Below are 52,430 nucleotides of genomic sequence, written 5' to 3'. Positions count from 1 at the left end.
GACTCACAGACTTTGGCTGCAGGAATCTGTCGGTGTGATCAGGACGCAGTAAGTGATGGGATTTCCAAAGTCCTAACAAGAGTGCATAATTCTATGCACTATTCTACTCTAATAAGAGTTCCTAATTCTCTTAGGCACTCTTGAATATCACGTAAGAAATCGTATACCTTTCCTACGTGGACCTACCAAATAACAGCAGGAATATTTTCACTCCCTTTGAATTTTTCTTTAATTTTTTTTTTTTTTAAAGGCTATGCTTACTGTCTAGGCAAGTGTAATTTTATCAGACATTTAGTCTTGATGTCTTGGAAAATTATGTCATCGCTTATTTTGCAAGTGCAGAAAATCTCACAAGTACACAAAACCAGAGTATGTTTTGTGACAGCGGGCCTTGGGCGCTGCTCATGCTATGAAGTTCAGTGTTCAGACAAGTTTGTGAGCTCTGGCACCTCATAATAGGAGGTTTTCATTCCAGCCTGGGGACATCAGAAGATAACCCAATTATTACCATCCTGTTCCCTTCCCTAGGGAGACTCTCCTGTCCTCACTGGCTAGAAGTAGAACTATATTGATCTTGATGTGTCTTTAAACATTATGGTATTTTTAAACTGTTTTTAAAACATTTTCAGAGATGTAGTTTGAGCTCAAAGAAAATAGTCTTTGAAGTAGCTGTAGGTGTACCAAGTTGATTTGGTTGAGAGGCAGCTGCCTTTTCCAGCAATTTTCTCAGTTGACATATGAGCAGTGCTTGATAGTCCTGTTGGAAAAATATAACGTAGCTATTATAATACGCTTTCCTTGGGTTTTGCCTTATCATACTGCTTTTTTGTGCACCACTACGTTTATTTCTGAAGGTCAGTACTTCCAGTGCTAAACACAAATAGAGCAGTGTTTTCTACTAAAGTCTCTGCCTCATTTTCTGCTGCCTTACATGTGGAGATTTGATATTTGATACTAGAAGTACAAACTTTTCATGTATGAAAAAACCAGGATTTCTAGGCAAAATCATTAACTTTTAGTGCTATGTGCCTGGATTGACAGAGGGCTTTTTTTTTCCAACCAGGAATCTTACTACTGGCAGAGTAGTGTGTGCCATGAAACATCCTATGATACCCTGTTGCATACTACATCTGGGACACAGCGTTAGGACCTGGTCCAAAGATACAGCCGCCTCTCACCAAAATGGCACCACTTTCCTTTCAGGGGCGCTTTCTGTTGATACTTTTACGCTTATTGCCGTATCTTCCATCTTGGCGCCAATCTGTGATTAGGTTAGTAAATATCAGCCTTAACAAACATCCACAAACTAAAAACACCACAAAGACGCTACACGTCAGCTAGTAAAGCCTTACAGCAGTCCAGGAGCAGCAGGTAAGTATTATTATCCTTTTAATGGCAGTGAAGCTGTGATTTGCAGTTTATAAAAGCAAACAAACAAACAAACAGTTATTTTTAGAGCTGGCACCACAAGTAAGTTCCTAGTCCCTAAACCTGTGTTCTAGCTATTGCCATGGGTGACCAACTAGTAGACAGAGGGTCTCTGTTTTGAACTTCATTGTGAAGACTAAACTGTTTCACTTCACTTTGGAATACTGGAAAACCAAACCCCATTACTACAGAGAGTTCTCATCAGGCAATTGAAATTACACTGAAATCAAGTTTCATGCATATTAATTTATGAGGATGGCCCAGAATAAACACAAAGGTACTGTGCAAGTGTCAGGAAATGAAAAGTTGCTCACCAGATAACTTAAATCAGGCCCACTGAGTTTTCCTAAGTAAAAAACCAATGGGACTATATTTCATTCCTAACTGTATTTATTTGGAGATTCAGTGTTTTATAATGTAGGCTGAAAATATAAAAATGCTGTGTACTGTTAATTCTAACTTCTGGTTTAAAGTAGGGCTACAGCAGTGATGCTTACTCTTACAAGATTTGTAACAATGTCGTCTTAAAAAGCTGATTGTGGAATATGGCGCTTTAACTGTGGTAGATTCTCAAGAGTTACTGAATTCAACAACGCTATGACAAGGTTTTTTGGTTTGTTTGTTTTTTTTTTTTAAACTGTTTTCAAAAGCACTGGTTATTCTGTCTTTTGGACTACATAGCACAAGTCCATGAGGATGAATTCCTATTTGGTATCACTTCAAATAGTTTCTTGCAGGTGGTAGATGCTCTTCAGCTTAGTAATCTGTGTTACAATTTCCTTGTTTTGTTTTAAACTACCTGATTTTTTTTTTCCCCATCTATAACTATCTCTTGTTTCAAACATGTACAGGTTTTTCCATATGGGGACACTCCAGAAAGCTAAGTCAGTGAAACCTATAAAGTTAATGTCTGTAAATTAAAGTGTGTTAAATCCCTGTGTATATGTTCTCATTTCGAAGTAGGGTGGCCTTCAATTCCGGTTGCATAATCCTCAGCGGGGATATTCATTCCATTGCGCAGTTCAAGGTTGTTGGTGAATTTTAAAGTGCAGAATAGTTTTCTGAACAAGATACTGGAGAACATATGTAAAGGGATTCACCCTTCTGTATTCTCAGGGTGGCAATTATGACTTAAAGTACAGCATTTCTAACAGTTGGCTCCCTGAATTGTACTTGCAAAGCTCAGCACCTACACACTAGGGGCCATGTTTTTGAAGTCCTCTTTTTCTACAGCAGTGGTTTTCAGTGCTCTCTGATTTATTGCCACCTGTATGATGAATTTAAGCTTCCTGACAACAGTGTGCTTTGTTCTTTGGATTTTGTGGATGCCAAGGATCTGGGGACTGTATGCTGAAAGCAACTGCTTTACTAGTATAGCAGAGCTTGATGCTAGGAGCATGGTGTAAATGATGCCAGGATAACTGGGTTTATTTTTACAGTGCCCATCAGAGATATGCTTGTTTCTCAGAAAATAATCTTCCTTTCTCTTTTTCTTCTTCATTTATATCTGCCTGAATCTGGAGGATGAGAGCCCCCTTTTAGCATTCACACAAGCAGCCACCATATAAGAAAAACACACACAACAGGTTTATTATGGATGGGTTTATCACTAAGCAATGCAACTATTTCGTGCTTACTGTCATCCTGCTGCGTAACAGTGCATGTTTTTCCCTGTACGCTGTTTCCCACCCTGTGTGCTTGTCACGCGTCAGAGGACACTGCTGCAAAGACGTGCATGGAAGCTTAGCAAAGAAACTGCAGAACCAAAGCCATTAAGATACAGCTCTCCTAATACTGAAGAAAGAGTTCTTCCTGAAGGCAAAATTTGGGACCTGTGGCTCCTTTAAGTTACTTGAACTTTTCATGTGTTTGCATCGCATATCAGAAGATAACAGTGGTTTACTGTACTTGCACTATATTGAGCCCTAAGCCCAGAAAAAGGAATATACAATCCAAGAAGTGCAGCTACAGAGAAGCAAACAAAAGTGCAAACAAGCTCCATTTACAGATGTGGAGGACGTCCAGCGTGCAGGCAAGGCAGTAGTATGTGCTGGGGAATGACAGTAGGGTGATTTCTTGCCAGAGAATTGGCACGCTGCTTGGCATCGCTTAGAGCGAGTAATGGATTTCAGTATTCATTGATGGACTGTGATGGTCACTGCTTATGTTGCGTTATATTGGTAAGAACTCTGCCCATACCATTTGTTTCTCTCCTAAACAGCTTGATTTATGTGCAGGTTTCTTCACGGTGACGTTTTCATCCATTTATTTCTATTTCGGGCCTAATCCAGAGCCTGCTGGTGTAACTGAATGTTTCTTTCTAGCTTCTGTTGTGTCTCCATAATGCCACACTTGCGTGTCTCTACAAGAGTCCTAATGCCTTCTTGTGTGTCTTTGTTTAAAAGTGGGCTTATCTGAATCTCAAAAATTGGGCAGTATTGGCATGAATACTTCAGAAAGTTGATGTGGAAGGGAGGCCAAATTTTGCTCTTACGTACATCCCATGAAGCCTTGTTGACACTCAAAGGGGGATCTAAAACGTCTATCAGTGAAGAAGTTGACCTTTTCTATTAAATGTGCCATCAAATTCTATGATGTCATTACTGCAACTAAACAGGGCATTTAGAAAAACAAAAAGTTGCTAATAGTTGCCCAGGTTTTAAGGGAAAAATTTTTTAAAGAAACTCTTTGGTATTCTGGAGTAAATGTATTTATTTACCAGTATGCGCAACAACTGATTTTTGTATTTTCACATAATTTACCTTGTGTATGTCATAGGGGTTCCGGTGTTTGTCAATAGAGAACACTGTGCAGAAATATTAAACTTAATTTGTTTGAAACAACTATGTCTTTCCCTACCCAAGATCAGAAATATCTTGATACATTACCTACACAGAGTATGGAGGTTGTTTAATATAAGGAGTTTCCAGTGCTGTTTTAACTGTATTTTTACCTTTAACGGTAATGTGAATTTAAAACAAGACACGTAGCCATAGAAAGTTATACTATCAGTCCTGACTTTACCAGATCCGTAGTCATTTTCAGCCTGTAAGTTTTCTCAAACTGTGAGCTCAAGCACTTGAAATTGGTAGACACTGTAGAAATACTCCTCTTACCCATTTTGATGAAGAGGACAGTGAGATTCCTAATGAACAGCGGCTGAGCAGAGGCCCACGTGTTTGCTGCCTTAGGTCCCTGCCGCCCGACGATCATGTCCCAATCCTGCTACCTCAGTGCTGTTTGCTGTGAGCTAAACCAACTCTTTCCCAGTCCAGCTGTTGTTAAGGACTGAATTTTTGGCCTGCTCATTTCTACTAAAATTAGTCTGGAAAATGGTCAGAAAAACCTGGGATGTAGTTCAGTAAGGACAAGAGCAAAGAACTATACTTAGGCAGGAATGATCAACTGCACAATTACAAAAACCCCCAAGCTTCAAACATGTAAAAAGCTGCTGGAAAGCAGAAGAGAAGCATCTGTCCTCCATATCTCTGATAGACAGAACTGATTCAAACTGCATCAGCAAATTTTCTGACTACGAGGCTAGTGAACTTTGGCACAGACCTTTTTGTCTGAGAAACTTTCAGTGACAGGAGACTCGCAATTTCCTCTGTCAGGAACAATATAGGTTTGGGTAATCCTGCATTTTGACAGGTGGTTGATCACAACAGTAGTTACCAGCAGAGAGGAGGAATGGTCTCTGGGCTCTATCTAAGCCACCTTGGGAAGATCACTGAGAAAAATGAGCGTGTTGTCAGATGTCTATTTGCTCTCTAGGAATCTGTGCCCCCCTGAAAACTGGTGAAGCTCCAAAGCTGAGAAGAATCCCTTGACTAGACCAACCTTTCCAGCTGTATTTGTACACAGGATGCTCAGTCTGTCTGATCTGATGTTGCATTCATTTGCTTTGAAATATGTGATTGGTATAAAACCACTGAAAAATAGATCATTTTCTAAGTCTTACCTGGGTTCTCTTGTCCAGTGTTTAAGATACATGAGGTTAGAAAAAATATTGTTATTAGGATGTGCAAGTAAAAATAATTTAAATAGAGGATTATTGCACCAGATTGTTCTGTGACATCAAAGTTAATCATAATTTTCTTAGCTGGAAGAGGAAAGAATCCAACATATGAACACTAATTGCTAATGCAATGAGTTAGGTCATAAACTTCTTACATGTTTATCTGTTTTCCAAATACTATTTGATAACTAATCCTCTTTACAATATTTTTGGGACCAGCACTGATCTTATACTTTGTACTTTTTTTCTGATCCCATGGAATGCCTGAAATGATCTGAACCATTAACAAATATCCAGGAAGAATTAAGCACTTTTGTGGGTTTTTAAACCTAGTTTTATCAGAATACTTAATTTAAACAACACGTGCTGTTTATTTTTGCTTTAATAAAAAGTATAGCCATTTAATTTGCTAGGTGGGAAACATTGTAAGTAAAGGAGCGTGTGCTTTTAATAAGCCTGGCTGCTTCCACGGGGTGTCCACCTGAGCTTCTACAATTTTTTTCCGAAGTCCCAGGTTTGCTGATGTTCTGACCTATGATTTTGATTTACTTATTTAATAGAAGTTAAGTTCTTTGAGAATCCTGATTTCGTTCAGATAAGCTCTTCAAATTATGAATGCTCTCTGCTAAAAGTGAACAATTAATAATTAAGAATGCCGGACACACCTGTGAGATGATCCTTTTCTAAAATGCTTATCTAAATAGAGATTTCTGTTTCAGAGGGGGGAAAACTGAAGCAAAGAGAGAAAAGGAAGTGTCATATAAACAGGAGGAACATCAGTTTGAAGGCTGCTGTTCAGAGAGCACTTACTGGTACCTGGGGTGGGGCTGCCAAGGCGATCGAGACCTCAGGACTGAGCTGTTGAGACTTTGACACCACACAGTCAACCTGCCCTAGTATCATTTTCTCCTGTTGGTGCTGCAAAGAAATACGAAGCCTTTAGCTCTGCCACAGATATTAAAAGGAGTCCTAACAACCAGTCTCTGTGTTAGTAAAGGAAAACTCATTGGGTTTTCGTTTCGGTTTGTTTTTTCACTAGTGCTGTGATAGAATTATTTCTCGTCTCACACTCCAGTGCAACATGTGCTTGGTGTGTCTGTGGGGACCGTGTTGGCCCACCAGACTAACTCACAGGACACAGCTGAATTCTGTAGTTACCTATGCTAAGGGGCCTGAAAAGAAATTCTGGACTTCTACTTATCTGCCAAAAATGACCTTTCAGTAAGGACTGTGGGAGGGTGGAAGACAGCAAGGTCAAAAAACAAACTGGACTTAGGAATTAAACTTTTGTTATTAATTGGAAAGCTTAGTATGTTACACACAAATGAATTGCTTTATATTTCTCTCACTGATACAAGGAGAATATAACTCCCAATGCCAAGTGTACCCCCTCAGTGCCTCAGGGGACAACTGGGGTTGGCGGTCCTTGCTCCACACCACAGTGTGAGGATTTACAAACACCTCCCACTACTGTAGTGAGGGTCCTCATTAATACAGCAGGCTGCCTTTATCGAACAATAAAATTTGTGTGTGTCTTCATATTCAGTGCTGTATCAAGGCCTGGTCAAGCTATTCAGTACAGAAACACCATCGAAAGGCCAATAGAAACGTCCACCTGTATCCCATATTTGTGGGTGTAAGAGTACAACGTGCACAAACAGCGACTCGCCGGGTATTGTCATGAGTTGAGCTGTCCTTAGCAGCAAGATTATTCGGATGCAGTCTGTAGTAGTCTTAAGATTATCGCACGTTGGAGCATGGACTTTGTTATTCACAACCATTTACTACGTTTTAGCTTCTTAATGTATGAAAATAGCTGTTTAAAAACTCTACCTTGTACTTCATGAATAAAACCACTTTCTCATGCTTTTACAATGTCTCGCACAAAATTAAATGCACAAATTTGCCCAAATGTGAATGAAAACAGTGAACCTTTTAAATTTCACATACCTTTATAAGCAGCAGGAATTTGAAGTACATCATAAGCACATATTTGTATAGACAGGTAAAATTCTGAGTCCACATTTCTGTCGGCTGCAGTAGACCTGAGATGGCATCCTTGTTTCTCATGGCAATGGGCTGGACTACTGCTATATCTGCAGCAGCCATGGCATATGGATATCATAGACCACTGGCAAGTAACAAGTAAGAGCTGTATGCTTGGCAAGTCACGCAGCTGTATCAATCCATCCAGCCTAACTATTTCTACAGAACCAGAACCGTCCATCGTCCCATCCTTTGCACTCAGTCTCTCCACTTGTGGCTTTTAGGAGTGTTTAAACAGTGAGAGCATTGTTACGGGGACAGAAGGGTGGACAGATGATGTTACTTGCAGTTAAATGAAGGCAGTCCTTTAACAGCTGTCTTTGGTATTCACGTATTCTCTAAATAAAATGTGGTACATTTTATTTAGAGATAAAGAAAATGCGTATCAGCTCCCAGGTGTTGTAAAGGCGCAGCAGGGATTCCCAGTGAAGAAAACACTAGCCCTGCTCAGAGAGAGAGGTCAAACTACTGACATGGTTAAAAGAGAAAGACTCTGTTGAGAGAGTCCAGAATGTGTTGAAGCAAAACCAAAATAAATGATGGCTTACAAAATAATTAAAAAATAAACACACTCCTAATAAAACAGAGTAAGTATTCAATATGTTTTCTCTATTTTCTCTTTTCCTTTGCTATGAATTAATTTTTGCAGTAGGAATTCTTTGTAAATAACATAAGCAATGTAAACATCAGGCTACACTTAGAACCTGGAAAAACAACCAGCCAAAACAAAATGCAAAGAGATCTCTCAAAGGCAGACACCCATTGAACAACAAACCCAATCTGAGTGTCTAGGGCAAGATGGTCTTTTTTTTTCAAACACACTCAAGATACATGGTGGTAATCTAGGAATACAGCTGGTCCGTAGTGGTCACACATATATGTTGTTAAACAGAAGATATGCATGGATTCAAATGAGCTTCAATACACTTCTAGTACTTCCCAAGTCCCAGGGCTAATCATGGAATGATAAAATGGTTTGGGTTGGAAGGGACATTTAAAGGTCATCTAGTCCAACCCCCCTGCAGTGAGCAGGGACATCTTCAACTAGATCAGGTTGCTCGGAGCCCCGTCCAACCTCACCTTGAATGTTTCCAGAGGTGGGGCATCTACAACCTCTCTGGGCAACCTGTTCCAGTGCCTCACCACCCTCATCATAAAACATTTCTTCCTTATATCTAGTCTGAATCTACCCTCTTGCAGTTTAAAACCATTACCCCCTGTCCTATCGCTACAGGCCCTACTAAAAAGTCTGTCCCCATCTTTCTTATAAGTCCCCTTTAAGTACTGAAAGGCCGCAATAAGGTCTCCCCAGAGCCTTCCCTTCTCCAGGCTGGACAACCCCAACTCTCTCAGCCTGTCCTCATAGGGGAGGTGTTCCAGCCCTCTGATCATTTTTGTGGCCCTCCTCTGGATCCGCTCCAACAGGTCCATGTCTTTCTTGTACTGAGGCCTCCAGAGCTGGACGCAGTACTCCAGGTGGGCTCTCACCAGAGCAGAGTAGAGGGGCAGAATCACCTCCCTCGACCTGCTGGCCATGCTTCTTTTGATGCAGCCCAGGATACGGTTGGCTTTCTGGGCTGTGAATGCACATTACCAGCTCATGTCCAGCTTTTATCAATCCCTTCATCCCCTAGCCTGTCTTGATACCAGGGGTTGCCCTGACCCAGGTGCAGGACCTTGCACTTGGCCTTGTTGAACCTCACGAGGTTCACATGGGCCCACTTCTCAAGCTTGTCCAGGTCCCTCTGAATGGCATCCTGTCCCTCAGGTGTGTCAGCCACACCACTCAGCTTGGAGTCATCTGCAGATTTACTGAGGGTGCACTTGATCCCACTATGTCATTGATGAAGATATTAAACTGTACTGGTCCCAATACAGACCCCTGAGGGACACCACTTGTCACTGATCTCCATCTGGACACTGAGCTGTTGACCACTACTCTCTGGATCTGACCATCCAGCCGAGTCCTCATCCACCGAACAGTCCATCCATCAAATCCATCTCTCTCCAATTTAGAGAGAGGGATGTTGTGGGGGACCATGCCAAAGGCCTTACAGAAGTCCAGACAGATGACATCCGTAGCTCTTCCCTTGTCCACTGATGTAGTCGCTCCACCACAGAAGGCCACTAGGTTGGTCAGGCAAGACTTGCCCTTGGGGAATTCATGCTGGCTGTCTTGAATCACCTCCCTGTCCTCCATGTGCCATAGAATAGAATAGAATAGGACTATTTCAATTGGAATGAACCTACAATGATCATTTAGTCCAACTGCCTGATCAATTCAGGGCTGATCAAGTTAAAGCATGTTGTTAAGGGCATTGTCCAAATGCCTCTTAAACACTGACAGGCCTGGGGCATCCACTACCTCTCTAGGAAGCCTGTTCCAGTGTTTGACCACCCTCTCGGTAAAGAAATGCTTCCTAACGTCCAGTCTAAACCTGCCCTGGTGCAGCTTTGAACCATTCCCATGTGTCCTATCACTGGATACAGGGAGAAGAGATCAGAACCTCCCTCTCCATTTCGCCTCCTCAGGGTGCTGTAGAGAGCAATGTGGTCACCCCTCAGCCTCCTTTTCTCCAAACTAGACAAACCCGAAGTCCTTAGCTGTTCCTCACAGGATATTCCTTCCAGCCCTTTCACCAGTTTTGTTACCTTCCTCTGGAGCATTCAAGGACCTTCACATCCTTCTTAAATTGTGGGGCCCAGAACTGCACGCAGTACTCAAGGTGAGGCCGCACCAGCGCTGAATACAGCAGGATCGTCACCTCTTCTGACCAGCTGATTATACTGTGTTTGATGTACCCCAGGATGCGGTTTGCCCTCTTGGCTGCCAGGGCACGCTGCTGACTGACATTGAGCCTGCTGACCAGCACCCCCAGATCCCTTTCTGCAGGGCTGCTCTCCAGCCACTCCTCTCCCAGTTCATACTTGTGCCTGGCATTACTCTCTCCTAGGTGCAGAATCTGGCATTTGGACTTGTTAAATTTCATCCCATTAATCATAGCCCAATGCTCCAATCTATCTAGATCCCTCTGCAAGGCCTCTTGTCCCTCAGCAGCACCTCTCAGTTTGGTATCATCAGCAAACTTGCTAATGGTGCATTCGACTCCTGCATCCAGATCATTGACAAACATATTGAACAGGACTGGCCCTAGAATTGAGCCCTGAGGAACACTGCTGGTGACCAGGCACCAGCCAGATGTAGCCTCATTCACTACAACCCTTTGAGCTCTGCCCTTCAGCCAGTTCTTCACCCAGTGCACCGTGAACCCGCTCATCCCACAGTTGGACCACTTGTCCAGAAGGATGCTGTAAGGGACAGTATAAAAAGCCTTACTAAAATCCAGAAAAACTACATCCACCGCCTTCCCTTCATCCACTACACAGGTGACCTTATCAGAGAAGGATATCAGATTAGTTAAACAGGACTTTCACTTGGTGAACCCATGTTGACTGTGCTTGATGATTGCATTAGTCTTTAAATGCCTTTCAGTAGTACTCAGTATAATCTTCTCCGTAATTTTTCCATGAACTGAGATTAGACTAACAGGTCTGTAGTTCCCTGCATCTTCCCTCACGCCCTTTTTGGAGACTGGAATAACGTTTGCTAGCTTCCAGTCAGCAGGGACCTCCCCAGACTCCCAAGACCTTTGGTAGATGATCGAGAGGGGTCCTGCCATAACATCCGCTAGCTCCTTCAGTACTCTGGGATGAATCCCATCAGGCCCCATGGACTTCTGAACATCCAGCTGATACATCTGGTCCCTTACAATTTTAGCGTTCACAAATGGAAAGTCACTGTTCCCACACTTGTAGTCCTCTGACTCAGGGGACTGGGCAGCCCAAGGTCTATCAATATTATTAAAGACCGAGGCAAAAAATGCATTGAATGCCTCTGCTTTTTCTTTATCCCTATTAGTCAGATGACCATCTTCAACAAGTATCTGTCCAATGTTTTCTTTAGACCTCCTTTTGCTATTAACATACTTTAAAAAGCCCTTCTTGTTACCTGAAACAACACTGGCCAGTTTCAACTTTAATTGAGCTTTGGCCGTTCGTGTCTTCTCCCTGCACATATGAACCACGGCTCTGTGATCTTCCTGCGAAGCCTGACCTCACTTCCAGAGATCGTACAATTTGTTTCTCCTCTTGAGCTCCACAAGGGGTTCCCTGTTCAGCCAAGCTGGTCTTCTGCCCTGCTTGCTTGACTTACTTACTTACAACACAGTGGAATTGCCTGCTCCTGTGCTTCTAAAAGGTGGATCTTAAAGACTGACCAGCACTCGTGGACTCCTAAGCCCTCAAAAGCAGATTCCCAGGGTACTCTACTAAATAGCTCCCTGAATAGCTCAAAGTTTGCTCTCCTGAAGTCCAGGGTAGCAACTCTGCTGTCCTTTTTTCTCATTACACTGAAAATTTTAAACTCAACCATTTCATGATCACTGTGGCCAAGACAGCCACCTACCATCACATCCCCCATGAGTCCTTCTCTATTCACAAACAGCAAGTCTAGGAGGGCATCTTTCCTAGTTGGCTCACTGACTACCTGTGACAAGAAGTTATCATCTACAAAATTCAAGAATTTCCAAGACCTGCTCGTCTCAGCAGCATGATATTCTCAGTTGATGTCTAGAAAGTTGAAATCTCCCATAAGGACAAGGGCTACCAATCCTGAAATTTCTCCTAATTGCCTATAGAATAACTCATCAGTGCTTACATCCTTGCTGGGCGATTGGTAGTAGACACCCACTACAACAGCTCCTTTGTTTTCCATCCCCCTAATCCTCACCCAGAGGCTCTCAACCACATCATCACTAACTTAAGGGCTGTACAATCAAACTTCTCTGTTACATACAGTGCGACACCTCCACCTCAGCTGCCCTGCCTATCCCTCCTGAACAGCCTGTAGCCCTCCATCCCAGCACTCCAATCGTGGGACTCATTCCACCAAGTCTCACTAATACCTATGATATCGTAGCTCTGGGAGCTGACCAATGCTTCCAGTTCATCCTGTTTGTTTCTCATACTGCGTGCATTGGTGTACAAGCATTGCAGATATGCTCCTGAGCCCTCCATGCTCCCAGGAGCAGTGTAAATGTTCCCACTAGCATTGCCACCCTCAGGCGATGCCATGCCAACCCTTGGCTTACCTACTGCAATCCTGTTGGTATCCCCTCCCCCATCAATTCCAGTTTAAAGCTCTCTCAATCAGCCCCATCAGTTTACGCCCAAAGATGCATCTTCCCCATCAGGACAGGTGGATCCCATCAGGCCCCAGCATAACTTGTCTCTTGAAAGCTCTTCCATCGTTTAAAAACCCAAAGTTTTGGTGCAGGCACCAGTCCTGGAGCCAGGTGTTGATATCCTGGGCTCGCTCCTAGCTTCTAGGAGGATCTGTTCCATGATCTTCCCAGGCACAGAGGCGAAGCTGACAGGTGTCTTTCACTAGATGAGGTTGCTCAAAGCCCCAGCCAACCTGACCTTGAACACTTCCAGGGATGGAGCATCCACAACGCCTCTGGGCAACCTGCTCCGGTGTCTCACCACCCTCATGACCAGAGGCAGTTCCCTCAGCCTGCCCTTGTGTGCCGTGTGCCCCGGCCCCTCGCCATCTCGAAGGCCCTGGGCTGGGCCCACACCCCACACATCAGTGTCTTTCCCGGACTGGGGAGACCAGGAGGGGACAGAGGAGTCCAGATGCAGTCGCCAAAGTAGCAAACAAGAGAGGAGGAAAGCATTTTTACTGTTATTTTCTTGGTTTATTGGTTTTGTTTTTCTTTTTAAATAGGGGGAGGGGACAGGGTATGGGAAAGAAGGGCTCACACCACGCGCAGCAATCAACACAATAGTTGTTGATGCTGGGAGATGGAACAGGTGAGCCCGCAGGACAGCCAGGCATGGAAGCTGGGCTTTCCAGCTAACGCCAGTTGCAGAGGCTAGGCCGATGGTAGGGCACTGGCCGGGTGCTCCTGCAACGCCATGTTGATGGCGTCATGGAGAGGAGCCCTGGTACGGTGTAGTGGTGCCAGGGGAGCCATGCTGGAGGTGGATCCACTTCCATTGGTTCTTCTTGATCTTCCAGTGGACCCACCTCCATGGGCTCCACACCATCAGCCACATGAGCGATAGCCATCGCTACCATGCGGCTGATGGTGCCCCTCCTCTGACGCTGCCTCCTCTTCCTCCGCCTCTCCTGCAGCCGCCTGTCTGCCTTCCCATGCAAACGTGGGCAGCCACTCGCCTTGCTGCCATGGGACCCCCTTCTTCCAATCATTCTTGGAATCTGAGGGCCTCGAAGCTCAGCAAATTGTGGGCCAGCTGCCGGGGTCCCTGTATTTATAGGGCTCGGAACAAATGGCAGTGAGGTAGCTCATGACATCAGGAGGCCACTGTGATGGGAATGCATGTGGCCAAATATGGCTGTTCTGGGAGCTGGGGGGCCTCTGGCCTGAAAGATGGCCTCATGTGGGAAGAGGAGGAAGGTTGGGGGGAATGAGGGCCCCTTTCCTGGGGTTCGCTCCCCTGTGCCCTTCTGCTGCCCCTTGGGCACAGGGACTGCCCTCCACCTCCCCTTGTGTGCCTGGGCTCCAGCCCCCTCCTCATCCCGTGCCTGGGCTCCCCTGGATGAGATGGTGGCAACAGCAACGCAGGAGGGTTGGGGGGTCCTCGGTGATCCCTCACTGACCCAGCTCCCTGCAAGTGGCACAGCCCCCCATGCCCGACAGTGGCTGAGAGGGGGCGAAGCATCCAGACATCCCACCGGCAGGAAAGGGAGGCGCAGGCGGCCTGCGCAAGGTCTCCCAGCACTCCATAAAAGAATTGCTGATTGCCAAGTGTTGCATGGGCCCTTCTTCCCCGTCCCCTGGCCCTGCCCCTGGAGCGTGGGGAGGTGCCATCTCCTCTGCACGGAGCCCTGAGGGAGAGGGGAGGAGAGGGCCTGGAGTCCTTTGGGCCGTTGTGCTGGCGCCATGTGAGGAGTCTGTTGGAGGCCACCAAGGCGGGTCCTTGGGGCCTGGAGGTGGCAGGGTTTCTTTTCAGTCTGAGGTTCACCCTTGCCTATTTTATAGTTTTAAGGACAAACCTTCTCGCTGCTTTTTTTTTAATTAATCACTGGGCATGTTTTTAGTGTTCTTCTTTAACACAAAGTACGGTCTGATTCCTGCGCTCATCTGGGAGTTTGACCAAGACGTTTCACCACAGCTATAGCAAAGACAAAGAACAACTCATAACGCTTCAGTCTTGCTCACGCTCTTCCTGGAACACAACATAGATTAGGCTACTGGTCCTGCAGTATGAAATAAGCTGGGAAATGGGCTGTGGGTTGGGGTAGCATATGAATTTCATGGATTGTAGTGACAACAGTTTCTCGGGCGTACAGCAGCAATGACACAGTTGAGAAAGAGTCACGTGTGTGACTATGGTCTGTTCTGCTGATCAGTTAACATTCAGGTAAGAGAACGAAGGCATGCTTTCTCCTCCAGCTTCCTGGTAATCTCATAAATATATATGGATTTGATTAATTTTCATAACTGGTAGCACACAAACAGATGTTTTTGAGAAAGTCAGAAAAGACATTTGATTAACTCCGGGATGACAAAGGGCAAAACCAAGGACTGTTTCTTCAGAATCAGAAAGAATCACAAATATCTGAACTGAATAATCTGCTCCAAGATACCAGTCTCCAAAAAGCAAGGACAAAGTGCTGTTGGCAATGTCACGGTAAGCCATGACAAGACTGCAGGAAAGAGGGCATTGGCTTCCAGTTCAGGTAGATGATGTGACTGATTGTTACCACAGGAATGAAATTGGTACAAGGAGATGAACACAGTCTTCATTGGGAACAAAAACCACATGAATGGCAGTTTATGACCTCTACCTTTACCATCTAGATAACATCCACTATTGTCCCTGTTACTCAAGTCCTTTTGTGTTGCGCTTTCTCAGTGTGCCTATTTCATCTGAATCACTGGCTTTTTGCTTTTTCAGTGCTGCATTTTCATTTTCTGACTCCACAGACAGGTCCTCTTGGGTTGACTCTTCTGCTTCGCTGCAGCTCTCAGAGTGGAATCCAGCATTCTCTGCTATGACAGCAGGATCGTCATCCTCATAACAACAGCAGCACTCCTCAATGCTTTGGCTGTGATGAAGGTCCCTGTCCTCTTCACTGACACCAGTTACCTCATCCTTTTTCTGCATTAAATCATGACTGCCCCTTCCCATGGTGAGATCAGTTAGCAGGGTTTCATTGCACAGATGCTCCTCATCTTCCATGCCCTCCATTCTTTCTGCCAGCTCTTCTGCAGAGGGCTGGCTCACATCAGGATAATCTACAAGGATTGTGTCCTGTTTGCGCTTGAAGCAATCAGAATTATCATAGACAGGATAGGTCTCTTCTGGATAACCTTAGGAATAAAGTGATATGCATCTTGAAGTGTTACCAGCATTTAAAAGTAGTACTGACTTCAGTGATGGATGCACAAGTTTGTTAGAACAACTGTTTTTAGCACTGCCAGTATAAGTGTCATCTATTTAATGCCATGTATACGTCACAGCAAGATGTATCCATGGCAAGAATCTGCAAAACATGACTTCTTGGGAGATGATGAGAAAACTCCACTTATTTTTCGGGAGCCAGGATATCAACCCTGACTTTCAGGAGTGAATATCTGAGCTTTGCTGAAAGCTATGGGAGCTAACAGGTGAAAATTGTGTGTCTTAGATCTTTAAATAGATCCTTTTTTTTGTTTGTTTCTGTTTACAGATTGACTGGTTCATGTTTTGAAGACTTGTGCTATAAACAGCATTATTTATAAAGTTGAAAAACCAGATATGTCAATGACTTTGTGCATTTCATTTTAGAAAATGCATCGTGAACTTGACTTAAGAAAACAGAGCTCGAGGCCACTGTTTATGCTTTATGTTTTGGATCATTTTTGAAAGCTTCTTAAAGAGCAAGGAATTAAGTCTGCATTTAAAATTATGATAGTGAGCAGCTCAACTAGGATATCTTGAAAACACATTTATGTAACAAGTAAACACCAAGGAATGGAAAGGACATTAAAATAAAGAACTTTTAAAAGACAGACTTCCTAGAGTTGACTTTTACAACATTGGAGCAAACAAAGAATGACTAATCAAAAGTAAAAACTGTAAGTTATCCAAAACATATTGATTCTGATTTCCAAGGGTTTTATGATGTTGCATGAAATCTAGCCCAGCAAAGAAAGGGAAAGATATAAACCTACAGCAGCCAAGACTCAGCAGCAGATGAAGCATATGTGAATATTCATATGCCACTTTTGGCAGCAAACAGTGTAGTGTTTACACTAAAGGAAATGCTGGATGCCTCAAAATCTATCTTCTTTCTATTATGGTTGGGAAAACAAACAACCTCTTGCAAAGTTTTGAACACTGACTTCTGAAAAGGAAGGATAAAGTTAACAAAAAATTTTGAAAGGATCTGGGACTATAAGTAATCCTTATTCAATTTTTCTCGTCAGGGTAATGGTAAGAAAGGCTCTTGCTTACCTTCCCAATCCTCCATGTAAGGAGCTTCTTCAGCTTCCTTCTCAGGAGAGATGCCATCTATGAATTTTCCTTCTTTCATAACTCTAGTAATTTCTCGGAGTTGCTGAAGTAACCTTTTTTCCTGGTCTGTTGTAACATTTTGAGTCCTGCTAGAAAATATTAGACACCGGAATTCAGTCCACTATTATTACAACCTATTAACAGAGTTTGAACCCAACTGTTTGGTCTGTCCCAGCAGCACAGTCTGAAGAAACCTGGCTGCAGTATGATCACTATTCAACATCTGCATGTGGTCTGCACTTCAGCTCAGTATAAAGGTTTATCCATTTATCCAGAAAGCCTGCAAACTTAAACAGGTTAAAGGAAGGCAGGTACAGCCAATGTGAGAGCAAGATGAAAGTGACACACAAGCAACAGTTATGGTACAAAAGACACTACAGAAATGTCTGGCCTTTAAAAAAGTGTTAGGTGAGAATTAGAGGGCCATGCCTTTTTTGAAGCATTATAAGAAAATGTAATTCAGAACCTATGCTACATTTAAAACAACTTGTGGGGCTGATCAAAATGTCTCACACAGACATTAGTCTCAAGTGTCTAATGATCCCTAATTATGACCATTAAAGGTATTAAATTTGCAAGGTCTCACCAAAAAATGTCAGTTGGACAGCTCATCATATTATTATATAGAGTCAACAATGCTGCCTGGCGGGGAGGTGGGGGGAGAAGCAGGAAGGAAGATTTAAAAATGAAAAGAAGGTGTTACATTTAACTTTAACTTGCTCTTTAGAATCAGAGGGAGAGTGGAAGAGGACTGAGATTTTTTATCAGATTAAAAGCAAACTATAATTTTGACTGGTTCTACACTGCTGATTCTAGTAATTACTACTGCTCAGGTAATACAATTACTTACTGTTGTAACACAAATGCTTCCAACAGATAAGATCACGTAGTCATTACATGTTATTTTCTCTGGAAAAAAAATAGTCTCCTAAAAATCTTATGGACAAAAAAGAAGTATTTGGAGGGTGGTGATATGAGCTCTACTAACTAATTCAGTAGGTCAGAATAAGAAAGACACTAGCTGTACTTAGGGGTGAAAATGGTTCTGACTGTTGTGCTTGTTTCATCTTGAGTTTCAAGTTGTTCTTGAGCAGGTGTTTGATCTCTGTGTAAGTGCCAGTTCAAGCCTCTCGGGGGACTGAGGCACTACTCTGGTGCTCTTTTGAATCTCGCTGTGTTTTAGGCAGGATCTATTGCCTCTAGTTACTCAGAGAGGGTGGCCCTCAGCACATGCAGAACGCTAACTGTAGGCAGTACGTGAGGTCAGACAGATGATTTCTGGTGATGTCCAGACCATCAGACAGACAGATAATCTCCAAGATTAGACAGCTGCTCAGTGAATCTTAGGGGTGAGATGGGAAGAGGGGAGCTGGAAACAGATTAATGATTTTGGATTTAGGTGATTAGTATCTACCTAAACCTTGTTTCAGGTACCTGAATTCTCATAAACTTGAAAACTTGCAGAATCCATCTTCAATTTTTCCTCTTACTGTCATGCCTAAAGCAGCACTTTAATAGGTACTTTGTGCTACTCTACATATACGGGAACCATGGTGACATGATAGTTACTCCACTAAAGGCAGCAGAGTCATACTGGTTTGTCCTGGTTTCGGCTAGGACAGAGTTAATTTTCTTCCTAGTAGCTGGTATAGTGCTGTGTTTTGGATTTAGTAGGAAAATAATGTTGATAACACACTGATGTTTTTAGTTGTTGCTAAGTAGTGTTTACACTAAGTCAAGGATTTTTCAGCTTCTCGTGCCCAGCCAGCAAGAAGGCTGGAGGGGCACAAGAAGCTGGGAGGGGACACAGCCAGAACAGCTGAGCCAAACTGGCCAAAGAGCTATTCCATACCATATGACATCATGCCCAGTATATAAACTGGGGGAGTTAACTGGGAGGGGGATCGCGGCTCGGGAACTAACTGGGCATCGGTCAACGAGTGGTGAGCAATTGCATTGTGCACCACTTGCTTTGTATAGTTTAATTCTTTTAGTATTGCTATTGTCATATTATTATCATTATCATTGTTTTTCATTCCTTTCTGTCCTATTAAACTGTCTTTATCTCAACTCACGAGGTTTTTTTCCTGATTCTCTCCCCCATCCCGGGGTGGGGGGGGCAGTGAGCGAGCGGCTGCGTGGTGCTTAGCTGTCACCTGGGGTTAAACCACGACATGGTTTAAAGCCAAACAGATTAGCATCGTACTGCTGGTTTCTGCAATGGTGATCAAAGTGCTGACCCTGGGCTAGATTTTGTGCACAGTTGCACACACAGTTGTCTGTAACTGAGCTTAGCTCAGGACCAGGCCCACTGGTTTCATTAGCAGCTACCCAGATTAAACTGTTTGACTGAGACCACAAGGCTAAACATCACTTCTCTGCGCTTCCCCTGAGGGGCACTTTGCCCCACAGTTTGAAAAGCTGATACAGTCCCAATGCTATATGGAGGTTGCACTGAGTCCCCTCAAGTTGCGGTGGCAGTTTGTTTCACAGAACAAGCGAAGGTGTGAGACAGCACCTTCTCAAAAGCCTGGGTTATGCAGATGTAGAATCTGAGATGTGAATTAAGAGGCACACAAAAAGAAATGGTTTCATCAGCTAGCTGCCTTTGACAGAAGCTGTAATAGAACTGCCAAACTAATCCTCCTTTTATAGACAAAAGTGTATGTAATTTCAATATATATCACCTGGATAAAGACAGAGAGGCCTATCTGTTTAGCACAATGGGGAGATATGCTAGCTCAGCTAATAGGATCAATCAATGCAGCTGCATCACTGTGGCATTTCATATAGGGAAATTCCTAATATGCTGGATACTCTCATTAGAAAGCACTACTGTCTTACTGCAACACAAGGTCTCTGTATTTCAGAGTATTCCTCCTCCAGATACCTTGCTTAAACGACAAATTGCCCTGTAGAGAGGGAGAAACCAAAGCCCATGCACTATTTCTACTTCATTTAAGACCTCTAGGAAGCCCTACTGTAGGATGCTGGCAATGTGTAAGACATCTGGCTGCCTGCATACAGGAGATTTACCAGGGTATAATGCGCTTATGAATACTAAGAGGACAACAGATGCAAAAGGTTTACAGTGTAAAAGAAAAGGTCATTATTTTTGCTCTGTGTGTTTGGAGCTCCAACACAGCTATTACTTTTCATAGTGGCAATGCTTACGTTTTGTAGAGTCCCAAAGTGCTCACTAACAGGTAAAGGTTTCTTATTCTTACACTGAGATCAGAACATTTCCTAAAGAGCTATCATGACTGCAGTGAAAATCCATAATCTAACATGTTATCTCAGACATGTCAACTGGTATTTTTTTGCTTCATGATCTTAAAATAATCACTACTAAAATGCAGCCATAGCCCAAAAATGGCACCCCACAGAGTATAGCCTCTCTCTCTCTTTTCCATATCACATTTGCTCAGTTTATGGTAAAAAGGTAAGTTTTTCCAATTGACAGCCTGGTAAACAGGTAATCAAGCTGCATCATTTCTACCTCTTACCTAACTACCAGAAATTGAGATTTTTTTTTTACACGAGAGTATTGTACAATACTCCCATTGAGAAAAATATTTACAAGTATTCTTCAATTTAAAGTGGTTTCAAAATACCAAATTTTACAGACAGTGGTGAAAAGAATATGGTAAGACATCTGTGAGAATGGGTAGGGAAATCTTTTGTACCCATTATATCACTGTTCCAACATTGAAACACTCTGCTAAAAGCCTGGAAAAAAGCAATATGCATGCTTTTAATGCAGAGCGCCCCATATAACCATCAATCAAGTCTTTACTTCTGAATCATCAAATTCCCAGCAAGGCTCCTCATTTCTGCTGAGAGACACTGGACTATAAAGGTTTATATTTAGAAACTGGAGATACTGAGGTTCCCTTAGTGATAGGATGTGATGACAAATTACAAAACTGTATAATTTAGATTTATAACCTGTTGAAGAAAGAGCTGGGAAGAGTGCTATATTTTCTCAGAGCTGTGAATCATTATATCCTTAGGTACTATGTACAAGCCATTTAAGTGTGTGCATTAGGTAACAATTATCTTTGTCCGCCTCTTAGTTTAGGTTTGGTTATGTTGCTGAGGACCCAGCCAGGTAGTTCTTTCTTACTCTTGCTTTCTTTACCTTGCTTCTAGTCCTTGCTAATACATGCTAGGCCCTATTAAAAGTATCTGTACTTGTACTTTTTGAAAGTTTTGCATTTCTGCAAGGGGGTTTCTGTACTTAAGGCTGTAGCAATTCCAACTAGTATGCTGGTCTGGAAGGAGGTCTCCTTGGTTGGTTTGGAGGTTGGTCTTCAAGCCTAATTAAAAAAAAGGCAAATCCAAGTTTCTGCCTGCCTACCTTCTACAACACAGGTCTGGATAATACTAGCTATCCCATCTGAGAAAACCAGCTAATAGTATTGAGAGGTCTTCCAGCCTTACTTCACTCAAATGCTTTTGAAAGAAAAAGAAATGAGCAGGACAAGCCACAGCAAGAAAACAACACGTACACTTGCTACAGAAGAAAGCAGAATAAAATCACACAGCACAGTATATATTATTCCTTTGAAACAGGATTTCTTTCTATGGTACAGCGTTATCTGAGAATAAACTGTCCTTCCAACTCATCCGATTTCAAAAGCAATGTTTTTTTGAAGAAAATATACAAAATTAGAATGTCTTTGGATTCTAAGAATCTTCACCAGAAGGAGAAATCCAGGATGAATCCTGGAGCAGTTCAGCTGGGAGGAGAACGCTCCTGAAGTATAGTGAGAGGACACTGAGGCACGAGCTGAGACCTCAGCACTATTACAAACACTGTGTGTTATGGTGATACGTTGGTTTTTGTGACAATGCAAAATACGTCCTTTGGTTTGGTTACTAATACTTCACTTGGCAGGCTGAGAGTCCCTCTGCCATATCTAGTATAATGGGCCACGGTCTCACCTGGGGTCTTTCAGCACTAGTTTAAATTTGATAGCAGTTCTTTCTTTCTCTGACTTTTCTGTTGTAAGGATTTCTGTTTAACTGCATATGAATAAATGGAACTCAAGTAATTTTTGCTCTCTTCCTCTTTCCTTTTTATTTAAATCTATCAACATCCAGATTGAATAAGCCTAGCACTGTACTCTGTGCTCTAATTACACTTTCTAACCATACACTTTATTCTAAGACATTCAACCAGTATTACTGAACTTAATGAGTACCACAGTGTAGATTAAGAAAGCTTCAAAGTCTGGGTGTATTTGAAAAACAGCTATTTGCTCCATCTAGAGGTGCTTTTTCCCTTCTCTTTAAAGAGGCTACATTCAAAATTCTTTATTAGATTCAGATTCTGATTTCCCCTGAGGCCTTTAGATCCATCTATATAAACAGTTTGGTCGAACAAAGAAGGGAAGTTCTACTAAATAAAGGCTCTGAGCCAATAACACAGAGGAGTGGAACAAATACTGGATCAGACCCTAAACCCATTTTCTCAGTAAAAAATATCCTATCCTGAGAGTCAGCGCAATATCTGGGCAGCTCATAAGCCTATTTCTGGCAGCTTAAAGGTACGCGTAGAGCATTGCGTTAGCTCTCCAAAACAGAGGTAATAGTCAAAACAGTATCCTTCTGTTTCACTGACAAAACCAGGGTAGCTTAGGGGTTCTCCTGCTGCAACCTGGCCTAACACAGGCAAGTTTGGCACCTCGTCTTGCTGAGACGAGTGCAGCTGCAATACAGGACACGGTGCAAAGTGGGCAAAACTACATGCACAAAGAGAATGCAGTTTGAAGCACAAATGAACATAACGTGCAAGTTCGGCACAGAATTGTTCCTACAGAATGGGTTAAAACAGGCATTGACTGATCCGGACAAAGTTAACATGCGTTACAACCTGAACAGCTATCTTTCTTGCTTGCAATCATCACCTTAATATTCATGGTATTTAAATCTTCAAACACTGCAGTTACGCATTGTCCCACTGATGTGTTGTTACACTCCTTATGAAAACCAGACTTGTTTCCAGTGTTTCTTTATAATGTAGAACAGTGATCTAAGATTTATAGCAAACATTAATAAACATAATAGATTTTTAAATCCTGATTTTACAACTCTTTTTTTCTTTTATATTTAGAAGCAAATGCATGGATTTACTGGTTACAGGGTGGAACTAAGTTATGGAATCAGATTATTATACAATTCTGTCCTTAAAGAAGTATTTTATGGATATTCTAACTGGCATTTACATAGATTATAACAGCATTTCTATTTAGAAAAATAAACCATAGAACTGGAAAATAACATGAAACAAATGGGTCTCTTAGGAATCATTCAGAACATTACTTTGGTCACATAAGACAGGTTGTTTTATATACTTTAAATGCAGACGTTTTATTTTCTGTTTACGCATACCTGTCATTATCTTCCAAATAACACTGTACAAAGGGGGAGGGTAGGGATAGTTGCTTTTCTGTTTAAGGAAAATGAAGTTGAAAAAAATGATTTATTTTAAATATAGACGCTGAAAAGAGAAAAACTGCAGAACAAAAAGTGTGATGTGTAAAATCAACTTCCTACAATTTGAAGTAGTAATAAAAATGCTATTTCAATATAGCCAATATAAGAAAGTTTAATTTCTAATCAGAGCAGAATCTCTCCTTAAAATGCTGTAATTTGAAATATACCTGTCACAGTTAGGTCCTACTCTGTTGATCAATTTTTCCATAGCTTCTTCTGTCTCTCTCAGTTTCTCCTGGAGTTGAGTGAGCTCATAGTCAGCTGTAAAACAAACAAAATCCCAAGATCTGTCAGTAGGAGCTTTGAAAATGTATCCCTGTCCCATTATCACAGGTAGCATATACTGTACCAAACCAAACTGGCTGTGAGGAAACTAAAACATGCAGCTTGCTTAAAGAGTTCTACCTACTTTTCCTGGTATAAGAAGGTGAAGACTATTGCCAATGGCAATAGGACACACAGAAAGCACCTTTCAAAAGCTCCCGAGCAATGTCCCAAAAAGCAGAGTGAGTGGCCCACTGTAAATGCCCTGGAGATTAAAGTTAGGGAAAAGAAAATACCATATTTTTTCTTTCTAAGGAAACCATGGTGTTTTACTGTCTACTGCAGAATTAATAGTTCTCATGGAATTTCCCTGTTAAGTCCTTGGGACAGAGAGAAAAGGTCACCTGAGTGTTTTCTAACAACAAGTCTAAGGTTTCAGAAACAACATCTTTATCAAAGAGAATAAAGTTCATGGGCTCGATGGCATCCAACCCTGCACACGTGTGCCAGGGTAGGCAGTGAGTGCTAACGGTCTGCCAGGCTTACCGGGATGAATAACAGCTAGCCACATGGTGTCTCTCTGGGGAGCAAAGCACGGTATTTCCATGGTTGCGCTTTTTTTCAAAAAATGTGTCCATAGTACAATAGTAGACACACATGAATACATGCAGGAACACCCATACTGGCTTTAACGTAGCCAAAAGCGTTAACAGTAAAGATGCAACAGCATGGATGTCAACAAAAACGCCTGAGCTCCTTGTTTGGCTTTTGTAGCTCACGCTCAAAATCCTATAGCTGAGACTTCATTGTTTGCCACTGCAGAACAAAATGAAACCAGCCTGGGTTAGTTAAATATTCAGCTGCTACAGGTACACCCATTTAAGCAGCAAAAAGGCACAATGGAACTCTGACGCAGTAGGAATGGAGAAAGCCATCCACAAACATCCTGCTTTTGGAAAGACCTCTATTCTGCAGAGAATGTCATTACTCAATGTATCACTGATGTCATTATTTTGCATGTCTGAGACTTTAAAAATAGGGGAAGGGAAATTGGCAAAAGAGAAAGGAAGTTACTCTCTCCAAGTCACTATGTTAGTGGTTCCTAGTCCAGTGACTTGTCCCCTGCTCTGCTACAGCTTGCAATGAATGCTTTAGGAATACAAATGAAGAGCTCTAGAAAAGGCAGAATAATTTTCATCACTAGTTCTTTGAGTTATAATGACGGTAAATATTTAACTTACTGCAAAGTTAGTTTCTCTTACCAAGCATTAGAGAAAAAAATACAATTACCGTTGCTAATAAATTGAACAAAATTGCCAGGCCCAATGCAGTACAAGTGCACTGAAAATACAATCTATAGCACTGACTACATTAGGTATTCCTAATATATGCATTAATGTCAAGATAATTACAGCTATGTTAAGACAATTACCTTACTGCCAGCACTTTCTATAAAGCCCTAAGTGCTTTTCTTTCCTATTGCAATTTAGCCAGCTAAACACAACACATTTAAGTACTGTTATGGTAACTACTCATCCAACCTTCAATAGTAAGCTTATTAATTTATCTAATAAATGTCTACAAATAGTTGAATCTATCCCACCGATGTTTAGGTAAAATCACAATAACATTTCAGAATACTGTTTGCTTTCTCATAAAAACTTTGAGCATTGCAAAAAGGGAAGGGAAAAAGTAGGGAAGTGCCTGGTGATGGCTAAGAATTCACAAATTCAAAAAAATGAAGGTAGCTTTTAATAATATCTTTATATACTATTACCAGAATATTACGGATTATAGAATAATTATAGATGGACATCCTATTATCCATTTTTAATCATTAGCTACATAGCTTTTCAGCAAATCCATACAGTTAATTCAGTGAACCTCATGAAAAGCCATTGCTTCCAGGGGGGCTTGGGATCAGGCTGCTATCACAGAGTCTCATTAGCTGAATGAGATCAGAAAGTGATGGTGCAGTAATTCATTTTAACTCTTGCTCATTCCAACACTGAAGCTTCTGGCTTGTTCTTTACGAGGGGGAACAGCAGCTTTACAGTGTGCCCAGAACTTGAAGAACCTGGTTGGACTGTGCCTCTACAGAGTCAACAGCTACAAAGATATAACTCAGAAGTCATACTCACTGATTTTCCTCTTCATGTTTCCAGGTGCAGCAGTAGGGCATTTCCTCTCTCCAGCTGTAGTTTTTCCCTTGGAAGCCAGCTGATGAGTGAAAAAAGACAACCCTTCTATAAGTTACCGCAATAGTAATACATAAGCCCCAAAGGCAACAGAAAAAAGGATAGAAAACTAAAATACGCCAGAAACTAACCACAAAAAAGCATGCCTAGCAGCATGAAAGATGCCTGGGAGATCTTGCCCTGAAAGACACTTGGAACAAATGATATTTTTAAGCATAGTGAAAGCATAATCCATCAAAAATAACTTATTCATTTTAGAATATTTATCTCTTCCAGCCTGATCCTGTAATTCTTCTGCGTATAGGAGGGAAAAAAACACATTGGGCAATTATTGTGACATAAAGCACAGGTTCTGAAGGAATTAGATGTGATCCTGCTTGCAATGCTTTCTGCCATTATTCCATACCAACTTTGTACCTGCAGCAAAGATACTGGCTGGCTCTATACAGAAGCTGCAGGCTATCTACTTCCTTCGTCTTCTCTGTGTTTGATCAGTTCACCCAATTCACTTTGTTCTTGCCTCTGTCTGTCCAGAGCGCGCTCAGCTGTTTGGACACTGCTCAGTCTGGATTCAGCCCCCACTCAAAGGAAAAAACATTTCCACAAGTCCACTTCTCCCTCCTCCCACACAGCTGACTGTCATCACCTACGTGCAAGTCACGTCTGTGGAACAAAAAGCTATGAGAAGTTCAAATCACGTGTGAAACACTTGAGGGGAATTTGAGCTGTGCTTTTTTAAACTAGCTTTCAACCAGTTCCTCAGCTGGGGTAGTTCCAGTGTGGTCAATACAATCTTACAAACTCCCATTCTCCAACAACGTGGTGCTTTTGTTCCAGAAGGTATGCAATAAATGTACTCCCTCTCTCCCACTTTAAATGCATAACACAATATGTGACATATACAGTACATATAATATGTAGTCACACATAATGGAAAAGAATACCATGTGTCTATTCAAAATTAATATAACATTGTTCTAGACATACACATTTTCCAGGGGGAAAAAAATTCCTTAAAAAAATTGTAAAATGTCAGAGGCCAATACAGGATCACAGCAACCCGTCCCTGCATTCTTAGCTACAGTCTTTGCAATAGCAAAAACCACAGGATACACCAATCTTTCAACGACTAGTCAAAGGTCTAGCATAAGCTTTTTTTTTTTTTGAGCAAAGCTGAAATGGAATCAGGTACAGAAATGGGACTATTGTTTCTGTTTTCAGGTTTTTTTAGTTGTTATTTCCCTGACTTTTCAATTTATGTTGGTCTTACCTTAAATAAAATGTACAGGATATATAAGAAGATGCCAAATCCATATATAGGGATAATCTGCCCCACAAGACCTCTCCCAGTTCCACCAGTGCTTCCACCACCACCTCCACCTGATTTGGCTTTGGCAACTGCTTCAGCAAGGTGAGACCTTGGAAAATGAGGGGCAGCTCGGCTGTCAGGAGTGGCCTGGTAATGCATCCTCGGTGGAAAGTGACCAAGCTTCCCTGCAAAAAAACACATGACTATTTTTCTTCTATTATTTTTCACCCTTTTACACACAGCCTGAAACTGCAGCAGGTGCGGCTGACCTATTTTCTCTACTTTTAAATGCACCACACTGATGAACAAAGTAACTTGTTGGACTGTAAGTACTAAGTCTGTAAACTCAATCCTCAGTCACTTACTATATGCAGTGCTAGGAGTTAGGTATGCACAATTACTCTCTTGATTCTAAGAAGAGAAAAAGCTGGCAGGTCAATTAACAAAACACCGATCTTAACAGCTATATACGTGTCCAAAGACCCTATGAATCAGCATCCCTAACAGGATGAAAATCCGAACTCTTACTTTTGGTTTTCTGCTCAAAAAAACCCCAACAACATATTGGTTTTCTGCTGTGAGCCTGATCTTTCAATATTACACAAAGGCACGTTAATATATAAACCACTACCCATCTAACATCCTGATACACGACTGCAGTGTTTGCTCAGTACAGATTTTCAGCTATTGCCATAAGAAGTAGTATTTTACCTGATTTTACCAAATTAGTAATGAAAGAAAGAAAAGTGGTGGCACCTCAAACTGTTCTCCTTAAAAAGGTGTTAGGTAAAGCATGTCAGAGAAGAGACTGAATATAGCTTGGGACATATTATCTTTGGCATTTTAGAGGGAAAAAAATGATTTCTAGCCATGACAGAGGTAGAGATAACTTAAAACAAGAAAGAGGAGAGAGCATAAACGGATGCACAGATGCTAGAGTAAGACTGCAGAGAGCCTGAAATGGTGCTGCAGACAATTTTGTTCAACTGAAAGGCACTAGAATCTCAATAAATCTAAGCTCACGCATTATTCTATTTTCTTGCTGCCATCAATGCAACAATTTTGCCATGAAATTCACTATTTTACTCCTCTGTGTACTTGACATCCTGCTTTCTATCTCCATATCCAGCTTGGACTTGTACCTGCACTCCCTTCCACCGATTGGGACTGAACTGAATTACTCAGCTACTCCGCCACCAAGTCTGGCGGCGGGAGGCGCTGGATGGAAGCACCAGAGATGGGGACTGCCAGGCCGGACTGCAGCTCACCTCCTGACGCCAGCTGCAAAACATGCAGCGAGAAAGCCAGGCAGCCTGGACACTGCTCACTGGTGCTGGGGCAGGCTGCGTGCACTTGCATAAAGAAAGCGAAAAACAGGTTTGAAATAGCAGTGAAAATAACTAACTTTACTTCTGTGAGTACCCAGCTGCAAATATTTTTATGAGAAGCAAGAAAAGAGAAAATTAGATTAAATTAACATTTGCTCTTGCTAGGAAACACCGTCACAGGCAGCTAAATTCCTGAGCACAGAAAATTACAGTAAATACATATTAGGAAGTGGTATCAATAATTCACGAAGTTCTACTATTAAAACCACATTTTTCTTGTAGGTGATGGCACACATTGTTTGAGTGCTGTAGGCTTTAGTGAAACTGTCCAGGTATACCACCACTGACCAAACCCACTCTCAGATTAGCTCAGGCTTAACTTTGAGGAAGCTGTTATCATGCACTTTAATTTTAGTGAATTATTCAAAGTCTGTGATGGAAGCATAGCATCTTATTTACAAGAAAGTCCCATTGCTCCAGCAGGAACGCCTTGTAGCAGTAGGTCACTGTGGAAACAAGCGTGATGTTGTGTAGAGAGAGAACAGTACCACTGAGGCAGGGATGAAACAGCAGGGTAGATAAACCTTTGTAAAACATCTTATACTCACGCAAATATTCTTTATTAAAAAAAAGAGATGAAGAAAGCAGAAAATAATTGACAAAGGTGAAACTGTATTTAAAGGGAATAGCTTTCTAAATTATCCACAAGGCCTCGTTTGTGCTTTAAAAGATTCAATTCCATTAAAGATAATCAGGCCAAAGGGACACACACTAGTCATTTCATTATCAAAATAATTTTAAAGGGGAATTTTATGGCTCCTAGTTCTAAATCTTCCCTGTTGATTTTTAAACTTTTATAATGATTTCCTCATTAAAAAAAAAAAAAAAATTTCCATAGCTTTTTCTTGTGAAGAACCCATGCAAATTATAGAGGAAACTGATGGCACAGGCAACTTAAAAGCAACATATGCACAAAGCTGTCAAATACACAATATATAAATGGAAATGCATAGTGATTTGGATGCCACTGTCAATTAAACAAGATACCTCGTGCTATTAAAAAACCCAACACCCTAGCACACACACCGGTAGGTGATGCGACTGGATTCCACATTTCCAGGGATGAATCAAACCACTTTGAAATGGAGACAACAACATACTCTCCATCAATAAAATCAAGTGACACTTGTACGTCAGCACAGAAGGGCGTGTGTTGGGTCCTTGTTTGGTGCACCATCCAGTTGCCAGTGCTGATGGCGAGTACTTCAACAGGACATTCTCCACGCTGTGGGAAGGGAAGAGCACTAACCTCCATTTAGCTTTGAAGGGTGCCACACTGCTGCTCTGCTTTTGAAATGTTTCTCAACTCCCCTGTGACAGCCTGTGGGCTGCCTTCACGCAGACCTGACTGCTGCATGTGGTAACTCCACTGAATACACCCTACCTGGCTCTGCAATCTTTTTACCTAAGGTTTACCCAACACGTTTAATAATTTGTCAGTTTAATGCTTCAAATAAACTTTGCAAACCAGCTACAGGGCAAGCAGAGCATGTTTTGTCTAAACCTGTCCCTTCAATAGCTTTAAGGCCAAAAATGAAATTATGCCCCAGCTAATGTTTGTGTTGTTTAAGAGACTGTAGGTTTTTGAATGTCGGTGAAGTCCTTAATAGCAGTATCACGTTAGAATTACCGTGGGTTTTTTAATCTTTTAACAATATTAACACTCAACTGAGAAAAGCAAATCTTAAAAAGTATATTTATAGCACACCTAATACAACAGCCCACCAGCTGATAATATTCAGACCATCCCAGTATCTTTTTTCCAAGAAAGCTGTTATGTGTTCTACCTAACGGGGTTTAGGAATTGCTACTGAGCCCAACTTAACTATTCATAAAGTTATTTCGACTTGAGTTATTGTATGATTCAGCAACTCTTAGTCTAGATAATATGTCTTTCTGCAACTTCTGACCAGCTATAAACTGCTGGGATACACACATAAATGTGAAATAAAAAAATAAAGTTTGACATACAGTACATATGGGCTGTTGCTACATTAAGTTTGCACTCCATTCATCAGGAGATTTACGATACATGACTGCATTTATAAAATGTGCATGTTCTTCAGACCCCAGGAAGCGTAGGAGGAGGGTTAGAGACGGGAAATGGCAGTCCAGGAAGCGCGTGTGACTTGTCCAAGCTGACAGCAAAGCAAAGGATGCTGTTCTCATCGCTTCTCAAATCTCAACCAAGCTGCTCCTCAGCGGGACAGCACCCACAGTTCCACCCATGCTCTGCTGTAGGCGCTCTGCATTTTTTGTTTCCACCCCAAAACCATGGTGACACTACTTTGGTTTGGAAATGCTGAGATTAAGTGTGTTTTTTCCAAGTAAGACATTTACTATACCTTACTGTGCATGCAAAACCAACCAAACAAAAAAACACAGCCCAAGAACAAACCAGCTAGACGTTTTACAAAAGCTTTAACTGAAAAAACATGTGACAGTGGGATACAGAACTATCCTCCTGCCTCAGCAATGCACATTCCAGTCCTCAAACTCATCTTCAAACTGTACTCTGACTCCCACGTTTAGGGATGCTTAGGTGCCATTTACATTTTCCTGGTAAAATGTTCATCGTAGTGACTGAAAAAGAAAACCACTGCTTTTTCAGACAGTCACAGCGATCAGAAATGAATTACGCTTCTGTGAAAACCAGAACTCAGAGTTTTGCACATTTTCCTCCCCTACTCTGTTGGACTTGATATTTAAAGATGCGTGCTCTAAGCAAAGCTTTTGCTAAGTAGATCTTCTCCAGACTGAAAGTGTCCTCCTAGGTTTTCTTGCATAGCCTCCATGCATAGTATAATAGCTTAGAATAATCTATACAGAAACTGTTTTCTTGACATTTAATCTAAATTCTCTTTCAAGCCACTATATCATTTCTGCTGCTATTCTTTAACACCCTCTAATTTCCCTAACACCTCTGCAGAGGTGTAACATCAAGATGAACTGGACAAACAGTATGCATTCATTTACTTCTTGCTCTTTTACTGACATTTACAAAATAGCTCTAGCTGTGTTCCCAACAACACAACTTTAGAAACTCACTCAAAAAAGGTTAGAAGGAATGACAATTTTTAAATCCTTACTTTAAACCACCGCACAGGTGTTTTTAATGGACACAGTCAAATGCTTGAACTTTTTTTATTAAATATTGCAGGCGGAGGTTAAAAAGGAAAACACAAAAACTACCCAAAATGGAAACATCTTCATTTTCTTAAGGACACCTGCAGGCAAGTGATGTGTGCATTGCACAAATCCAAGCTGGACAGAGGTGTTACCTGAACAGTCATGTATTTTTCTTGTAAAGCTGATGCCACTTGATTGTTCGTAAGAATGCAGACAGACTGTACACCTACTGTCATGAGCTGTAAGGTTTTTCTTAAACTACCAACTTAGCAGCTTTACAAAATGCATGGCATACATTTATGAACACTAGACTTAAAAGTACTTTTTAAACTGCTAGTAGCTCTTTTTTTCCTCTTTTCCAAAAGATTTAAAAAAAAAATTCTAATGCCTGTCCATGAAGTAAACTAGAAATGTGATACATTCACAGTAAGTTCTTTAAATAAGTTCTTTCATATACATGAAACTATTACTGCGAAAAACAACCACCTTTCTGTCTGAAAGATAATATTAACTTCTATAGTGCTACGATCACCTTTTTCCTAGAAGAGACCTCTGAAAATAACTTTATTAGAGAAAGTGCTACTCCCATGCTTAAAGCCTGTTTCAATAAAAAGCCGCCTGGTAACACTGAGTTCTAACAAATGGTAGTAAACTTTTAAGAATGTTTTATTCAGAGGCATTTTGCCCCCAAGACTACAATAAGCACTTTATTAACTTCAAGAATGACATGATTACTTCAAGTCCCTGAAAATTCTGTCAGGTAACTGCAGTTATCAGTTCACTGAAGAGGACGACTAATGACAGAGATATGAATTGAACTGTTCAATCAAGATTTATTCTTCCAATAAAAAAATAACTTCAGGTGAAATAAAGTTTGGTCTACAGAGCAGGTGTAATGAAATTCTTGCTATCAAATTGAAAATATGGACTATAAATTCTCATCTGAAACGGATCAGCTGCAGTGAGGTATTAAATCCTTGGCCAAAGACAGGTGCTGGGGTGCAACAGAGGAGGATGCCAAGTGCTCGCTCGGCACCAGGCACACACTAACTCGTGCTGTACTGTCATCTCCTGCAGGATGATGGAAAGAGTATTTATGCTACCTATTGATGATGGAAAGAGTATTTATGTTATCTATTTTAAGCATTTAACTGTGGCTGTGATTAGTCAGCTTATGACAGCACTGCTTAAAACAGGCTGTGCTAGAACAGGTATGAACATCATTCATCAGACAGATGTCACTGAAAATAATTTGGGGGCAAGTTTTTTGTCATTTTTTTTTTTAAAGCTAATTTTTCTGTCAGATCAATTCAATCCAGTCCATCCTGCAGCCAAAGAAAGAAGCACCAGCACGACAACCGCCTAAGACTGCACTGCTGTGAGAAAACGGTTTGTCAAACTCTGTCATCTGGTATCACTGCAGGATCAGTCAGGAGCTGCACAGGGGCAGAAGTTAACGGAGAGACAAGTACCACGTCCCAGAGTGCCTGCTCCCACCCCTGCTTCTAGCAGGTGAGTCCACAGCCCTCACTGAGCCCCTGTGCTGTCTGCTGGGCCTTTGCAGGGCCCAGCACTGTGCCCTCACAGTACTGCTCTTGATGTGCTACCAAAAAAATCAGCTACTATTCAGGTTTTCAGTGTTAAGAGATTCTGCAATGAAACTATAAACCTGTAGATCTATAGCGCTGATGAACCTCTATTCAAATTCTTAAAGACCAAGAATACACACAGCAACCATGGAAGGGTAGCCATAGTATAGAAGTCATCTATTTTGGTTCAACATAACATTGTTTCAGCAGTAACTTCAGCCTGAATGTCCTTAAAAAACCTTGGTCAAATTAAATCAATGTCACTGAAGTGTATGGTCACGTAAGAACCAACCTGTTGGAAGGATGCAGAAGGTAGTCACTGAACGACTCCCTATGGGACAGCATCCAGCACAACCTAGAAGTTCTCTGTACTTCATCAGCCTCACCTCTGGCCTGTGGGCAGCCCTGGGCAAAACTCTTTTCTCTGCCAAGACCTGAAGCTATGATACTAGCTACTTTTGTGAAGTGCCTTGGGAAGAAAAACCTAGAGAAAAAGGCAATGTGCGTAAAAAGAATGGGAGGTGCTTGTATGAACCCATTCCTCTAGAACTTAAGAGGGGACATGCAGAGTGGGAGGGCAGGCAAGAAGGACATAGCTCGAGGGACTGCATGGACAGGACCCAAGTCTAAATGAGTCATCGTGTGGCACATTTATTATGAGAATCTGGTGCATGAAAGCAAAGTTTAAAATACTGGAGTAGGAAACTAAACAATGAAGACAATTCAAATGAACTTTTATTTCATATGCAACAACAAAAGCATTCCATACAGAAAATAACAAAATAATGAAGCTTTCAAATAAAAAGTGATGTATCACAATGAAAAAAAAAATGTGGTATGAGTATGTCTCTTTTCAGTAGCTTTAGCACCCCACTTACATAAAACAAATAAAATGAAATTTGTAAGATTTTAAACTATCTTTTTTTGAAGGGAAAAGAAAAAAGTAAATCACAGCGAGAACAGTAAATTCAATCTTTGACACACCACACGTCATTACAGAGAGAGCAGGAGAGAGTGACGCGCGTAACGCTTATGGGAAGGATTAACTACGCGACGTTTTCATACCAGGCGGCAGAGCACCTTCCAGACGCGCCGTGCAACCAAGGACCGCTCACGCACAGCCCGGCCGGCGCCAGCAGCACCCCCGGGGACGGAAAGCTCACGGGCCGGGCCAGGCCCAGCGCGGCCCACCGGCGAGCCGGCGGCAACAGCCCGCCCCACCCGGGCTCACCGCTGAGCCACCGCCCGCATTTTACGCTCGGCCTCCGAGCACCAGCCGAAACACGGACCTCGGCGTACCGGGGCGGGGGGACTGGCGGCGAGGAGCAACTCGCCCTCGCCTCAGCGGAGCCGCCGTCGGCGGAGCCCGCGGCGGCCTCTTACCCTCGGGCGGCGCGGGCGCTGCGAGCGGCGCAGCCCCGGGCTCCTGCCTCCCGCTGCCCCGAGACAAGAAGGTCCGCGGCAGGAGGAGGGAGACGCAGAGCACCAGGCAGGAGACCATGGCCACCCTGCAGCACGTCGAATACGCCATGGCGGCCCGCACGCTGCGGCCGTTGAGGAGCCGTTACCGCACCGTTACCGCACCGTTACTCTCTGCGCAGGCGCGGGCAGCGCGCGCATGTGCGGTGCGCCGGCGCGGCCGGGCGGGAGCCTGAGGGAGGTGCGGGCCGGCCCCGGCGCCTGAGGGGCGGCGAGCGGGGGCGGCCTCGGCCCCCGGGGAGGGCCTGCCGGGCAGTGTGGTCTTGTGTGCAGGGGAGGTGTTGAGAAGCGGGCTGTGGGAAGCCGAGGTCCTGGTCTGGGTTGGGTCCTTACCGAAACGGCCCTGAACCTCAAAAACGCAGGGCAGGGCAGGAGGGGGCGTTTGGATCTCCTCTTTCCAATCCCGCCATAAGTGTTTTCCAGACTCTTGTGTGCCCCCCCCTTGACTGCAGCACTGCAAATTTGTTGGGGGGGAAAGAAAAAAAAAATGACATTGCCCGTTTTTTTTCTGCCCCGTGAAGTGTTTCAGTGGTGTCACAACTGGTCTCTGCTGGTGGCGGTGATGGCAGGACGGAGCAGGTGGGCCCTGGGTGCTCAAAGCTCCCAGGTGTCTCGCCAGGCTGAAAGCTGATTTCGGTAGTGGCAGTGTGGTTACCGGTGCTCTCCCCGGCCTGGGAAGGGGCGGGGCCTTACCTACGGTAGGACTGCTGTTGTGAGGGCAGTCGTACTTGCAGGGACAGGAAGGCACCTTGGCTAAAAGAGCTGGTTGAGGCTATGGCTCACCTGGGTTCTCCATGTGGAATTGTTTCCCCCCTTTAAGCACATGGGGCAGATGTAGGAAAGTCCTGACCGTATTTAAAATTAATTGAATTTACTGCAACTATCTAAGAAATTTAAAAATTATAAATGTGCGTATATTTTCAAAAGAGAGCTTGAAATTTGCATATTGTCAGTGCATTTGTTTAGGTTGCTGCCGCGCAAAGTCATCCTGAAACCATCTTCCCGCTATACTAACAATAAAAGACTGAAGAGGGAAGTTCATTGTTTGTACTCGTTCATTTTCACTAACTTAGGCAAAAAACTGCCAGTCATGTCAAATTAAATTATATGGTTTTGTATTTCCATTATATTTATATTACACTGTATTACTGTAGTTGAATTAGACTATTTTCCATGGGGTCTGGGCTGTGACTACTGAATTTAACTGACTTTACGGAAGACCTACCCTTAATTAGACTTGAGCTGAGAGCAGAATTGCTTTGACTAATGCTGCAGACCACTACGGCAGCAGAATACCACAGACTCTTAAATTACTACAAAAGAGATATCCACTGCCTGAACAGCTGGAACTGGGCAGACAATTCCAGAAATTGTTCTTATTGAGCACCTCAGCCCTAGGGAGATGGCAGCCCTTGGCCAGGTCCCACCAGCCATTACTGGACTAACCTGGCTGGACCGTCTCCTTCCACAGCTCCTTCACCCACCACTCATTCACCAGTTCTCAGGCACCTCACAGTAGGACTTCTGGGACTCCCCGGTCTGCTCCTGGAAATAAGAATTGTGGGAACTATCGGTTCGGTGTCTATGCCTCTTTCCTAAACTTGCCAGCAGCTCTTGATGCCTGCAGTGGCAAAGTTAACGGGGAGTGGCATCAAGAGGAGCATCTCCCTGATCAGTCCACTAACAACAAATAATTCACTCAATCTGTCATGAAAAATAGATTGTTCTCTGGCAATGATGTACTACCATGAGCAGCAGTTTTCGTCTCTTCATTGAGGACAAAAAGCTTTTTAGCATAGTACCGTGGTGAGATTTTGCAGTTGCTTAGGACAGTCATCTTCAGCATCTGAGGATGCTCAAGTTACCGGAAGCATCAGTCCTTAAGCTAAAAGCAAACCAACCTTCCGTGACCACAGGGAGACCACCCCTGGCCTGGCACAGCACTCCTGGGTGTCACTTCTCTTTCCATTGTAACTCTTGGGATGTGCAGGAAGGACAAATAGCAACTGGGAGAGCAGCACCACCACCTGAGCCTTTCAGGCGTTCGCTGCAACTGCCAAAGGGTGGTTTCACCGTTATAAGTGCCGTGGGTGTTGTCAAGGCAGTCAATTCAAAACAAGGATATTTGGGGGCTTCCTTGGTGATTACGTTTGGATGAAGCAGATTGCCTTTCCACTCTTATCTTGTTTCTAAGAAGGTCACTGGAAGAAATAAATAAGTGCTTATGGCAGTTTTCTCAGTATTTTTCCCCAAACCATTCAAAGCCAAGGAGGAATGGGGAGACCGATGCTCTACAGCTAGTGTTTCACATGGAATCACTGGCTTTCTGATCCCAGCATGGCACTTCGTCCATGGCCACTCAAGAAGTCTACAGCAGCTCAAAGCCAAAGCAAGGAATTTAATACTGGGATTATATGTAGAGACTGCATAGATGTAATGACTCTTTGTGAAGTCTTCAATCATCAAGGGTTATGTTTAAAAAAAGGAGGACTTGCATAAACCCCATTTTTCTTCTACAGCCAAATACAGAACTCCTGCAGGGGAAGCCTAGGGTACGAGTCTTGGGCTTCACAAAAAGGACAGGTCCAGTCCTTTGTCTGTGGAAGTCTGTCCTGGTTTCGGCTGGAATAGAGTTAATTTTCTTCCTAGTAGCTGGTACAGTGCTGTGTTTTGGATTTAGTATGAGAATAATGTTGATAACACACTGATGTTTTAGTTGTTGCTAAGTAGCGCTTATCCTAAGTCAAGGATTTTTCAGTTTCCCATGCTCTGCCAGCAAGCAGGTGTGCAAGGAGCTGGGAGGGAGCATAGCCAGGACAGCTGAGCTGAACTAGCCAAAGGGGTATTCCATACCATGGAACGTCATGCTCAGTATATAAACGGGGGAGTTGGCCAGGAGGGGCGGATCGCTGCTGGGGTATCGGTCAGCGGGTGGTGAGCAATTGCGTTGTGCATCACTTGGGTATGTATTCTCTTGGGTTTTATTTCTCTTTTTGTTATATTCCTTTTCATTACGATTATTGTTATATTTTTATTATTATTAGTTAGTATTATATTTTATTTTACTTTATTAAACTACTCATATCTCAACCCACAAGTTTTACTTTTTTTTTCCCAGTCCTCCTCCCCATCCCACTGGGAGGGGGGAGTGGCTGCGTGGTGCTTAGTTGCTGGCTGAGGTTAAACCACGACAAAGTTGCTGGTTCAGCTTGCTGTAGAATCCATTTCTAATCGTACAAAACAACTATGAAAACAACATTCTAACAAAGAAGATCAAGAGGCTGTTTTAGATGATTTTACCTTCTGGAAAGGGAAAATACCATAAATATATTCTGATCTGAATACGTGTTTTTCAGACCACAGTCTGAGTACCACAAATGCACTGATTGCTCACACAGGCCTCAAAAAGGTCAGCCTCGTCAAGTGGACTTAGCTGTATTTAGATTGCTTTGAATTGTGTTTGCCATCACATAGAAAGAGATGTTTTCATAGAATGATGTCCTCATAAGTGCTAGTATTCATAAGTATCTTGTTTGATTTATGTTTCCAAACTGATATAAATACAGCCTTTATAGTATTCAGAAACAACACTTACATAGCAAAATACCTTCCAGGTAGTATAATAGATACTCAGCAGGTATTGATAGCAATCTCCAACAAATGATTTATTTTGAACTTCTGGAAAGGAACATCAGAAATGAATTTCATTTTCTTCTTATTTATTTAATCCTGATATTCTCCCACTTACCTGCCTCTCTGCTATCCTGTGCTTACCTCTCCCAGTTTCTCCTTATCATGGGACAAATGTTGAAAAAGTTTTTAAAGACAATTTGTCCAGTATGAATCAGACTTTTTATTTTTTCTTTTTTTTATGCTTTTTTCCTAAGGATGTTCTCGGGCTACTTTATTTTGCAAGAAAGCTCAATAACCAGGAAATGACAGTGTGAGTTATGGAAATCGTACACGTTCATGCTACTATCCACGCTGGCAATATCAGCATCGAAGCAACCATTCATTTGCACAAATATTTGCAACTTATTGTAACTTTTTCCTTTCATAAGGGAAGGGTCATCTTCAGAAGCTAGAACCTTTTTCACATGTATAGGTGAAGATCTGCACAAAGAGCAACTACTTTGAGCCACAGCCTGTGGCTTAATGAATACCAAACTACGGATTATATACAACAATATTCAACAATTCTGAAAAACAGGAAAGGCATGAATGCTTGAGCATGATTGTTGATAATTTAGTGAAGAGAAAATTAGTGTGAAAGAAGTTGAATGAATCATTTAAGCCTGTCTTTTTTTTGTCTCCTCATTCTTGACTGGCCACATATAAATGGCTATAAACATGAACAATCTTTCATATAAATGTAAATTAGGAACGAATTTCTTAACTTAGTCAAAGTAACAAATGACTCAAGAGCCTCCTCATATGTCTAGGTCTTGCCAAAAGCTGTGCCATCACAGCTTCTCTCACCTAACTTAGGAAGGTGTCTATGGGCATGCTGCAAACATACTTCTCATTGCAGAGTATCTTAGTAGTAAAGGGCCAGATGCTGCAATATTAGGTAAATGCAAACACCAAAGCCTGAGAGCTTTTTTTCTGAGGAGGAATGTAATGCCCTGGTAATTCCCAAATCTGTTGATTAGTGGTAGAGCAGACAAAAATCAATGGTTAGGCTGCACCAGCAGTATTTGCTGAGAAGACCCATGGTATGTTGTGCTCACTAGTCTGCAGTGAGGATTTTGCGCACAGCACAAGAGCTTGCACAGCTAGTGTCCTTGCAGTACGCTAAGCCAGTGCTGTACCTAAGCAGTAAAAATGGGTCGCATCCTCTGTGCCTTCTGTGGGTAGCCTGGAACAAGGATGTGGTTTCTTCTCTTCTGTGCGTGAGCAAACCTGTTTGGCATATCTTCAAGTCTTCCCCATACTGAGAATTGGAGGATTTGCCCCTAAATGAGCGGTGTTGACTAGAGGCTGCCTGCGTGTTTTCCAACTCCGTGGTGAGTTGATAAGGTAACATCAGGTAACAGATGGGATTGCTTACACAATGTGATCAGGAACACATTAAAGGGGATGGTTTAACCTATGGACCAGGTGATGCCTTGCAGAGGGAAGACCCTTTCCCTGCATTTTTCTTGCTGTCATTGATCAGCAGAAGGAAAGCTCAGACTTGATTTTTTTGGGCCCTTCTGTCACAAAAAAAATAAGGGAAGTAGTGTTCTGCTCCAATTAATTAAACAAACTGATATAAATTCCCCGCTTAAATTGTACTTTGCATATCCATAATCTCTGCACTACATTTTATGTATACTTTACCCTTGGGTAAAAATTTGTGAGCATATAAATGCTTTCTCATATAATCTTGCTAAAGCACGCTCTTGCCTATAAATATTCATACCACTGCCAAAACATTTGCAAGCTTTCCCCAAAGGTGAAATATGTGTAATGTACTTTGCCTTCTGGGTATAAATATTATCCAATACATTTTGGTTAATATGAATACACTAATTATTCTTGTAACCCTTTTTGAAAGGGTCATCCTCATGATGTGAATTTTTTAAAAATGTAATTACAGTAATTGGATACTTAATCTAATTAAAATTTGCTTTATCTTTAATGGGAATTTTTCTAAAGAGGCAGAATGACAATTGACTTTCTGATAATCACTGTTTTCTTTCAGCTAGAGGATGCATTTAGTACAGTAGGAACCAGAGAACATGGCCTCTTTACTACATGCCAGCCACCTTTAGGGTCAGTTAAACTATAATTTTATCCATTACCAGGCAAAATTTTCACTTTACTTAGAAATAAAAGTTCTTCATCCTGAATCGATTTCATTGTGGCTCAGGTACAGATAATTTAGGGAGTGTTTATTGTGCTGACTACAATGCAAAGCCTCCTTTAGAGAACTTGGGAGAAGTTGCCAACCTCGCAAAGCCTGCCTCTGTTGGCAGCTGTAGGCACAGTCACATGTATGACGAGCTCCGCTGTCTTCAGGAGGTGCACCTGGATGGACCCCAGCATGGTTGGGGTACATGTAAGTTCTCACTGAAGTCAACAGAACTCCAGTACAGGGATAATTGGGATTACCTCCTGGGTGTATAATTGGGATCAGCGCTTTCTAGTGTGCTCTCTAAAGGCATGTTCCTTGCACAGTGTGACTGGCAGGACTGTCACTGTTCAGAATGTGAAAATTATTTTGAGTCCGCATTGCCAGTTATAGGGAGCATCCTTTACTGTGGGAAGCCAAGGAGAACAAGGCAATGGAAAAGCTGGGGGTTAGTGTAAGAATGAGACTGGAGAAGTGGATTCATGTCGCTAGCTTCAGATACGCATGACATATACATTTATGTCTGAGACATGTTTGTATTGATCAGTGGGAAATAGGTATTTTTAAGGTATAATTCACCTGATCATAGGTGGAGGTCTACTTTCAGATGTGATACATCACACTATATTTTCCTTCCTTGACAATAAAAGGTGCAGGGGGTGCCTTGCCCAGAGATTGATGGGCACCCTGTAGATGTGAATAGTGAGTCAGATGAATGCCACCAACTAAGAAGCAATACAAACCCCTGTCTGTGGAGCACATCAGTTCACTCAGGAAGTGGAAAAGAGAATACCAGCATTAGAAGCCAGGTGAGGTTCATAAAGTTTGCTTTCTGGATCTCTGAGGATTCAGAAACCTGGCTGAAAGCCGAGTTGAAAGAAGTAAAAAAAAAATGATCTTGAGAAAGAAATGAAAATGGAAATTCCCTGGTAGTACAGGTGATTTTGAACTGTCATTGTGAAACAGTTCAAAATTGGGGAAGAGCTTCCCTGATGAGCTCAACAAATGAAAATCTGGCAAAACAAACAGAAGAGGCAATTCCTGTGAGCAAATATGACTGACCCATCTCTGGTGATGTTGCAGAGATGGCACTGTCAGCAAAGACACTTAGTCATTGGATTGGTGCGAGCCCTTGGCATATGGTTTGATCCAGCCATCAGGCTGAACTAACTCGAGCACAACTAATACCATGACCTGGAGAACACAGCTTCAGGCTGAAATATCTGGAAGCAGGTCTGTTATAAAGCTGCTGCACCTTTCAGGGTCTTTGCTTCTAGTAAAAGGCATTACTGGAAACCCGGCAAGAGAGAAGGAGCTTCTAAGAAAATCAATCAACTGTTTTGTAGGCTCAGCTTGCCAACCAGTGTGTCCCTCATATGCTGGTGTGTTTTCACATGACTAAAGACAAAGAGAGATATTTCACAGAGGAACTAATCATTGTTTACTAAGAAGGATATCATCTACAACACATCTACATATACTCAGTGTTTGCTAAAAAAAAAAAAAAAAGGAAAGAAAGATTGTGTAGAGTGGGCCAAATCATCATCTAGTACAAAGAGGCCTCACTTTTTTTTGGAGGTACCTGTACTCGACTGATGTCAGTATCAGCTTGAGGAATGATGCAATTGCTGGAAGAGTCTTTTGGGTTTCAGCCCCACAGCGTGGTGTCTCCTACAGCGAGACCCACTTGCAGGGTGGCTGTGGCAGTGTCCAGTGGAAAATCTGTGACCATTTCTCTGGAAATATTTTCTGTGCCTCTCACATCTGTCCGACTGCTGCTCCTGGGGAGTCTGTCTGAGCTGACAGACCAGAAGCCCCAGCCTTATAGTTTCCATAGGAAGCTATTTTTTGTGCCCAGAGAGTTTCTGCTGAGCTCAGCCCTCTTGTAGTCTCCTCCAGCAGGTGATCAGCTAATGAACAAAGAGAACAGGTTGTATTACTGTATTACTTTTTGGGTTAGGGTGAATAAATATGTATCTAGTTCTGTTGAGCATGATGTGAAGTAGCAGTGACTGCAGAGGAGCTGAGGAAAAGGAGGATGGAGATGATGCTGTGATTGAAACGCTATGTTTGAGCACCAACCTGTACATAATATTTGTGATTGATAGAAAAGAGGCTTCTAAGAGAGCTCATGACATTTATTTATTGAGAAAAATAATTAATTTGGGAGTGAAATTAGCACTGATGAAAAGAAGAATTTCAATTAAAGACAGGTACTGGGAAAAGTTGATCATAAAATGAATGCATAAGTTCAAAACAGCATCAAAAATACCAAAGAAAGCATCTGGCTTCGTTTGAGAACTGCTGGTGGTCTAGAACTGTAGCTTTCAGCTTACTAAAAACATTTGCCATATGAAAAAGTTGGTGCTGAGAATATTGAAAAGCGTGCCATTTTCCATCAGTTTGTTTTACCAAAGTGATATCTTTGTGTGAACTAAACCATTGGATCAAGAAATGATGACATCATCTTGTAGCCTTCACTAAGTTTAAAGCTTCCAGATTGAAATTAAACATGGAGGTAACACTGACTCATTCAACGGGGGGCACTTTTAATGACAAAAAACCAGTGCATTGGTAGGTAAGCGGTCCTGTGTCTGAGACGCACAGAAATGTGAATGTGGTGAGGTTCTGTTGCTATTGCAGAAAATGTGTTTGTAGGTTTGGCAGTACTTCAGAAGTGGTGTGGGAGGTGAGAAAAGGGAGTGTTGTAATGGTCAGCAGCATGAACTGTCATATTTTCAGAGCTGAAGATCCTTCTAGTTAGCATTTTCACTTTGGGGCCACCAGTGGCTACTGAATACAGAGGAGCTGAGAGGATAATGGCTCGCTAGAAAAATCTGAGCTCTTCAGATACAAATTTTTGGACTGTCATAGGAATTCCTGTCCCTATTTATGAGGCCAGTTCAAACTATGCTTCTTGCGGTAGCTCGTGATTGAAGAATCTTGGCAGATGCCCATCTGAATGCTTAGAAAAACAGAAGCAATTTGGTTTTGCAATCTGTCTTGGGTAAAAACTCTGCATTGCTGATGTTCTCTCCAGATAGGCTTATTGGGAAACGAATATCAAACATTGCCCTAAGTACGAGAGAAAAGTATTGGCGGCTGAAGGGAAAACATGTGTTCAGGGAGGGAAAAAAGTCTGTTGCCTCTCTTCTTTGTAGACATGCAAATGTTCCTCATCCTTCAGTGGTACAGTTGCAGGAAGAGACTGCCAAGTAACCAACTTGGCATGTACGTATCCTACAATACCACAGGAAAATTTTTCTTGTCTAAAAGAAAACTTGAAACTTTAAAGAGTTCTTGTAGGTTGGGAAAAACAATCCTCATAGGTATTGGTACCAGTAACAACTTGTTATACTGAAGTTATTTAAAAGAAAATAAAATCCTGATGCTCTTTCATAATTTTAAAAAGGAAGGACAAGTCTGAAGTTACAAAAATTTTAGCAAGTCTATGACAAGGTGTGATATAAAAAACTTGCAGAGGAGATTAGGTGTTTCTAATAAAGGGAGAATCCTCAACAGACCAGACACAACTTTTGCTTTGACCACAGTCAAAAAAGTGGGTGCCACTTTCCACAATCCTACTATCCACAGGATTATTTCAGAGAGCAATTTTCTCTCTGAATGCACAGTAAGAAATGAACAGGCTGGGCAACTGAGTCCTAGTGACTTCCTTTGCAGCAGCTTTGATATCTTGCATGCATCACAGGCAGAAAAGAAATATTTGAATCCAAAATATTAGCGAAAGGCTGTGCAATTTCTGGATGCCTATGAGGCCAGCATCCCTGCAGCATACGGAGCCTGATGGGAGGGGGAACCGTTCAGCTGGAGCTGTGTGCGGCTGGCTGACCGAGCAGCCAACGTACCCATAGTCCAGCACTGCAGAGACGGGAATGGGACCAGCTGAGGCAGGTGTGGGAGTAATGGATCGCCATTACAGCCGAGTGTGGATAATAAAGCGTGGCTAGTTCAGACATAGCTTCTCCCCAGCAAAGAGACAGTAATTGTAAGACGAATTTGGGTTTAAAAAAAAAAAAAAAAAAAGAGGAATTTGGGTAAAAAAAACCCCTTGGTTTTGACTGGAAATATGAAAGTACCCTGAAAACAAGGCCTGATAAATTTGAAAGTAATTAGAATTGTATTCTAATTTGGCGGGTGGGGTGGGGTGTAAAATGCATAGTCTCACAGGTTACCTGATAAGTGCAAGTGAGGAAGGATTTCATCTTTTGTAGTTGAATGCAATTCCATGATTTGAGGAAGCAGTAAGAAACTGTTTTGCTGAAACAAGAGCAGCCTTCCCCCAGCCCTATCACTATGCAAACAGAAAAGACATGCATGAAGTAGCTGGGCCTGGAGGGGGATTTCAGCCTTGCTTGCGAGAGAACACCGCTGAGCAGCTACGTGCTTCACCTGTCTGTCTCCTGAGGAAGGGCAGCCCCGCATGAGACATGGGTGCCCATCTCCCATCCCTTTCTGCAACAGGGAGCTGAGGCAGGGAGAAGAGTCCCCCTCCGCTGCGGGCAGAGCCACAGCTTCATCCTCCAGCTGGTCTTGGACCCAGTCTGAGAAGCTGAGCCTGGGAAGAGTGTGAGAGGTGCTTACTACAGTTCCTCTTCAGGCTGAAAGGTATAGCAGCCAGAGGTCCAAGCTAATTGATGGAAAAGCTGGCATTGGGGCAGAGGACAACTGGGGATATGGACAAATGTAAAATCTGAGTAACAAAACTAATGCAGGACTTAGAGACATGGGAGGTGTGTTTGGAGTTGAGGGAAATCCTTCAGTGGCAGCCAGAACAACTGCTTAGTAAATTGGTAGGATGGTCAACGCTAATTATCACAGTGTGGCTCAGGAAGGGCCAAGAAAGCAGACAAAAAAATGCAATACCATCTTCTTTCAGATGAAATCTGCAATACAAACCTCTTTACTGCTAAAATCACATAATCTGGATGTATTTGTTTCTGGGTTACTGACTGCTGGGGCATTAAGTAGAGTAATACTGCACTGTTTCTTGGTGGGCAATTCATGATGTGTTTAGGGAACTTATGTTTTGTAAAGAAACACCAAACCTCTGGAGCACCTAGCTGTTCTCACCATCTCCTTTTGATAGGAGTAGCCCACAATGCTCTAAACATCACATCCATTCTTGTTCCTCAGCAAAATCCTTTGATAACAGAGCCATGCAGCCATTTCTAACATTGAAACCAGGTATCTCAGCAGCTCCTAACCCCTTAAATTTAAGAGGTTGTTGGCTTTTGTACTTAACCTCTTGCTCTTGAAAAGTTTCTTTCGTCTCAAGGTGAAAAATTTGGAAGCACAACTTCTGTTTTTCCAGGAGATGGCAGTGCCACTACAGAAAATAGCTGAGCGGTTGAGCTCCTAAGGTGACTGTTCTGTAATTTGCCAGCTCAGAACTCATATATAACAAGTTTTGATTTTTTTTTAAATAGATGATCAGATAATTATACTTCAATGACTGTCAAAAGCAATAATGATAGCACTCATTACAACTTTAAAGTGTGTCTCATTTCCCAAGGGCTCACAACAAACGTTAATTCATCTGAATGGAAACAGGAGACATAATTAGGCAGTAACTCATTTCTATCACATACAGTATATGCTATAATTAATTTTTGCTTCACGTGTTCACGCTGGATGTTGGACTGCCTTCCTAACACCCATCTCCTATGCCCCTTCCTGGGGTAAGCGCAGGTGTTGCAAGAGTTGCAGTAGCAGGCAAGTAGATGGTAAACCCTGGATTGAATCCGAGGAAATGGCATAGCACATCTGGCAGCACCCGGCAGATCTGAAGTATAAAGCAGGCGAATAAACATATTGAAAATTAATAAGGAACACAGCACTGCACCAGATGCAGTGGTATGCTAACTACATTGCTAAATAGATTGCAATATGCTAACTAGACGGTCTAAAATATATTCTGGCTTTCATGAACTATGTGAGCTGATGCCTTTAATTTTCAGGTTGAGCTTGATTTTTGATTATTTTTGTCACATCATATTTCAAGGATTTTGTGTTATGATTACATGTGATTTACTAAAAATAACAGATCAATGAAAAGATGCAGAACTTACTGTGCTTCTCTTTCCATTCATTTATTATATTTTCATAAGTCTTTCATTACAAAAAAAGGGCTCTATTCACACTAGAAAGGCTACCTACCAGTTCAGTGAGAAGAAGGCAAGCAAAGAGTTATTGTACACCCTGCTAACATATTCATATAAAACTCATCCAATTCTGTTAAGACCTTTTGTAGAGAATCAAAAGTTAGCGAAGATTGTATTGTAATTCCTCTTCCTGACCTGAAAGTCACACAGCTGGATTCAAGTAGGCCAGAAATATGTGCTTTATAGAAACACCTTGTGGTTGGGGCTTTTTTTGAAGCTCTGAAAGTTTATACTGCTGACCCTGCCCTCCGTACCAACAACTGAGTGTCTAGTAGGAACTCATGGGAGAAGAAAATTTGTCGCAACACTCAAATAGCTGGCAGAGGGAAAGATCCACCTTGTTTCATCAATGTCAGCCTCTAAGTTTTCCTTTTAACGGGGCAAGAGTTACGCACTGCTCATTAGACCTGAGAGAATCTAGTTTTGTGGGACACAATCAAAACTTAAATACCTTGGAGGAAAATAAATTGCTACTTGATCCAACAGCACATTGTGAAGTCAGTGTAAAAATGTTCATTAGCATCAATAAGATTCAGATTAGATCCTTGTTTCATAGTCAGAGGTAATATAACATAATTGGCTGGTCAACATCATCTTTTGCAAGTCATAGGAATTCGTGGAAAGCCATGTTAACAGCAACCTCATTTATTGTAACGCCAGCAGCAGCACCCCAATGCTCTTTACAGCCGTAGGAGCATGCATGTTATATCATTTGCATCCCTCCTAGATGGTGCTAAACCCTGTCCCATACTACGTGGGAACATGACACATAACACTCACTGCACATTTCACTGGTGGGTGCTGATAGAAGGGAGTGTAGCATTTATGATAATGGAGATAACTAAGATATGAGAAGAAAATGCAGGTATTGCATAATAACATTTTATATATCAGTTACTTTTAATTCTCAGTGTTAATGACGATGGTGAAGGAACGATAGTGGTACTTTGCATTACATACATGATAAAAACATCGGGAAATTAATGTGTGTTGTGGAGAATCTCCCTATTATTTATGCCTTTCAATTTATTGCATAGACTTTATGACAAAACACATAAATAAGGTATTTAAATAATAACTTTTCAAATATAACATTCCACATATTAAACTGTGTGTTGGATGAGTAGGACATTTCAACACTAAGAGCTAATCAAAAAGGAAGTCAGGTCCTGTGACTGATACCCATCATGTTAGGAAAAAGAAAAATATAAATCATACTGATTTCTGACTAAGCAGCACTCCAACCAGCCTCGTGAAGTCCATCGTATGACTCTGCGTTGGGGGGTAAGAAGACAGCTAAGCACGGCTTGAAAACTGCAAGTCAGTAGAGCCACCTTGTTTTATATCTACTCAGGCTTTAATTCAGCGCTTGTACGAAATGCTGTCATTTAATGCAAGCAATGCCAACACAGGTGTCGCGGACCATATTGTTCAGAGGTGGTACTCTGTACATGTGAACAACAACAAGCTAATACTGGAGCGTGTTTCAGTGTGATAACTAAACAGGCCAGGTACGTGTGGAGTGTGAGGCATCAGAATCAGCAAAAAGAGCACAGCAGGTTTCTGTCACACGTGAGAAACAGCCAAATATCAGGGGTAAAACAATTCTCATGCGCATACCTGACAGCACGCAAATGCACAGACCATAAAACTCCAACCAGATGCTGGAGGAACCCTCCCCCCCAAAATGATTGAGCTGGAAGCAAACTGGAAGAATAAGACTGATAGGGTGTTCATGGTCATCCGTTATCACCAAGGTAATTTTCAGAAGTGAAGCCCTACACCTTTGAAGGGACATGCACCTCCCACACAAGCTCAAGTGCACCTTACTCTGGGGTGTGATTCAAATGCCATTCTTCTCATGCAAGAAATGCATGGACAGCCCAATTCCATACAGCACATCCATCCTTCTGCAGCTCTGCAGCACCAGATAGGACTAGTCACCAGAAGACAGGCAGATCAAAGAGCAGAACATTAACCAAAGTTACAGGGGACTTGTTATTTCTGGGGCAGTTACTTACTTTCCATGTGTCTTTACTTAAGTCATTCAACCTCTCTGTGCCTTTTTCTCTGCTTGGTTGTGCTCCTCCAGTTGCTACCAGGACTTCAGCTATGGTCCCCATTTTATATGTTTAGAGCTTGGTTGAAGCCTCTGGGCACAACAGTGTTGCTACTGCCGACAGATGATTCCCACAAATGAGAAAAGGAAGAACGACACGAGTACCTCTTGCCATAGAAAGTCCCACTCTCAGAAACTGTAAGAGGAGGAGACAGCCTCAAAGAGAGACACTGCAGCTGCAACAGCATAGGGATGAAGGAATAATCAAGGGCTTGGTGAAAAGGGTAGAAATGATAGCTTATGATTTTCAATGATAAAGGCTGAGAAGACATTCAAGTTTAAATAATCTTTGGATGTGCAGCTGTAGGGACAGTTAATATGGAGTTCCCATTAAAAATCTCTCAGGAGATCTTGTAAGATTAAGTAAAATTAGCCCAAAGGCCCATATTCTATCTGCAAATCAGGCATCATCCACTGAAATTAAAAAGCCCCTGAAGAGCGCAAGATCAGACCAGCCACATGGTCTGGCAGTCACCCCGTGCTCGTCTTCCCCGCATAGCCTCCCCCCTCAACACCTCCTGCCTGTTAGCTCCCGCTCCCTTCAGCTCTGGTCCCGGCCACTGTGGCAGCTGACTCTCAGGCTTGTCGTTCTGCTCACATACGCAGTTACGCTTTGAACAATGCATAGAGAAAAGGCAGTTAGCTGATCCTGCGAGGACCAAGGCTTGCACTACCATGGCATGGCTGTGCCTTATATGACTGCTCTTGAAAACCTGAAAAGGCCAGGCACCTACCTTTCGGCTAGGTATGGCTGTGAGGGCTGGGATTGTAGGCTCACACATCAGTGACAAATAACTACAGTGCGTACATCTTGTGTTTCCTAACTTCTTACAGCTAAAAATTGATGTAGCTGCAAAAATTGGTGCTCTCAATTTTACATTAAGCAATTAAAAAAAAAAAAAGAGAAAAAGAAAAAGAAAAAAGAAAGAAAAAGAAAAGAAAGGGGAAAACCCCCCAAAATTATTAATGAGTATGAGCTGATGTTATAGGTTTTCCTTACTTTGCCCAGTCATCCGCGTTACATCCTTAGGCTGTGCAGCAGACCATCACGTTGTGCCGCAGCCTGCTTTTCAGGGTGTTACAACTACAGCAATGAGGCGCTTCTCCTGATTGCAGACAGATAGCTGGTGGAACTGCTGCTGAACTGGGGGCAGGAGATCTGCAAGCCATGGCTTTGCGGTGTGCCCAGTTCGTCTAACATGCCGGCCAAACTTTTTATGCCAGTCATTACTGCCTGCGTTTGGCAAGCCCTGAGCATTGCCAAGTACCTGCACCTGCAAGTAATTCCCGGGGAGTCGCTGGCGTTGCTGGTGGAGCTTGGAGCTCAGCAGCCCCTCTGCTGGTCCATTAACTCCGAGAGATGTTTATTATGAAGCTAAAATTTATTCAACCGAATCTCACAACGATGAAGTTAAAATTTATTCAACCGAATCTCACAACGAATAGAAAGTGTAAGATAAATATTAGGGCTGCACTTGGTAGAAACAGTAAAGAATATGCTGTTTACCAGGGTAGATATGAATGCTGTTTAATTTGTGTTGGAAGTAGTTGCAGGGGGAGACCTCACTACATTGCTGGAAACCACAGCTTTTAAGCAGACTTTTCCTCTCTGAGATAATTAAGAATATTTCTGTGCAGAACTTACTTTTTTTTTTTTTTTGCTTAGAAGGACTAAAAATTAGTACCTTTTCCTTTTAGTAACAGATTAGTCTCCTGATAGTCTATAGGGCAGATGAGTGGCTGAAAATACGTACTTTCAGACAGTAACTTGAGCCAGTCCTTCGGTGCAGATCCTTAAAGTTAGGTAATCAACCCCTGATAAAAAATTACACCAGTGGGAGTTGCTCACCCGTGCTCCAGTCATTGGAAAAGCCTTAATTGGTTAAAGGCAGGTTCCACAACACTTTGAGGACCAAAGCCTTAACGCCAGATTTTAAAAGCTATTGATGTGCCTAGCTAATTTACAGAGCACGCCGGGGCAGTCCCGCTCTGAGTGTTTCAGGCCACCTTGGTGGGGCCGTACCACTCGGGGACACCAACAGGACTCAGACCCCGCTCCATGTCTACCCGTTTCGGGAGCGCATCCCCGTGTTTTTGGCCGCAGGCACCAGCAGGGACCAGATGTGCCAGCGCTCATGAAGCTGCGGTGATCTAAGGACGAAGCTGGGGCTCTTAAATCTTACCAAAAATCAATGGGATTTAGGCTAAGGAGACTTGTGTGTTTGAAGACACTCAGGTGCCTCAGTCTGGCTGACCAGCTGGTTGGGGCTCCAGACATAATGCCTGTGCACGGATCCGTCCTGCTGCACTGGCAGATAGTCCAAGACGCGGTGTAGCATCTCCAGGAGTGCATCTATACACATCCATGATCAATAAGGGACAGTTTGCAGATTGAAACGGAGGATAATGGGAGGATGGTAATTTAAATCATAGTACTTAATTGGACGTAAGGATTCCTAACATCCTCTTAGTTTCCTAATTGCTAATATACTTAACACTGATTTTATCAATAGTCCATGATATACAAAATTACTTCATATCAGCTCATTAGTTAATTAATTATAGGGGGAACACACAACAAAGCCAAAAGTAGATTGAGGATCCAAATTTCTCCTTGAGTGAAAGGAGCAGCTCTGCCTCTGGTGCAGTGGTGCTAATTGCCACTGGCCTGCATGTTTTCCAATATACTTATTCACAGCAATGCCGCTTTGCAAAGTACAGGTACGAAGGAGATGAGACCACCACACCAGGACCAGCCCTTCTTTTCAGCTTTTTCAGACTTGAGGGGCAAAGAAGTTCCCAGGTGAACCACAGCTCAGAGCTGCAGCTGGCAGAACTGTGGCTGAATAAGAGAAACTACAGAATTAAAATTAATATATATATACCATTTTTTTAAAAACCCTCTAAATAGCTGAACGAGTATACTGAGAAATGGAATATAAAGTTAATTGTTCTATGCGACATAGTATCTCGGCTAAACCAAAGGAGAAAAATATTAGTTATAACTACCCAGACAAGCACTCTAAGCTGTGTTTAATGAATTCCTTGTGTATGACTGGTTTTGGTGAGAATGAAATACCATATATTTTTCCTACATTATGCAAGAATTGGGTGAACTGAATGTTTCTGATTACCCAACTGAACAAACATGAAGTCATTTCAAGCCACCACATTTTGCTTCTAAAATAAGTCTAGAAAGGGACAGAAGGCCATTTAATGTGACCCTCTAAGTGATGGTCTGTCCGTACCTGGAGGTCATCCCATTTATTTACAAGTAAGGTTAGGTAGGATTGTTCCCTAGTTTTGTCTTTTCTTTTTTCTTTTCTTTTCTTTTCTTTTCTTTTCTTTTCTTTTCT

General features: G+C 42.3%; 1 protein-coding gene across 3 annotated transcripts; it reads right to left on the bottom strand.

The window, feature by feature from the left end:
* Window positions 1-15,235: 15,235 nt before the first annotated feature.
* RIC3 (RIC3 acetylcholine receptor chaperone) lies at window positions 15,236-34,995 on the bottom strand. 3 transcript variants are annotated; one of them, XM_050897808.1, is made up of 6 exons: window positions 34,842-34,995; window positions 27,314-27,537; window positions 25,987-26,065; window positions 23,749-23,842; window positions 17,021-17,169; window positions 15,236-15,894 (listed from the first exon to the last, which is right to left on the bottom strand). In XM_050897808.1, exons 1-6 carry the CDS (start codon window positions 34,987-34,989, stop codon window positions 15,404-15,406), a joined length of 1,185 nt encoding a protein of 394 aa, XP_050753765.1. In that variant the 5' UTR covers window positions 34,990-34,995; the 3' UTR covers window positions 15,236-15,403. The 3 variants fall into 3 exon arrangements, with proteins under 3 accessions (XP_050753765.1, XP_050753766.1, XP_050753767.1); XM_050897809.1 differs by having other exon boundaries at window positions 17,021-17,166; XM_050897810.1 differs by lacking the exons at window positions 17,021-17,169; window positions 23,749-23,842.
* Window positions 34,996-52,430: the final 17,435 nt, after the last annotated feature.

This window comes from Gymnogyps californianus, chromosome 5 (genome assembly GCF_018139145.2).
Source record: "Gymnogyps californianus isolate 813 chromosome 5, ASM1813914v2, whole genome shotgun sequence".
Taxonomy (NCBI): Eukaryota; Metazoa; Chordata; class Aves; order Accipitriformes; family Cathartidae; genus Gymnogyps; species Gymnogyps californianus.
The sequence above is the reverse complement of the archived record's forward strand: the minus strand, read 5'-3'. Positions and strand labels throughout refer to the sequence as shown.

Bases quoted from the DNA above. Each gene is read 5' to 3' on its own strand.
- RIC3 (XM_050897808.1), bottom strand. From the start codon at position 34,989: ATGGCGTATTCGACGTGCTGCAGGGTGGCCATGGTCTCCTGCCTGGTG. The intron at 26,066-27,313 runs GTAAGACCAACA...TTCACTCATCAG, and splicing joins TCCTGTACATTTTATTTAAG to CTGGCTTCCAAGGGAAAAAC. The intron at 15,895-17,020 runs GTAAGCAAGAGC...TTTATTCCTAAG, and splicing joins TTACATGGAGGATTGGGAAG to GTTATCCAGAAGAGACCTAT.